Source organism: Nyctereutes procyonoides, unplaced genomic scaffold (genome assembly GCF_905146905.1).
Source record: "Nyctereutes procyonoides isolate TBG_1078 unplaced genomic scaffold, NYPRO_anot_genome, whole genome shotgun sequence".
In the NCBI taxonomy this organism is placed as follows: Eukaryota; Metazoa; Chordata; class Mammalia; order Carnivora; family Canidae; genus Nyctereutes; species Nyctereutes procyonoides.
The window spans coordinates 8,838,131-8,907,688 of NW_026575052.1; the positions used below are offsets into that span (position 1 = coordinate 8,838,131).

The 69,558-nt window shown below is 56.4% G+C and overlaps 1 protein-coding gene across 1 annotated transcript; it reads left to right on the forward strand.

The window, feature by feature from the left end:
- Positions 1–1,864: 1,864 nt before the first annotated feature.
- Positions 1,865–35,517, forward strand: EPHA8 (EPH receptor A8). The gene is made up of 17 exons (XM_055332135.1): positions 1,865–1,955; positions 7,350–7,414; positions 13,458–14,121; positions 21,158–21,313; positions 23,422–23,757; positions 28,038–28,162; positions 28,239–28,401; positions 29,637–29,730; positions 30,887–30,954; positions 31,754–31,918; positions 32,089–32,274; positions 32,573–32,634; positions 33,192–33,401; positions 34,222–34,371; positions 34,461–34,651; positions 35,060–35,233; positions 35,403–35,517. Exons 1-17 carry the CDS (start codon positions 1,865–1,867, stop codon positions 35,515–35,517), a joined length of 3,015 nt encoding a protein of 1,004 aa, XP_055188110.1.
- Positions 35,518–69,558: the final 34,041 nt, after the last annotated feature.

Genomic DNA, 69,558 nt, shown 5'->3' on the forward strand with positions numbered 1-69,558 from the left:
CACAACTCTTCCGCCTCAGGAGCCCTGCAAGAAGGTCTAGAGTCCCGGGAGCAGGGGCTGCTCTACCCACAGGCTTGCCCACACTGCGCTGTTGTTAAAATGTCTGCATCAGCTGCCAACTTTAAATATTAGGGGATAGCACATAAAATTCCAGCTATAAAACCTCTCTTGAAAGCACAGAAAATCAGGCCCCCATTCCCACAGCAATGTGGGCCGGAGCTGGAAAGCCCCCCCTGCCCCCCTCCCCGAGTGGGTTTCATCAGGATGCCCGCCTGTCTCATGTGGGCACTGGGGTTTGCCCCTCAGGGTCTAGTCCAACCTGCTCCCTCTAAGCCCCACCCCCCCGCACAGCATCCCTGAACAGCCTTTAGCTGGTGTCTGCTTGAATGCTTCTGGTAACAGGGGGCTTACTACATCTTTGAGGCAGTTGGTCTGAGCAGTTGGTGCTAGGAAAGGGCTCCTAACTTGAGCTACCTTCCTCCTTTCTGTAAAAAGATGCACAGGAAAGAAGTGGGTTTTAGAGTCCAGTGGATCTGGATCTGAGCTCGTCTCTAGCTCTTAACCAGCTGTGTGATCTAAGCGAATGATGGTCTCTCTTCGCTCCAGTGTCCTTAGCTGCACCTCCCCTGCAGGACTGTGTGGGGCTTAAAGCAGAGCAAGTTTATAAGGCTCCTGGAGCCGAGTCTGGCACGCCCTCCCCCAAAGGGCCTCGATCATTCTCTGTTCGCTCCAGCCACGGTCCAACCAACTCTCCCGGGTGAGCTCGGGGGCTGGGAGTGCCGCGGGAGAGAGCTGAGCAGCTGTCTACCAGCTAGGTCCGAGGCCGAGTCTAGACTCGTCCCAGCGGGTACCCAGCCCTGCAGGTGTCTTACCTGCCTCCTGGACAGGTTGGCCCTCCAGGTGCTCAGGAGCCTTGAGGGTGGTAGGCAGGGCCCCAGCAGGGAGCCCCCAGGTTCCTGCCCTCTGCACACAGCCCGCAGCCTTCTCAGGACGGCGGGATCCCAACTCCTGGGAATGGACCGGGAGGTGGGGGAAGTCAGGGGAGGGGAAGGCGGGCAATGACAGTCCCCATCCCCGGGGGGACGGGGGGACAGCTGCCACTACCGGGCACCTGGCAGTGTGCCTGTGCTGGGCCCTCACCTGAGTCCTTGAGTCGGGATCTCACAACAGCCCTAGGACCCAGAGACCGTCGTCCCTGTTTTTACAGATCTGGAAGTTGAGGCTCAGAGAGGCTAAGAGCCGTGCCCAAGGCCACACCGCCAGGGGTTCTGGGGTCTGCGCTGCGCCCCCTAAACTCGGGGTGTCTCGTGCCGGGTCACTGGGGCGCGGGAGTGGGGGGAGAGTTCTTCCCCCCGCGAAGTGCTTCCCGGGGACTGGCGAGGGGCCACCGCGGGGCCTGGGGCGCGGGAGCGGGCGGGGGCGGGGGCGCGCGGGGGGCGCGCGGGGGCGTCGGTGCCGGCGGGTGGCTCGGCCCGTCCCCGTCCCCGGCCCCGTCCCCGTCCCCGGCCCCGTCGCCGTCCCCGTCCCCGGCCCAGTTCCCGTCCCCGTCGCCGTCCCCGTCCCCGGCCCCGTCGCCGTCCCCGTCCCCGTCCCCGGCCCCGTCCCCGTCCCCGGCCCCGTCCCCGGCCCCGTCCCCGTCCCCGGCCCAGTTCCCGTCCCCGTCCCCGGCCCCGGCCCCGGCCCCGGCCCCCGCCCCCGCCCCCAGCCCGCCTCGGTGCTGATTGGCTCGGCGCCGTGACGGGCCGGCCCCCACCCGGGGCGGCGGCGGCGGGCGCGGGTGCCCGCGTGTGCGCCCGGGTGTGCGCCGGCCGCCGGCTGCGGAGAGCGGGGAGCGCGCGGGCTGCGGCGAGCTGGAGGCCGGGCCATGGCCCCCGCCCGGGGCCGCCTGCCCCCCGCGCTCTGGGTCCTCACGGCCGCGGCGGCGGCCACCTGCGTGTCCGCGGCGCGCGGCGAAGGTGAGCGGGGGCGGGGCGGGGCGGGGGCGGCGCAACTTCCTTCCCTGCACCCTGGGCTGGGGGGGTCCCGGGTGCACCCCGGGGGGGGGGGAGCGGGGTCGAGGGACGGCGCGGGGAGGCGGGGCGGGGACCCCAGGGCTTGGGGTTGAGGGACAGAGGCCCCCCGGGGCCCCAGGGGAGAGGACCGAGGGACTCGGAGCTGGGGACCCGGAGCCGAGGGCTGGGCACCTGGGACGAGGGAACGGGATGGGGACGGAAGGCGGGAGAAGAGGTGTAGAGGAGAGAGGGGACAGAGCAGGGCACAGGGCCAGGGGACGCGGCGGGGACAGAGAACGAGGGACATGACACGGGGCTGCAAGATGAGGTTCAGAAGGTTGAAGAAGAAGAGGGCAGGGGTGGCCTGGAGAGGGGACCAGGAACTGAGGAGGGAGGAGCGGAGGGCAGGACCGGGTTGCGCCCAGGAGGCAAAGGAGGCGGGAGAGAGGGGCAGGGAGTAAGAGTCTTAGGTGGGAGGGCCGCGTGCTGGGGCGTCAGGGCTGGCGGGGAGGGGCAGCGCTGGTGGCCCAGGGTGGCCCTGGGAGGAGGGGACAGTGAGGAGCCGGCCGCGGGGCTGCAGACAGACTGAGGCTGGCAAGGCCCTGGAGAGCAGGTCTTGTCCAGGGCACGTCCGGGGCAATCCAGTCGTTGGGGGGACCCCGGGTGAGTGGGGTGGGAGCAGGAGTGGGGGCCCAGCAGTCAGGACAAAAAGGGTCTGGGAAGTGACCTCCTGGCAGTGGGAGGGGACAAGGAAAGCCAGGAAGAGGCACCCATCAAGTTCCCCATCACCCAGGGCCTCACATCTGCACAGCTGCACACACACACACACACACACACACATGCACGCAATTAGCCCCACTGAAGTCCAGGTCCAGCCCGGGATGCTGCCCCGGGTCCTGCTCTGCACCCCACCTCCCGTCCCCCAGGACCTCCTCTGCTCCTGCGGCTCTGCCCAGAGGAGGCCCCGCGAGGTACTCGGTGCAGGATCTGGGGCTGGTGTCCCAGGTCCGGAGCTGTGTGTGTGGCAGCACGAACTTCTTCCACATGCGAGGGAGCTCCGAGCCAGTGTTCCTCACTGACACTCAGACATACCCGAGATCCACCCACTCACGCACCAACAGCTCAGAGATACAGGCATCCCCGAAAGCACACATGCACACACGGACTCACGTCAGGATTTACACACATAGACCCGGGCCTGTGGAGGCTCACATGCATGGACAGCCTCCGACATCACCCACAGTCAGATGCACAGAAATGCAGCTGGTGCACACGTGCACACACACACATGTACAGATGCACACATGTGAAAAATATGCACATCCATGGGCAGATACCACATATCTAAGGAGACCTTCGAACTTGCGTTCGTGCCCCTAGAAATGCATGTGCGCGTAATAAATGCACACGTAGATGAACTCATAGTCTCCGGTGGAAAGGGGACCTTGCAGGGAGAGGGACTGTAGCAGGGCAGCCGAGAGGTGAGGTGACAGGTAGGCACAGCAGGGCCAGCTGGGGTGGCTAGTGCAGGTGCAGGTTCCTGGGCCACCAGAAGAGAATTGAGGTGGGGGCCCAGTGAGTAGGGAAGAGGGCGGAATTGGGGCACAAGGGTCTGGGGGCTCTCAGAGCCCTGGCCTGAGAAGATGGTTTTCCCAGGTTTGGGTTGGGGGAGGGGGCCAGTTTCTTGCCAGCAGGATGCTGGGGGGTCCACACCGAGGCTCTGGGCTTCAGACGGTACCCCCTCAACTCCTCACTTCAGTTATCTTCTCCAGGAAGGAGGCAGCATCTTCCAGAATTGCAGACGGGCACACCCCAGGGCCCCCCCTGGGGAGGTGACTTTGAGCAGACTCACCTGCAGAAGAGTGGCCATTGGCTCGAGGGAGAGGACACATCCAGGGGAGGGACAGCAGTTGGGGAAGAGGCGAGGTTCACAGAAAGAGGCAGGCAGGGAAGGCTTTGTCCAGGGCCGAGGGAGGCATTGCGCGAGGGCCAGTCCTCGCCTGTCCAGAGTCCCCACAGCGGGGCGGGGGTTAGCCAGCAGGTTGGGCAGCCTGGGGCATAGGTTCCACATTGGACCACCCTCCCTCCCGAAGGACAGGAGTCCCTCCCGGGTCATTCCTGGGCTGGTGCAGTGCCAAGACCGGCAAGGGAGGGGTATCTGCTCCCAGCTGGGCTCCTACAAAAGCGACGGTGCCCCAGCCCGGCCAAGTGCCCCTGTGCCAGGTCCGTCACAGGGCAGGACGGGGCCCCCATGCCCCAGCAGGCTCATGGCCGCTTATCACTCTCTGGTGTGGATTATCCACCACTTTGGGGGTGATCGCCCAGGCGTTCACATCCTGGCTGACATCCCCTGGCCACCCGAATTCTCCAGCCTCACCATCATGCACTGCGTCCTCGGGGAATGTAAATCAATTTAAGTATTAGTCTCAGCGAAATGGAATGGGGGAAGGTGACGGTGCTGGAGAAAAAAAGAAATCGCATAATGCTTTCCACAGTGGAACAGGAAAGGCTTAGGAATTATCTGTGCTTCTCAGAGCAGGAGAGGGACCCGTTTGATCTCCTAGAACAGCCCGGGCGGGTAGGCCCAAGAGGGATGCCTACAGACATCTTGCAGATGAGGAAACAGCACAGGAGGGTGAAGGGATTCTCTTCTTGGAGAGACCGTGAGTCCCGTCCTCCCATTGGCAGATGGGGAGATGGGCCCAGAGAGGAGAACTGACTTCACAGATGTCACACAGCCCTCCAGGCCGGCTGGGCAAGGGGCAGGAGAGAGCCCAGGCCTGGTGACCAGAGGGGTTTGAATTTCCAAGATGACTCAGGCCTGGGCCAGGTGGGCCTCTGCTAGAATTCTCTCTAGCCCTGAAAAACCGCCCTGTGGGCCTGGAGCTTCCCTGGCAGGCATTCTGTGTCCCCCCCCCCCCCGCCCAGCCCCCCAGGGGAAGGCATGGGAGGTAGGAAAGAGGGGACAAAGGGAGAGGAGAGGAGGGCAGGGACAAGGAAGTGTCTAGAAGGAGTTGGAACAAGCAGCGCTGGAATCCTATAGCCCTTCCTGAATCCAATAGAATCGACTTTTGACTTATCTTTGGATTATCTGAGCCCCCTGGCTGGCTGATCAAGAATCAGCTGCAAAGGCTGTGAGGTTTCCCGGGGTGGGAAGGGCCTGGAACGTGGGGTCTGCCCCAAGAGTGAAGGCTCTCGGGCGGGGAGGAGTCTAAATGGTGGACATTTATAAAGCTGATTTTGCCCCCTGGGTAGGAGCAGGTCTGAGCTGCGTTCAGGGGAAGCCAGAGAACGGGCCCTGCAGCTCGGAGCCCCCATCTGGAATGTGGGTTGGAATGGGGGAGCCCACGGGTCCCGGTCCCCATCCTCTCCCCAGCCTAGGCTCTGCTGGTCTGGGGGAAACTGCAGTGCGGCCCCCTCCCCCTCCCACCAGCCAGCAGGAGGAGAGAGCTTGCCTGACCCAGTTTTCTCTCCATTGCCTGAGAGGGAGGGAGGGAGGCGGGAAGGCTTCTCTGCCTGCGCCCCTGGCGTGGGGCCGGCTGGGGAGGGGAGATCCTTCTGCGGACACTGGCTCATCCCCTGATGCCCCCCCCCAGCCCTGGGGACCCCGGGGAGGAGGGCAGAGGCCCCTCCCTGGGTCTGCAGCCTCTCTCTCCAGCAGGCCTCCCTTCTGGGGTCCCCGACAGTGGGGTGGGAGGGTAAGAGGAAGGAGAAAATCAGCAAATAAGAGCATCCCCACTCCAAGGTTTCCTGAAGACACTTGTCTCCATCTTTGAGGGGCAGGCGCAGAGCTATGCAGATTTCAGGCAGAAGGACACCCAGCCTCCCTGCAGAAAAGTTCCAGGAGGCCCCCCCCCCCGCCCCGGCCCAGCATTAACCCCCTGCAACCTGCCCCCGCCAGCCTGGTTGGAGGCCCACACTTGCAGGCTGGGAGAGGGGGGACGTGGAAGAGAGCGTGAGCTGGGAACGGGAGCCAAGAGCCCTGTCCTACTACCATCACCAGACGGGTCAAAGGAAGCAGGGGGCCCAGAGAGGTGAAGGGACCCCCCCCCCCGGGGGGACACAGCAGTTGAGATTCAAACCATCATTTCTTGACACTGTCGTGTGCCTTCATCACCTTACAGTGAGGGGGTAGGTCTGAGTACAAGGAGAGAGGCCAGAGGGGCAGGATTTGGGGGAAGGAAATTCGCTTTAATGAGGCATCGGCTCCAGGTTTTAGGGTTTGCTGTCTAGGTGCTGTTAGCCCCATTTTACAGATGAGGAAACAGGGTCAGGGAAGCAAAGGTCACCTGCTACTGGGTAGCCGCCTTGCGATTGGAGCCCAGCCGCGTCCGACTCCAAAGGAAAGGTCTTCCCTAACGTGGTGTTGAGGTTCTGGGGTCCCCTTTGGGGTTTCTGGCTTAGAAGAGCCTTGCCCCTCAGGCCGGTGCTCCTCCCAGCCACGGTGACTGCTCACGGGTTCTGCTTCTGGGGCTCAGGTGCTGGGGCTGGTGGCGCCCTCCGTGGCGGCCTCAGTGGGTGCTCTGAACGCCAGTCCTGCCAGCCACACCCGCGGGGCTCCGAGCACATTCCAGAAAACCCCTGAGGCCCGGTGTCCTCACTGGTAAAACGGAGAGAAGAGTCACCACCACCTCTTGGCAGTGGCTGCTGCCGTGCGGGTTATGGATGCGGCGTCTAAAGCGCCCCTCCAAGAGCTCGGTACACAGTAGGCGCCTACACAGCAGGGGCGGCTTCTACTGTTCTAGATCTCTCCACGTCACATGTGCTCAGAGGAGTTACTAGGTGCCAGGCGTCTCCTGCGGGCGCTGGTGATTGCAAAGCTGGGGCCGGTCCTCCTGCAGGAGCCACGACCTCACAGTGCAGACGTTGCTGGGTGCTTTTGACTGCCATTGTGTCCCCTGAGTGAGACGAGGACGAGGCTGTCCTCACCACACCCCGTGAGACAGGACCCACCGTCACACCCATTTTTCACAGGAGAAAACTGAGGCTCAGGGGGGAGCAGGGACTTGTTCAGGGACACACAGCCCCGAAGTGGCAAGACTGGGACTCTGGCCCAGGCCTCCTGGACTCCTGAGCCCGTCTCTTCGCCATCCCACTGCATCACCCGCCAGGGAGCTTGGGGCACTTGGGGTGGCTTGTGTTCTGGGGGTTCGGGAGATCACATTTCGGCCGAGGTGGCGGAGGGTGGCTTCAGGCAAGGGGAACAACTCGAAGCGGGCTCTGAAGGAGGGGGGAGTGAGGCACGGAGCTGGCATGTCGGGGGCTGAGAGCAGAACAGTGTGGCCAGGCTGGGCTGCTCTGTGAGGCCAGGGAACGGTGTCCCAGGGTCTGATGCTCCCTCGTCACCTGTTTTTACAGTGAACTTGCTGGACACGTCAACCATCCACGGAGACTGGGGCTGGCTCACGTACCCGGCTCACGGGGTAAGTGACCAGCAGTGGGGCCATTGCCATCCTGTGTGAGCAGAGAAAGGCTGGGACTCACAGTCCTATCATCAGATAGATTAGAAGGAAGTGGATGCCCAGAGGGGGGAAGGGACTTCCCAAGGCCACCCAGCAGTTAGAAACAGCTCCTGATTCTCTCCCTCACTTTGTCCCTTCTCTTCCTCTCACCTCTCCCTGCGCTCCATCCCTTCCTTCCTATCTTCCTACCTTCCTTTCTTCATGCAGACCCTTGGGATTACACCCTGGTGCCGGGCTTCTAGGGTCTAAGGCCCTAGGTGTGGGATCCTTATGTCTGTGTCCTGGGCCTACCGAGTCATGACGTGCCACAGCTGGGCCCAGGGTAGCTCGGGACAGTGTCCAGGAGCAGGGCCAGGGAAAGTCCCCAGCCAGGCCTTTCTCGCCTTCGGGATTGATCCCTTCCCTCATGCCCTGCCTTCACCAGGAGTCGCCCAGACCCCTGGAGCCCCCACCTGGTACTCTCTTCCATCGGACTCATCCAGGTGGTACAGCCAGCACCCACTGTAGCCAGGCCCCCATGCCCATCTGGCCTCCCTGGGGACCCTGGGTGAGCCCATCAGGTCTCTAGGGGTTATGCTCTCTCAGGCGATACCCCCGCCATCCCCCTGGGGAGTGGGCCTGGTAATCCCAGGGCATCCAGGGGCAAGGCTTCTGTGCCCTGTCCCTCTGCGGCGGGGCGGGCGGGGTGGGGGGCACGGCAGTAAAGCCAATGTGATTGTGTCATTGACAAGCAGGGTGGCCCTGGTGGTCACCACTTCACTCCCGGAGTCTCAGTTCCCCGTCTGTAGAAGGGGGTGAGCATGTGACCACCTCGTGGGGTTTGCTGTCAGGATGAGGGGAGGTGACACCTGCTCTTGGACCCATGCCTGGTGCATGGTGAGCCCTCACTGAATGCATTATCGCTGTCATTGTCGTTAGTGGGCGTTATGGTTGCATGTCACAGACATTTCCTCCTGCAAGTGTGCTCGGAAACGCACACACACATGCCCACCAGACACAAGCACGTCATGTACATGTGACTTCTTTCATGAACACTGGCTTCCATGGCTCTGGAGACAAGGGTAATAATATTAATAACAACGATGGTGGGGCGCCTGGGTGGCTCAGTCGGTTAAGCATCTGCCTTTGGCTCAGGTCATGATCTCAGGGTCGTGGGATCGAGTCCCACGTCAGACTCTCTGCTCAAGGGGCTGTCTGCTGCTCCTCTGTGCTCTCCCCCAAAATAAATAAATTAAATAATAATAATAGTAATAATAATAATGGTGACAGTGGTATCAAGAGTTAATATTTGTGAAGGGAGTGGGAGTATTTCTTCACATTTCATCAGGGCCAGGCTAGAGCCCCCTCCTCTCCCTCTGGAGCTGTCGTCTGCAGGCACTAGGAAGCTGAGTCCACTGTCATCAGCCCCATGCACCAGGCCTCAGGGAGCCTCACAGCAGGCCACGTGGGCCCAGGAGGGAACCCGGAGGGAACTCCGTTTTGCCTGAGTGGGTCAGCCCTGCCTGCAGACAAAGGCAGGGTCCTTGAGGTATCTCTGTACCTCTCTGGGCCTCAGGGTCTCCCTGTGAAATGCTCCTCTGCATGTGCCCCGATGGCCGTCTCCCAGCTGTGAGCAGGGTGTGAAAGGGCTTGATCGAGTGAGCCAGTTCTGCCAATGGCAGGGCCCAACCCTTGAGTAGGTGACTTTCTGGCTGTTGGCTGGGTCAGTCTTTCCCCTGAGACCCAGCATAGGAAGGAATGGGCCTGGCCCCAGCCGGGCTCCGGGTGTGTGTCCCTCTGTCTTCGTCAGAGCTTAGGACTTGGTTTTTAGAGTAACATGGAGTTGTAAGGGTTTTAGGCAGGTGGAGAGCATGACCAGACTTGTGTTTCCAATGATCGTGCTGGAAATCGAAGGTTCTTTGGCTTGCAGGGTGCTGTAAAGCAAGGCTCAGAGTTATCTTGTTGGGGAGTTAGAACAAATAAGGTATAGTTACATCACAGGTGAACGGTTCACAGGTGTGATCTCATTTAATCCCCACAACCAATCCTGTGAGTAGGTACCACCACCCCATTTCACAGATGAGAAGGCTGAGGCTCAGAGCAACAAGGAATAACTTGCCCAGCATCAGACAGGTTCCAAAGGACGGTCTCAAACCCCACTCGCTCCGGCCCAGAGCCTACATGGAGTCCCTTGCGTCCTCTTTGGTCTGTGTCATCGTCGTGAGAGGGTGGGAGGCCCTCCAGCGTTGTCTGCTGAGCCGGCGACCGCCTTCCATCTTTATGGGGCCTGGAGACTGGGCTTGCCCAGAGGGGAAAGAAGCTGGGTGAGATCCCTGGTTCCCAAACTCTAGACCTTGAACCTGTCCCAGGTTAGCAAGTGAGGCATACAGGTCCCCGCCTGCAGGGGAGCTGGGGAGGTGCCTGGGAATCTTTTGTTTCATAAGCTTTCTAGGTGATTCTCCTGCCCAGCTGGCTAGAGAGCCTGTGGACATGGTCACTGAGGTTCTGTGAGGCTCCTCTGATTCGGCCTGGGAGCAAGGGCCCTCCAGGGCTGTCTCCGGCATCAGCGGAGTTACCGGATTATCAGGCCAAGGCTGCACAGCCCAAAGGCCGGGGGTGCTGGGCCTGCATGAGCCCCTTTGCTGCTGCCTCTAATCAGTGCGACTCAGGCAAGTCACTTACCTCGCCTCCACCTCCCCGTTGATAAACGGAAATGATCACAGAACCTGCTCCGTACAGTTGTCATCGATGAGGATGCATGAAAGGGACATTGTCCTGGTGAGACACCCGCAGCAGCAATGAGAGGTTAAGGGACTCTGCTAAGGTCAGGGGAAGTCTGACCCCGCCCCGGGGACCCAGGTTCTTAATCCGGCCGTGCCCCTCCCCCCACACACTGGGACCTGTTCCATCACTTCTGGTGAATTAACCAAGGCTGCCTTAGATGAGAGGCACGTTCTGTTGTCTCACCCGGTCCTCACCACCCGCTGGAGTAGAGGAAGGGACGGGCATCCGCCAGCCCATTTCACATATGAGAAGCACAAGCTTCAGAGAGGGGAGGGGAGGTCCCCAGGGCTGCCCAGCTGGTTCCAGATGGAGGACAGATTTGCAGAGCAATGGGGGTAGGGTGGGGGGTGGGCATCGGAGGAGGAGCCCCCCAGGGCTTAGAAGGCCGGGGTGGGGCTGCCCAGGTGGAGAACAGGGCTGATCTTTGCACCAGCCCCCAGGAGTCTGTGCCCTCCTGGGTGTTTGCGGCAGCCCCCGGGGCTGGCGGGGCTAGGCCAGGCCGTTGGCATTGGTAGAGCGGCTGGAGCAGACTCAGATAGAGCTGATTAATTTATCCAGGTCCCTGGCAGGAAACAGACAGGGAGCAGCTGGCTGGCTCTTTGGTGCTCCATTAATTGTGACAATGACTTTAACCCCAGATGTGACACAGCAGCGCCCAGGGGCCCTGACTGCAGTGTGGGGTCTTTGGGGTAGGGCCGTAGGAGGCAGAAACTCTCAGGTGAGGCTGGCACACCCCAGACCTCTTCCCCCCAGGAGTCCCTGCAGGCGGGCACAAGTGGGCTGGGACGATGCTGCCAGGACGGCTTCCATCAGTCCCGTTCTCCTGGCAGCCTGCTGGGCCAGGCCCAAGGCAAGCGCTTGGCAGCTACTTCTCCTTTCTTCCTCTCAAGCCTCACTGAGGTGGGCCTGTCTGAGCCCCATTTTACAGATGTGGGCACTGAGGGTTGAGACCACGTGCCGGCCAAGATAAGATGAGATGGACGGGCTTTTTGTCCGACAGGAAACACTTGAGACCCCCGTGGTCCCCACTCTAGCACTTGCGGGTCACTCAGAACCCCACGGATTCCTGGAACATCACAGGGAGTGGTTTTTACCTCCCGCACCCCCTGGAAGCGATAGGATCTCTAGTTCAAGGGCATTGCACTTGAGAGGCCCGAGAGAGAAGAGCAAGGCATTGCAGCTCTGGCCAACCCAAGGCAGGGACCCAGAGCCCATCCCCTCCGTCTCCCCTCAGCCCCGGCCCCTCCTCAGGGCTCTCCGGAGTCCGCTGATCTCAGCCCACCAGGACTGCTCCCGGCCGACCAGCTCTCTGCGGTTGGGGAGGCTGGGGCCCAGAGAGGACAGCGACTTGCCCAAGGTCACATTGCAGGTTAGAGACCAAGAGGCCTTGACCTCTCAAATCCTGGCTCATTTCTCAACACTGGGTCTTCCACGTGCATCTTGTGTGTCCAAACTGGACTATTTGGTGCTCACTGAACTTGCTGATACTTCCCAGCCTCCCAGGGGCTCTCCCCTCCCATCCCCGCAAGAGCTTTCTGCTTCAGGGAGCAGGAAGTGTTCACCACCCCCTGGATGCCCACCACGCCCTGGATGTAGCCCTCCACCACCTTGTCTGATGATGGACTGTGAGGCCCTCAAGGGAAGGGAGTGTTTCTGGAGCATTCCTTTCTTTCTTTTTAAACAAAGTTGAGGTTAAAATACGTATAACATTTACCATCGTGACTGCTTTTCAAGTGTACAGTTCAGTGGCATTAAGCACATTCGCCGTGTCGTGTGCCCGTCACCACCGTCCATCTCCAGACCTCTTTTCGTCTTCCCAAACTGAAACTCGGTCCCCATGAAACACCAGCTCACCCTTCCTGAGTCCCACAGCCTCTGGCAACCAGCATTTCATTTCCTGTTTCTTTGGCTCTAAGTACCTCATTTAAGTGGAATCATAACAATATTTGTTATTTCATTACTGGCTTATTTCACGTTGCGTAATGTCCTCAAGGGTCACCCGTGTCGTAGCAGGTGTCTGAATTTCCTTCCTAAGGCTGAATACTATCCCGTTGTCTGGATATATCACATTTTGTCCATTCATCCAACAGCCGACACATTTGGGTTGTTTCTGCCTTTTGGCTACTGTGAACACTGCTGTTGTGCGTAGAAGTATCTGTCTGAGACCGTGCTCTCAATTCTTTTGCGTATATACCCAGAAGTGGGACTGCTGGGCCATAGGGCAGGTCTCTTCTTGACTTTCTGAGAAACCTCCGCAGTTTTCCTCAGCAGCTGCCCCATTTTACGTTCCCACCCACAGTGCACCAGCATTCCAGTTTCTCCACGTCCTCCCCAACATCCTGTTGTTTTGATAATCGCCACCCTAGCGAGTGTGAAGTGCCCTCCTTGCAGTTTTGATTTGTATTTCCCTTAATGGTTAGTGACCATGAGCATCTTTCCATGGAGTATTTGGCCATCTGTACATCTTCTTTGGAGAAATGTCAACTTAAGTCGTTTGCCCATTTTTCAATTGAGCTGTTTGAGGTTTTTTTTTTGTTTTGTTTTGTTTTTGTTTTTTTTTTTAGTTGTAGGAGTTATAGGAATTCTTTATATATCCTGGATACTAATCCCTTATCAGACAGGGGATTTGCTGGTCTGTTGTCCCATTCCATGGGTTGCCTTTCACTCTGTTGATCGTATCCCACTTCTTTCTGAATCACTGATGCCTGGCCAGGACCTGGCACAGGAGCCACCACATTCATCTTTCCCGCGTCCTGGTATGCCCTTGCTGAAAGATTTGAGCAGTCAGGTTCACGCATTAGAAAGATCCCTCTGGCAGCTGATATGGAAACTGGACCTGTGGGCTCCCTACTTACCCAAGCAAAGTCAACCGCCCAACCTCCAACTCTGGGAATATTTGGAGCTGCTGTATAGACACAAGGTGGGGTTTTGTAGCTTTGGCATCGATTCCAGTGCTGACTCCACCCCTCACTAGCTAGGCCACTTCAGACATGGGGCTCAGACCTATTTCCTCACCTGTAGAATGCGGCCAATAACACTTTCTCGGAAGGCTGTGGCAGTCTTTGGGATCACACGTCACAGTGATGGTCAGTAGAAGGCCGGCAACACAAGGGCAGAGAACATTGCGGCTTCTTCCCAGGGATGCCCCTGGCACCGTGCACGGGGCACGAGGCAAGGGTGACTGGCAGGAGGAGGCGGGGTACTGACTCCCATTTCAGTGCTGTGCTCTCTCTGCCCGCAGTGGGACTCCATCAACGAGGTGGATGAGTCTTTCCAGCCCATCCACACGTACCAGGTGTGCAACGTCATGAGCCCCAACCAGAACAACTGGCTGCGCACGAGCTGGGTGCCCCGCGACGGTGCCCGGCGTGTCTACGCCGAGATCAAGTTCACCCTGCGTGACTGCAACAGCATGCCCGGCGTGCTGGGCACCTGTAAGGAGACCTTTAACCTCTACTACCTGGAGTCGGACCGTGACCTGGGCGCCAGCACGCAAGAAAGCCAGTTCCTCAAAATTGACACCATTGCAGCCGACGAGAGCTTCACGGGTGCTGACCTGGGGGTGCGGCGCCTCAAGCTCAACACGGAGGTGCGCGGCGTGGGCCCCCTCAGCAAGCGCGGCTTCTATCTGGCCTTCCAGGACATCGGCGCCTGCCTCGCCATCCTGTCTCTCCGCATCTATTACAAGAAGTGCCCCACTATGGTGCGCAACCTGGCCGCCTTCTCGGAGGCGGTGACGGGGGCCGACTCGTCCTCGCTGGTGGAGGTGCGGGGCCAGTGCGTGCGGCACTCAGAGGAGCGGGACACGCCCAAGATGTACTGCAGCGCGGAGGGCGAGTGGCTGGTGCCCATTGGCAAGTGCGTGTGCAGCGCTGGCTACGAGGAGCGGCGGGATGCCTGTGTGGGTGAGCGCGCCACGCGTGGGCGGCCGGCCGGTGGGCTCAGTCCGGGCGGGGCTGCTGGGGTGTCGGGGGCATCGCAGTCCGTGGGCATCTGGGTGGCAAACCGTTTCTGGGAAGATGGGTGACCCTCTAGTGTTTCTGTGTCAGCAAATACACGGGGCTGTGAGTGTGTGTGTGCGTGTGTAGTAGGGGGCGGGAGACACTGCAGCCAGGAGGACCCTCTGTGGGCATTGTGGAGAGGTACGTCTGAGGACACCCGTAGGGTTGGGCGTCTAGCTGGGTACACGCCCGTGTGAGGGAACAGTACGATGTGCTCACTTATATCGTCCGTTATTTAGGCACCTTTTACCTATTAACTTGCTTAGTCCCCAGAGCTACCCGATGACACAGAAGCGACTGGTGTCCTGGCTTTGTAGATGAGACAGAGGCACAGAGAGACAAAGCAGCTTGCCTAGGGGCGCACAGCTAGGAAGAGGCAGCGCTGTGATTGGAACCCAGAACTGTGGCTCCAGAGCCTGTGCTTGAAACCACCAGACTTCTGTGGAGTGGAGGGAAGGGGACACGGTCCCAGGGGCATGAGTGTGGTATGGGGTCACTGTGGGAAGGTATGGTGGGCAGGGGCCCCCAGGGAGCACTGTCCGGGTTGAGTGTGTCACTGGACCACCTGACCCAGCCTGCCTGTGTTTGGAGGGATCTTACCCAGGGACCCGTGGGAGAGGGCAGCCAAGGTCCTTGAGAAGGGGAAGGCCGAGAATGGGACAGCATGGCACCTGTTCGGTGAGCGCGCTCCTCTGCTTCTCACGCCAGAGACCAGGAGCAGGGCCCAGCCCCCAGGCTGCAGGCTTGTGTGTCACACTTGCACAGTGCCCACGTGAGGGCGGTGTAGCCAGGCGTCCCAAGCACCTGGGACACTGCAGGAGTTGTTTGGCCAGATAGCTGGCGCCCCAGCTGTTAGTGGCCTCGGCCTGGTTGTCCTTTGCCCTTCCCTCACCTCCCCGGGCGGGGAAGGGGGTGCTGGACACATGGTTGCCCAGCCTCTCAGGGCATCGTGGAGCCTGCTGTTGGGACCACTGGTGCTCCTGGGGGAGGAGGATGTTCCTGTGCAGGGATCAGAGAGACTGGGGCCTGGCCCCAGATAGGAACTGGGACGGGAGCCCTCCCTCGGCCCCAAGCAGGCCGGAGAGACCCGTTGGTGCTCCCAGGACAGAGCAGGACACAGGCCGACAACTTCAGGTGGCACTCAGGGTAGTTGTCTGGGATCAGGATACTCCATCCAGCCGCCAGGCCCCTGCTGACCCTTCCTGGGACTCTCTGGGTCCCTTTAGAAATCCTTCGTCATGCTCCCACCTGCCATGAGTCTTCACCTCTGCAGAGCCCTAGCTCCCAGAACCTTCTGTGACGTTTGCCTGTTTCTGGACCTGTTCCGCGCCCCGTGGTCTAGTTTGTCAGGCTCCCAGGCTGCCAACCTCTCCTGGTTCCCATTCCCCCTTCCCTATACTTGTCACCCTCCCGCGGGGGGATGACAAACATCCCCGTTGCCTTTAGGCTCACGCACACCACTTCATTTGCTCACTGGAACAAGGCAGGTGTTGCAGTTCCATTTTGCCAATGAGGAAACTGAGGCTCAGGAGGTAGTGTCGCCGCACAGGCCTCACAGCTGGTGGGAGGTGGGGCTGGGACCTGAGTCGGGTCTGGCTGCCTGGGAGCCACGTGTAGGTGGCCCAGGTGTATCCCTGGCCCGGCCTGACTGCTCTCCCCACCAGAGCTGGCTCCCAGCAGCCCCTCCTTCAGATGGGGACGGTAAGGTCCCTTAGCAACAATTTTTGAGTGTTTGCCACGTGCTAGGCACGTTAATAAGCACTTCCTACTTGTCACGGCAGTTAGTCATTCTGTTGAGCATCTGGTGTGCCCTGCCTTGGGGAGTTCACACGCTTTTTCATGCTCACGGAAGTCCGCTAAGCGAGGTAGCGTATCCCCATCTTACAGATGCAACAAACTGAGCCCTTCAGCCTAAATCACGAAGTAGGCTCTGATCCCCGGCTGGCTCCCTCCAGGGCTCTGAACTGCCAAACCCCACTACCCGCTGACCCTGGGGTGACAGCAGAACAGGTAATAACCGGCACAGCAGAGGCCGTAATAATCAGGCCGGCTGGTCAGTGGTGCTGGTCACGGTCAAGGTCAGCTGCTGTCCCCAGCTCTGGGTTTAGTCTGCAAGTGCAAGTAAGCCACCTGTCTGTCCAGCGGGCAGTGGGACACACTGGCCCAGGGGAAGGACACTGGTCCTCCTGATGGTGGGGTCAGAGCTCTGGGGTCCTGCCCCAGCCCCCTAGTTTGACAGGGGTGGGAAGTGGAGCCCAGAGAGGGAATGTGTCTGCCCAAGGCCGCACAGCGAGTCAAGGGGAGAACTCCTGCTAGAAGCTCCCAAGTCCAGAGCAGCAGGACCTTCCCAGGGCTGGGAGAGGCCGAGGCCACTCCCCTTTGCCTGGCACTGCTGGCACGTTAATAAAAAATCACAAAGCAACGCCAAAGCAGGGTTAGGAAATTGCAGCATATTTTGAATTTTACATTTAAATCACAATACCACATAATTATGCCAGTTGCAAGATAATTACAGGTTTTATAAAAAATATTAATTCCTAATGCACTGCAGGCAGAGAGGTTTGGGGATGGGATGCCAGGCGTAAGCCGCACAAGGAGAGATTTTTCTCACTCCTGTGGGTGGGTCTCCGTGACTGTCTGTGTGACCTCCTTGGGAGAAGCAGCACGGGTCTGACACCGAGCCCCTGCACAGATGGCAGGCCCAGGCCGGCAGCCCTGCCTCGGGCCCCGTCCCCACCCCTCGTTGGGTGGGTAGCCTGAGAGTGGGGGGTACTAAGGGCCAAGCAGGAGCCAGAACGGAGTGGGGTGCCTTTCTGGGCTGCATGAGTTGTCCTCTCAAAGCTGTGGCTCCCCTGTGCTCCCCAGGTGGGACACCCTGAGGACCGTGGGTGCCACCCCTCCGCCTCCCCTTCTCCATCGGGTACTTGTCTCCGAACAAACAGCAGAGGAGGGAGGGCCGGGCTCTGGGGTCCCGGCTTGTTCAGCCCAGACCCACTGCCTTCCTGCCAGCAAAAGGAGGGGATCCAGAGCCCCAGGCCCGCAGCAGGGGTCGGCCCATGGCGATGGCCACCCTCCCAGCCTGCAGGCCTCCTCCCTGCTGCTCTTGCCCTCACAGCTGTCCTCAGAAGTGGCCAGGAAGCACCTGGTTTTACGGAGAAGACAGTGGAGTGCAGGGGAAGGGATCGAGCCAGTCACAGGGCTCTGGGAGACCTTCTGGAGACTGCCCTCGGGCCTCAGAGACCCACTGAGGAGCGTCAGAGCCGTGGGGAGCCGGCCAGTCTACCAGTGGCAAACTGGGGAGCCCGGAGGGCTGAAGTGAGTGGCCCAGGGGCTCGCTGTTAGGAGTGGTTGACTGGGGCCCAGACCTCCCAGCTCCCTGACCAGAGTGCTCCCCTCGTGACACAGTGCCAGACCCGTGACCTGTCCCCACACTGGCCGCAGCACCCCCACCCCCACCCCCACCCCAGGCCGGGGACCGACCTCTCGGAGCGTCACCCAGGGGAGCAGCAGCCCCAGCCTGAGGTCCCGGTTGCCATCCTTCCCGTCACCTGGGCGCAGAATGCAAACCACCCTCGGAGGCCCTAATCATTTTTCTATAAATATCAGAGAGTCTCGTTTCGGAGGGGGCGCGTGAGCGACGAGCTCCTCTGCCTTCCTGACTGTGTTTAAAATCTGATTTAGAATTAATTTCCTTTGGTCATCCACCGGCAGACACCTTATTTGTCAAATCTCAGGCTCTTGGCGGGGGAGAGGGGAGAGGTGGTGGGGCCACAGGCAGCTGCTGGCCTGACGGGCGGCCCGGGCAAGGTGCCCTCGCAGGGGCAGCGGCCCCGCCTGGCGCTCGGCCCACACACCGGCCACGCGGGCTCCGGAAGCGCCCCGGGTCGGCGGGCAGGGCCGGGCCCCGGCCCAGAGCTGCTCCATCTGTCTCAGCCATTAATTCCCGGCTCTGCCTCCAGGTCTCCGGGCTCCCCGAGGCCTGGTGATTAGTATTCTTATTAAAGATTATTTTATTTTCATTGCGCGGATTAATCTGGCTTTGACACGTTATAGCCATATGGGTATTAGCAGAGCGTGAGAACCACCCACTGGCGAGCAGCAGAACGGCCGGGCCATCTCTGAGCCCTGGACGCGGGTTGAGGGGCTGGGTCGGGGGAAGGCCCAGGCCCCAGAGGCTCCCCGACCCGGCCTGGGCCCAGGAGCCCGTCCTGCGTCCTCTCTGCCGGACAGGGGTGTTAACGCCAGCCGCGTAGCCTTGCGGTGAGGGCCAGGCACGGTCCTGGTGTGAATTCCCATGTACTCACTCTCACAGCGGCCTCACAGCAGCCCGAGGAGGTGGTGCTCTTACTATCCCCAGTTTACAGATGAGGAAACTGAGACCCAGCCACCTGCCCAGCGTCCCTTAGCCTAGGTGGAGGGGTTGGACCAGAAGGGGGGGTGCGGGCAGCCTGCTCCCGACTTTCTGCTCTTAATCGACAAGAGCAACATGAACTCAGTGACCGGTGGGGGACTCGGGGACCGCAGGCCGTCGTGCTGCGAATCACACCAGGGTGTCGCCGCACATTTTCTGTGCCTCTCACTGCTCAGCTCCCTAAGAGCTGGACCAGCTCTTGCTCATCTCGGCTCCGGAGTAGCCGCTCAGTAAATTGGGGTGAGGGAATAAATGGGGGGCAGAAGGAGCGAGCGGTCCCGGAAATGCTAATCGACGTGGATCTGCTCATTACCGGGAGGGCTACGCTCATTCAGCTCAATGACGGGTTGCACCGGTATTTGCTGATGAGGTGCCAAGCCGGCTCCCGCTGCCTGGTTCCTGGGCCTGGAGGAAGGCTCTGCGGCTGTGCCCCAGGACCGGGTCTCGGGGGGCTCTGGGAGGAGGGGGAGGAGGGGAGACCACAGTGTGTCAGCCAGGGGCCCTACGGCCTCCGCTCCCAGCTCCGTGTAGGCCCAAGGCCTCTTGGGGTCTCTCCAGCGGGAAGGGAAGGAGCCCAAACCGGAGGCACATTTTCTCAGCCCTTGAAACCACAGGCCCCGTCCAGCTCCACGGACTCAGTCTGTGAAGCAAACGTAAGGGCAGTGGCATTCCTCCCGGCATCAGGTGTTCTCTCGAGCTTGGAGAATTTTACAAATTAACTTGATTTTCGCTGCTCTAATGAGGAGGTACAATTTAAAGAATGACATGACGACTTTTCAAGTGAAGCCCCTCTCAAGCGCCACGTTTTCCAGATTGAGACTCGGCGGCTAGACATCCCGGCGAACTTCCTGGTGGTCGCTGTTGCAAAGGAGGTCAGGTCCGCGGTGCAGCGGGGAGCTGCCTGGCCCGTGGCACTGGTCCTGAACTCCCCGGGGTCTCCCTCTGCCCAGAGTGGACAATGACGGGATTGGCTCACTTGGAAAACTCCTATGGGCTCTGGCAACTTCTGCTCTGAACCAGACAGGAGGGCTGAGATGAAGGAGGCAGCCCTGCAGCTAATGCACAGGGAGCTGCCCACAAGCACCTTCTGGTTTAGGAGAGTCGGACATACAGATAAAGAAGCACCACCTATAGTGTGGTGCTACTGAGCAGAGATCGCAGAACTAGGGCAGGGAGCGGTGGCTTCTGTGCACCTGTGTGTGTCTGTGTCTGTGTATGTGTGTGTGTGCACATGGAGGTGTGCAGAAAGGCTTCATTCGGAGGGACAGTTAAAACGAATCTTGAAAGAGTTCGACAGGTTGACAAAGGGGCCAGGCCACCCCGGGAAGCAGGCGCAGCATGTGCAAAGGCCCTGAGGCAGGAAACACTACTGGATGTGGGGGATGGCCAGTCCTTCAGTTCGGCCTGTGGATGGGGAGGGAGGGGTGACACTGGAGAAGGGCTTTGAATGCCAGGCGCTGTTGTTCAGGCCATGGGGAGCCCATGAGGGTTTGAACTGCCAGTGACCAGGCCGGGTGTCCTTTCAGGGAGTTCCTCAATCTAGAATATTTCCATTTCCTGCATGGCTGACTTGTTCTTACTCTTTAGACAAGGATTGAGTATCATTTCCTCCTCCGGGAAGGTAGCTCCTCCCACCATTTACCCTTCGCCGCATCACCTGCTTTATTTCCTTCCTGGCCGTGAGCGCAGCCTCCGTCACTGCGGGTGTCTCCCCCTCAAAGAGGCTGGCTCCGTGGGGGCAGATGCGTGTCGATCCTGTTCATGGCTGTGTCAGTGCCTGGTGCTCGTAAATACTGGCTGAACGGGTGGGCCGGCAGGTGGCAGCTGGGACTGCGCAGCAAGGCCGGGTCGTCCAGGTGGGAGATGAGGAGAGGGTCACCCACAGGACAGGGCAGGTGACAGTGACCCAGGCTCTGGGAGTGGCAAGAGCCTGCGATTCCCAGGTAGCCCCTGTTGCTTGCGGGGCTTGTAAGACAGAGTCCCGGGCCCCGCGCCTGGCGCTTCTCACGAGGCGGCTGTGGCGGGGCCTGGAATCCGCACTTTTACTGGGGTCTTACCATCTGTCTCTCTTCTCCAGCCACATTCCCACCCGCCCTGTTCCCTTCCAGCTGTCGTTCCTCCCCGAGTCAGAACCCTCGGATGCTCAGCCTCGTGACCCGCACATCCGAGGCAGTGGCTCACTCCGGCACCGGTGTCCTGTGAGGGACAGATTCGGGCAGGGGACAGGCCTGGGTCGGAAGGGGCCGATGGAGGAGATGCAGCCCTGGGCTGAGGAGGCTCTGTCCTGTGCTGATGTCAGGGTGGGACTCGGGAATCAGGGTCCCGGCCTCAGCTCTGCCCCCGACTAGCTGTGCAGCCCTGGGGAAGTCCCAGGCCCTCTCTGTGGGTCAGTCCCTCCATCCCCAATGAAGGTCTGCGCCCGTGCCCCTTGGGAGATCCCGCTGGAAGCCTTGGGTCAGAGTGGGAGCCGTCCCGGGGCCTGCCAGGGGGGCCCGGCTGGCTCACCTGAAGCCGCCTTGTCCTCCGCAGCCTGTGAGCTGGGCTTCTACAAGTCGGCCCCTGGGGACCAGCTCTGCACCCGCTGCCCCCCGCACAGCCACTCTGCAGCCCCCGCTGCCCAGGCCTGCCGCTGTGACCTCAGCTACTACCGCGCGGCCCTGGACCCACCATCCGCAGCCTGCACCCGTGAGTACCACCCTGAGCCCCAGAATCCGGGAGACTAGGGCCAGGCCAGGACCCCGGGCTCCCAGGGCTCCAGGGAGCTCCACAGGCAAGGCAGGGACAGGGGCCTGTCTCTGGCCAGGGGCCGGTCTAGGGTGGGAGGAGGTGACTCTGACTCCTCACTGGTGGCCTCGACCTCTCGGGGGTCCCTACCACCTCTCCAGGGAAGTCTTTCCTTCCCTCCCTCTGTCTTCTCTGCCTCGAGGGCAGACGAGAGGTGGCTTTGGTCATCTTCTGACCCTACAGTGATACCGATGTCCTGGGAGCCGGGGTGGGCCAGCCAGGGGGTTCCCATGAAGGGAAGGAATGTCGGAGGAGCCCCCGCTCGCTGTCATCCCTGATGGACTGGTCAGAGCTGCCGTAGCGTGTGTAGGGTGTGTGCGTGAGTGTGTATCTGGGATACGTGTGGCTGCCTGCTTGGATGATGGCACGCGTGTGTCTGATTCTGTGTGTGCCCTGGGGTGCCTGCCGTGATCGACACTGTGCGTGTCTGTGTCGGCAGCAGCTGCTATGGAAGATGCCTGCGGAGAGTGTGTGTGCTCGCGGGGGAACGTCAGAGTCCTGCCCACGTACGGAGAGGGTTCTTGGAGGTGTGTGTGCACATCTGGGTCGGTCCCTGGCGGGGACTCCCAAGTCCCCATAGAGCTTGAAGGAATGTGCCTTGTGGGTTCAGCGCGTGCACACCTGGCCCTGCAGAGGAGGCGCGTGTGCCCAGAGAGGGTGTGCTTGCGTGTGCTCATGCCCGGGGTACTGAGGGGACTCCGAGGGACTCTGGCACCGAGCCTGCAGGGCTGCGTGACTGTCTCCGCGTTCTGCTGACGGCTGGTGGGGCTCCTTGGTTGCCTCCCCTCCTGGCCTGAAGGGGCCTCTCACGCCCCCATCCCAGCTGGGAGGCCCGCAGCCAGCTCAGCGCCCCCCGTCCCCCATTTGCCAGCCCTGGTCTCTTGTGGTGGGTGAGCGGCACTTCACACAGTTCTGACTGGTTTTGCTCCCTAATCTATCCCAGCCTCAGTCCCCAATCTCCCTGTCCCCCCCACCCCCCATCTCCATCACACCCAGCCCCCAGGCTCCCTGTACGTGGCAAGTGAGAGGGTCACATAGTCTCACACACACACAGTCTCCCTCCCCCCCTCCACCCTTCTGCCCAGACCCGTGCATTTTCCCCTGGGCAATGACCTGCCGGGGCAGAAAGGACGCCCGAGTGACGTGGTGACGACCGTGGGCTCCGTGGCGAGGTGAGCCCAGGTCTAGGTCACGGGCACCTGCACTCAGCTAGCCAGACTCCAGTTTGTCTCCAAATCCACAATTCTGTTCCCTGGGGTTCTAGAAGTCTTAAGACTACAAAAGACTGGGCTTTTAGTATTCCATACCTTTCAGATTCTGTGATTCTCTATGATTCTGAGATTCCACTCTTCTATTTTCTTAAGATCTAAGAGTCCCTGCCTGGGATGCTGAGAACTGGCATTCTGAGCCCCAGGGGTCCACGCGGCAACCCCTCAAGCCCTTCAGACTCAAATGCCCACCCCCAGGAGCCTGCCCCAGCCCCCAGGCCCCACTTCTGCAAAATCTCCGAGCTGCCCGGACTCCCGTGGGAGCGGGGTGGGCACACCCTGCCTCGGAGACCCCACCGGCCTTCCTGGCGCCTCCACGTGCTCCTCGGTGGGGTCAGGGATCTGTACGGCAAATCCAGCCAGGGGTTAAGGAGTGGACTGCAGAATGCAAATGGCAGGGGCATTTCACGCCCAGGGGGGCTGCTGTGGGCACCTCAGGGTTGTCAGGGTCTCTCCCCAGCTCTGGATGGAAATTTCGGGAAACACAAACCCCTATGGTCCGACCGTGGGATAGTAGGGGGCAGGGGTTTCGCTTTCTGTACACAGACCTGACACTGTGGTCCAGTCTGACGCCGCCTTTGCCCTCGGGGAGCTTCCAGAGGCTGGAGGGGGTGTGACCTTATCCTGGGGGGACCTTGGGTATCATGGGGGACTCCCAGCCCCTCCCTGGTCTGACGGGGGGAGACCGGACCAGGCCAGGTAAACGCCCTCCACTGCCGCCTGTCATTCTGTACTCCCCAGGGCCACCCTCGGCACCGGTGAATCTCATCTCCAGCGTCAACGGGACATCTGTGACCCTGGAATGGGCCCCTCCCCTGGATCCGGGCGGCCGCAACGACATCACCTACAACGCCGTGTGCCGCCGCTGCCCTTGGGCGTTGGGCCACTGCGAGACGTGCGGGAGTGGCACCCGCTTCGTGCCCCAGCAGACGAGCCTGGTGCGGGCCAGTCTGATGGTGGCCAACCTGCTGGCCCACATGAACTACTCCTTCTGGATCGAGGCCGTCAACGGTGTGTCTGACCTGAGCCCCGAGCCCCGCCGGGCCGCCGTGGTCAACATCACCACGAACCAGGCAGGTAGGCGGAGATGCTCCGTCCCCCAGCTTCCCTGAGCCCCGGCCCTCACAGGATCGGAGAGGGCTGCTCCGGACTCGCTGTGGCATCTGGGCAAGTGCCTGCCTCCCCGGCCCTGCCTTCCTCACCAGGCCTCGGAGCTCCAGGCCCTGCAAGCCCTTAGAAAAGTAGCACATGCCCTGTAGGTGGGAGGAATCCAACAAGGTCAGAGACAGGCCAGCGTGGCATTCGGAGGCTCCAGAACTTTCTCTCTGCCTCCATTCCTTCCCTGGTGCAGTGGGAATAACAGTACTTGCCTCGGGTACTATTGTGAGGCTTAAGTGAGAGAAATGAAAATGCTTAGCCCAGCACCTGGCCCAAGGTACATGCTCAATAAATGTCATTAAGAAACAAAATCACTCTGATTATCATTTTCCAGAACACCTGCCACTGCTGCCCCTGGGATGGATTTGGTTGCACTGGTTTGAACAACAGCATTTATCTCTGTGTTCCTAGCCAGTTGGTGGGCTGCATTCAGCCCCTGGAGCCCCTCCCTTTCCAAATTCTGGTGGGCCCCCCCACCCCGTCAAGTGACGGCCGACCCAAGAGCCCACCCACGGCAGCTGCCCCGTCAGCAGCCGCCCCAGCACACGTCTGGGACCGCTGTGGCCCCCACCCCGTCTCTTCCCGACACCACGCAGGCCTGGCCCAACAGAAACTATTCTCACCATGTCGCCGAAGAGGAGACCAAGGCTCTGTGTCACCACGTAGGAAGCAGCAGTCAGAATCCGAACCCCGGTCCATCTCGCGCCCAAGTGAAACAGGCCCCCCCGACTGTGAGCCCAGGGCACCCCCTCCCTGATGCCAGGGCTTCATCTGCTCGAGGGGCTCTCATCGGACCAGCGTTATGAGGCACCCACAGAATGCCCGGCCCTGTCCTCGGGGGCTGGTGACGCGGTGGGCAGGGGGTGGGGGGGGGACCTAGGCTTGCGTGTCCTGTGCGTGGGCCCCTGCCCTTGCCTGCCGGTCTCTAGGGAGACTGGGGTGGGGGGCTGGCCGGCCGGGGTGCAGGGTGGAGTCCAGAACCCAGCAGCATTTCTGACGCCATCGGTTTGCTGCATCATCGGAAGGAAAGCCCTCCCGTGAAGCCGCGCTCCCTTCCAGCCACCACACCGTCTCTCTTCACAGACCTTCCTGGAGAGACGTCTGCGCGGCCCTCCTGGGTCCTCTCTCTGTGAGCCTCCTCGGGCAGCTCTAGTCAGGCCTCTGGCCCCACCTGTCCCCTGAAGCTCAGTGTCACCACCTGGCCACACTCAGCGGGGACTTCTCTCCCTGTTCTTCTCCACCCCACCCACGGAACACTTGTGTCCTGCCCCCATGCCCCCCACCCCCCCATGTCTGTCCACCTGTCTGTCCTGCCCTTCTCTGTCTCCCCCAGGCGTTCTTCTTGAAACAACCCCGGAAGCTAGAGGACCCCGGGCTTGCCCTGGCCCCTCCTCTCCTCCCTGCTCACCCTGGGCCATCTTTTCTGAGTGTCCTTATCAGGGCCTTATCACAGCTTGGGGTTCCACCCTCATGTGCTGACATTTGTCACCTGCTCAGATGTCTCCCCTGAGGACCAGGTGCCCACTCCCGCGCCCACAGCACCCCCCAGCCCCACACCTCCCATGGGCCCCCCATCTCGGGACACAGCACCACTGTTCATGGGGTCCCCTGAGCCCCAAACCCCGGTGTCCCCCTGACCCTCCCTCCCTGTCTCTGTACCACGTCCACCCACCGGGCCTCCCTTCAGGTGACCACCTCCACCTCAGCCTCCTTCCAGCCCATCTCTCTTAGCTCAGGCGCCATCACACAATGCCGTAGGTTGGGGGCTTAAAGCCCCGAAATGTACTGATCACGGTTCTTGAGGCCGGAGGTCCAAGACCAGAGGGCTGGCCAGTGGTCTCTAGTGAGAACCCTCTTCCTGGCGTCTGGATGGCTGCCTCTCGCTCTGTCCTCACAATGCAGAGAGAGAGAGAGAGAGAAAAGTCTCATCTCTTCTAATAAAGACACTAATCCCATCGCGAGGGCCTCTCCTGCATGACCCCATCTGATCGTCTCTCTAAGGCCCTAACTACAAATAGCATCAAGTTGGGGCTTAGGGCCTCTATATATGAATTTGGGGATGGGGACACAGTTCAGTGCACAGCACGTCAGCCTCCCCATCACGTGTTGTCTGGGCAGCAGCAGGAGCCCGCGCCCCCGCCCCACGACGGCTTCTCACAGCACATCCTGAGTGGGCTTTGAGAGGGTGAGGTCCGGTGAGCCCTTTACCAGCTTCAGCCTGAGCTCAGATCCAGTTCAGAGCCTCCCCGGGCCAGGCTGGGGGCACCTATGCCACCCACCCCACCCCCTCTCCGGCTCTCCTGGCTCCCTTCCTTGCAGCCACACCGGCCTCCCGTCCACCGGTCCCTCTTCCAGCACACCAAGCCCTTCCCAGCTTGGCCTTCCATCTCCTGCAGAGTGGCAGCTCCTCTCTGCCTCTCTGTTCGCTGGCTGGTTCCTTCAGTCCTGGGTTCCACTGTCATCCCCGCTTAGGGGAGGCCCACCCTGACCCCCCACCCCTGCCCCAGCTAAAATGACCCGGATCCCCCGGCCCCCTGGGCATACCAGGTGCCCTCCATCACACGAAGCGCCTTCTTTCTGTCCCTCATGGTGCTTTTTTTTTTTCAATTTTTAAAAGATTTTTACGTATTTATACATGAGAGACACTCAGAGAGAGGCAGAGACATAGGCAGAGGGAGAAGCAGGCTCCCCGCAGGGAGCCCGATGTGGGACTTGATCCCCGGACCCCGGGATCATGACCCGAGTCAAAGGCAGACGCTCAACCCCCGCCCCCAGCCACCCAGGTGCCCCCCCTCACGGTGCTTAAACAACCTGTGATTCCCCATCATTTGCCTTCTTACTTTCTCTCAATAGATCATAAGCCCCTTGAGGGCTGCCCAGGTCCTAGTGGACCACAAGGCATGCGGAAGGCATTCCGGAAATCCTGGGGGGCGCCTGAGGCAGACAACAGCCCTGAGCAAATGGGTGAGGCCTGGCCTCACTGACTGCTTGCCCTCCCCCCACCACCCCTTCCGTGCCCCCTCCCCCCTTTCCCCTTAACTCCTTTCCTCTCCGGAGCCCCTCTGGTGCCCTCACCCTGTTTCCTCCCCATCTCTGCCCCCTTCTGTGTCTGCTCCCCTCACACAGCACCCATTGGCTTGGAAGTTCTTTGTTTTTTAAGAGGCGCCCACATATTGCTGGTGCTGGTGTGTGTTCCTCCCCACAAGGTCTTACCTGGTCTGCACCTCCTCCTGGCAGGGTGTTGCCAGCTTCCCTTCCTGGATGGGGGAAACTGTCACCCCGGACACTGGTGGTCCCACCCAGCCACTGATTCCCAGGCTGATGGGGGCTCCTGTACCACACACCCTCCAACTTAACTCTGGACTGACTTCTGAATCTTCATGGCAGAGTCACCCAGCAGTGTTATGGGGCACCTGCCATGTGTGGTCCCCGCCTTCAGGGAGCGCCAGGTGTGCGGGGGACACAGGGTGTCCAGATAGGAGGCAAGAGCTGGGGGCGTGGGGCGGAGAGTCAGCCTGCCTGCGGCCCCCTGTACCTGGCACTTCCCAGCAGACTCACCTGGGGAGGGGGGTTGCTGCACTCCGTCACCCTCACCGAGTGAGGGATGAGCGTGACCTAGTGTGACAGGGGCGGGCTAGGAAGGCTCCGATGGGCGTGGCTCACCACCTTTCCCCGAGTGTCAGAGCTGCTGAGCTGCTGCAGTCGTACCCTCCAAACCCAGGCAGTGAGGACAGGTTCCTTCCCTTCCTCCCCTCTCCTTCCTCCTCCTCAGGCACTCCAGAGAGCCTGTGTGGCCCCAGGCCCTGGGCTGGGGGTGGGACACGTGGAGATAGAGACATCTAGTGGTGGGGCCCTGGGTGGTGGGACCCCAGGGCGAGCAAGAGTTTTCTGCTTGTTGGGCTGGTGGGGCTCCAGCAAGCTTCCGGGGGATGAGAGGAGGAGGAGGCATGAGCTGGGGTAGTCAGGCCTCCTCTGGGTCGAGCCGGCCCCAGCGTCCTAGACCAGAGCCAGGCTGTGCCGACCCCATGGGGTGAATCAGAGCTGCAGCTGACTTACTAGAAGGATTGGAGGGTGCTGGCTTTCCTGGGATGGGGGCAGGACAGTTGGCAAGGTGAGCATGGCCCAAGCCAGGATCCCTGGGACAGAGGCCAGTCATCACCCACCCACCCATCTGACCGAGGCTGGCCTCCCTCCCCTAGCCCCGTCCCAGGTGGTGGTGATCCGCCAGGAGCGGGCAGGGCAGACCAGCGTGTCCCTGCTGTGGCAGGAGCCAGAGCAGCCCAACGGCATCATCCTGGAGTATGAGATCAAGTACTACGAGAAGGTACCAGCAGGGCAGGGGGAACGGGGAGGGGAACCAGGCGGGAGGACCCTCGGCTGACCACCCTTGTCATGGGCAGGACAAGGAGATGCAGAGCTACTCCACCCTCAAGGCTGTCACCACCAGGGCCACCGTCTCAGGCCTCAAGCCGGGCACCCGCTACATGTTCCAGGTCCGCGCCCGCACTTCCGCAGGCTGCGGCCGCTTCAGCCAGGCCATGGAGGTGGAGACCGGGAAACCCCGTGAGTGCCGGGAGCGGGGAGGGCAGGGAGCTGGGCCAGGCCGGGCGCCGGGGCCGTGGCGGTCAGAGGAAGGGAATGTGCCGAGCTGGTGCCTGTGCTGGATTGGCATTTTTACAGGTGAAAAACCAAGGCTCAGAGAAGCCGAGCGGCTTGCCCAAGGTGACCGGGCTAGTGACAGCGCACCCACCACGGGCTTTCACACTGAGTATCAGTGTGACTGGCAGGCGTCATGGTGCCCTTGCCAACACGATCACCTTGTAATCATCCCCGAGACCCTCCAATGAGTTGCCATTATCCACATCCCCATTTCACAGATGGGAAAAGTGAGGATCAGACCCGTAAAGTGAATTGCCCAGGTCACCCAGCAAAGCAGGATTTGAACCTGGTCAGTCTGGGGGACAAATTCTGTGCCCCTTCCCCAGCATAATCCTAACCCCCAGCCTCCAGAACAGAGGTTCTCCCAGTGTGGTCTGGGGCAACAGCACCTGGGAGGTGTTGGAAATGCTGATTCTCAGGCCTCACCCCAGACCTTCTGAATCGGAAACCCTGGGGTGGGGACCCAACAATTCAGGTTTTATCAAGCCCTCAGGGCGATTCTGAGACACATTCAAGCTTGGGGGTGCCCTGCCCCCGTCTCCAGCTGCTCGGGGTCTTCTCTGTGCTCTTTACTGGGGGGCCCCTCCAGGGGGTGGTGTAGGATAGAAAGGTTCAAGGCCAAGTTGATGCCCCTCTTCAACCGATGTGTGTCCAGCGCTCTGAGGCCTGATACCACGTTGAGACTGCCCAGCTCGGAATCCTGCCCGGCCCAGTCTCATTTAGTGTGGGGCCTGGAGCGAGCTCCCGGAGATCTCTGAGCCTCAGTGTTCCTGTCTGAAAACTGAAGACAATCCTGGGGTCTCCCTGGGACTGGGACTGGAACACGCACCTCTCAGCACATTCTCAGCTTTGTTGCTGTTTGAGTAACAGGCGGGACAGGCATATTACGGGTGGGAGACGCAGGCTCAGAGAAGCCTAGAGATTCTCCAGGGCCCTGCAGTCCCTGGAAGTGCTGGCGCCAGGTGGGAAGCCAGGAGGCCTCGGCTCCCGCAGGGTGTTGAAGGGGAGGATTAGGAGAAGGGAGGGTGAGGGTGAGGGCAGAGGAGGAGCCGGCCTGTCACCTGACCCACGGCTGAGTCAGAGGCACCAGATCCCTGGGCCTGAGCAGCCGGTCCCCCCACCCTGCTTTCCTCCCCCAGGGCCCCGCTACGACACCCGGACCATTGTCTGGATCTGCCTGACGCTCATCACAGGCCTGGTTGTGCTTCTGCTCCTGCTCATCTGCAAAAAGAGGTGGGTGGTCCTGGTCCCCGGCCACCCGAGCCCCTCCTCTGGGGCACTGTGTCTCCAGCCTGTCCCAAGCCCCACCAGCTGGTGGTCCCCTTGCGCCTGGGGCTGGGTTCACTTCCAAGAATACCTGTTCTTCCCTTCCTCGCGGAACACCTGTGTCCTGCCCCCCCCACCCCCCATGTCTGTCCACCTGTCTGCCCTGCCCTTCTCCGTCTCCACCAGGCGTTCTTCTCAAGATAACCCTGGAAGGCTGGAGGACCCCGGGCTTGCCCTAGACCCTCCTCTCCTCCCTGCTCACCCAGGGCCATCTTTTCTGAGTGTCCTTATCAGGGCTTTATCGCGGCTTGGGGTTCCACCCTCATGGGCTGACATTTGTCACCCGCACAGACGTCTCTCCTGAGGACCAGGTGCCCACTCCCGCACCCACAGCACCCCCAGCCCCGTACCTCTCGGGACATGGTGGGCCCCCCTTCTCGGGACACAGCACCACTGTTCACGGGGTCCCCTGAGCCCCAAACCCCGGTGTCCCCTGACCCTCCCTATCTCTGTACCACATCCACCCACCTGCCAGTCCCACCGGGCCTCCCTTCAGGTGACCACCTCCACCTCATTTAATCTGTGATGTGGAAATTCCGGTCTCACTTTGCAGGTGAGCTAGTTGGGGATCAGAGAGGTTAGGCGTCTTCCGCCAAGTAGATGTCAGAACTGGGACAGGGACCCAGGTCTGTGAAAACTAAAGTGGTCATTCTCTCTCCCAGTCCATCCCAGAGGGAGGTGGAGATAGGACACTGGGCCTGGTGTCGGCTTAGGATCCCAGACAGCAAGGACTGGAAGCATCATCCTATACATGGAGACAGGGGCCCAGGGAAGGGAGGGAGCTTGCCAAGGTCCCACGGTGTCATAGATACCAGAGGCCTCGTCCCCACCCCCTCACCAAGGGTGGTTTCATGTAAAAGGGGGCTTATAATGTGGAGACTGCTGTGTAGGCCAAAGGTGTCACCATCCGGCTGGGGTGAGGGCCTGAGGGCAGAGACTCCCCTCTGCAGGGGCAGGAGCTGTGGTGGCAGGAGCTGTCCCTAAAGGGGAAGGAGCTCGAGGGGCAGAGTCCTGATTTGTCCCGGAACGGGATCAGGGCTGAGGCCAGGGCCGTCTTCCACAGGCACTGTGGCTACAGCAAGGCCTTCCAGGACTCGGACGAGGAGAAGATGCAGTATCAGAACGGGCAGGGTGAGTGCGGGCGCCAGGCACGTGGGGCAGGGAAGAGGAGGTCACGGTGGGAGCCAGCGCGGCTCTGGGGGTGCCCCCGAAAAGATGAGAGCCCCAGAGAGAGACAGCAGGGTCAGAGACCCGGGACCTCAGAGGCCAAGTGCTGTTCACCTTTGTTGGGTGTGCAGACCCCACAAGGATGCTGGAATCCCTCTGCCCGGGGGCATGCACAGATGTGTGCACTCACACACAATCTTGGATATAATTGTGGAGCGGGGGGGTGTCGTATACTCTTGGCTAAGAACCCGTGCTACAGAGAGCTTGTTCAGGACCCTGCAGAGACCCCAGGAGACGAGGCAAAGAGGAGGAAGCCTACCTCCACACCTCACTTTTGTGCCCGTGGTGGACATTAGTATCGATTCTGTACTCATTGAGCTGAGTACAGCCTCCGAATCCTTCTTAACACAGTTTTCTGGAGAACTGCTTTCAGTCAAGGTTGGCGTGTGTGATTGCAACATTTTTACCCCTGAGCAATTTAGAAAGACGCTAAAGACTCTAGAAGTGACCCCAAAAAACAACAGATAGTTCAGAACTCACTGGAGACCCCCAAATCCCCTAGAGACCCCATAGATCCTCCGTAGAGACCCCATTTTCACTCAGTAAGCACTTATCGGGCACCTACTGTTTGCCACCTACAACCTGAGCTTCCGAGGGATGCTCCTTACTGCCCGCCCCCCACCCAGCCCTATCCCAGTCCCTGCAATGCTGCAGGGAGAGTCTCCTGCACCCCACTGATGATCCTTCTCTCCTGGGCCCTCAGCACCCCCACCCGTCTTCCTGCCCCTGCACCACCCCCCGGGGAAGATCCCAGAGCCCCAGTTCTATGCAGAGCCCCACAACTACGAGGAGCCAGGCCGGGCGGGCCGCGGTTTCACTCGGGAGATTGAAGCCTCCAGGATCCACATTGAGAAAATTATCGGCTCTGGTGAGCCTTGGGGGCTGTGAAGGGGGGTGCCGGGGGAGGGGCCCCCAGGGCAGACGGGGAGGGGAATCACTGCGCACAGGGGTGCAGGGGGTGCAGGGGCGTGCTGGGGTCCCGGCGCAGAGAGGAGGGTCCCACAGCCCTCCCCTGCCCGCCCCGCTCGGGCTCCGCAGGGGAGTCCGGGGAAGTCTGCTACGGGCGGCTGCGGGTGCCGGGGCAGCGGGATGTGCCCGTGGCCATCAAGGCCCTCAAAGCCGGCTACACGGAGCGACAGCGGCGGGACTTCCTGAGTGAGGCGTCCATCATGGGGCAGTTTGACCACCCCAATATCATCCGCCTCGAGGGCGTCGTCACCCGCGGTACGTGCCGCGCGAGGGCAGCCTCGCCCTGCGGGAGCCCTCCTGCCCGGGCCAGAAGTCTGGGTCCACCCCTGGGCCACCGTGCTCTGCCCCTGCCCTGCCCCTGCACCCCCCCGGTTCAGGTCCCCCGATGACTTGGTTGGGGAGGGGGCCCAGTGCCCAGGACCCCAGTGGGAACCCTGGGCTCCCCAAAGCCCTCAGTGCCGGCCAGCCCACGGGAGGGGCGTGTTCCTGGGGTCTCCCATTAGCGGCCTGATCCCCCCACCAAGAGCCACCCCCTCTCCCTGCCCCTCCCCAGGCCGCCTGGCAATGATCGTGACCGAGTACATGGAGAACGGCTCTCTGGACGCCTTCCTGAGGGTGCGTGCCCACCCCGCCTTCCACGTGGGCCCGGCAGAGGGAAGCTCATTCTGGGTGTTGGGAGAGAATGTGAGGTCTCCAAACACCCACAGAGTTCGGGCCCAGTGGACCTGGGGAAGGGGAGTGAGGTACAGGGACGGGTCTCAAGGGTCAGCCCATCCGATTGCCTTTCAGCCCCGCAGCACATGAAGGTCCCTCTGCTGCTCGGGCTGCTCTGCCCCGCACACGGGCGGAGAGGGGGGCCTCCCTGGAGACCCAGGGCCCCAGCCAGCCGGGCGGCATGGTGTGTGGGGGGGTGGAAATCACTGGACTCCCAGCTCCTGCCCTTCCGTTTATCTGCTGGGTGTTCGGGCGCAGGGCTTCACCTCTCTGGGCCTCTGTTTCTCCTTCTGCAAAATGGGTGAGGAGTCATCACAGCCCCACCTCCCTCTCAGGGTCGCTATGAGTGTAAATGAGACCGTGAGAAGGACCTGAAACAGGAACATGCTTCATAAGCAGTGAAGATACTTTGCAAGCTGCGCAGAGCCTTTCTGAAGCCGAGCCATGTCCCCCTACAGACTCACGACGGGCAGTTCACCATCATGCAGCTGGTGGGCATGCTCAGAGGCGTGGGGGCCGGCATGCGCTACCTCTCGGACCTGGGCTACGTCCACCGGGACCTGGCCGCCCGCAACGTCCTGGTTGACAGCAACCTGGTGTGCAAGGTGTCCGACTTCGGGCTCTCCCGGGTGCTGGAGGACGACCCTGATGCGGCCTACACCACCACGGTGCGTAGTCCCACCCGCCTCCAGCCCCGGGAGGGGCAGGGCGGCTCAGGAGGTCTCCCCCACGCGGAGCTAAGTGAGGTTGGAAATGTGGGGATTGCCTTCCACCGGTCCTACCTCTCTTCTCTGCATCTCGGCTCCCCCTCTGGGAAGTGGGCGCCCCCTTTCCCACCTTTCCTGTATCACTGGGTGGCCTGGGGAGACACTGGGGCTGTCTCTCACTCTCCCCACTGTCACTCGCTCTCCGGGAGACTTTGGGAGTGTTGGTGTCTCTCTGAATCACAAATCCACTCCACATGTGTCTGTAAGGATTGGCTAAAAAGTGGTGTTTTCAGAACATGCTCCACAGAGAGGCGGGCTCCTCCAGAGGATCCTTGGGGGCTGCCGTCAAGGCAGGAGGCTGAGTGGAGGGGCTCGGGCCCCCCACCCTGCCTCAGTGAGAACCTTCCCTCTGGGGTCTCACCTGCTGAGCATCCGAAGGAACAACATTTCACTTAGAGAAGGGATTTTGTGACACAAGCAAGAACAAGAAGGAAAGGAAGGAAGGGCAGCTGGGACAACGAGCAAGCCGTGCTCCGCGGGCTCGTCACTCGCAGGGGCACAGCCCGTCCCTGGCTCTTAACTGAGCACCTACTATGTTTCAGGCGCACCACGCGCTTCCTTTGCTCAGTCTTCGGAACAGCTGAGGGTGGGTGTCCGCGGGCGGAACAGGTGCTCCAGGAAGGCGGAGGCTGCGTCTCGGCCCCTGGGCTGCCCCGACCCGGTGCTCGGCTCCCTGCCTCGGGCTGCGGAGGAGTGCCCAGCACCCCCGTGTGTCTTGCAGGGAGGCAAGATCCCCATCCGCTGGACCGCCCCCGAGGCCATCGCCTTCCGGACCTTCTCCTCGGCCAGCGACGTGTGGAGTTTCGGTGTGGTCATGTGGGAGGTGCTGGCCTACGGGGAGAGGCCCTACTGGAACATGACGAACCGCGACGTGAGTCGGGGACCCTGGCTGGGCAGAGGCGCGGGGGCCGTGGAGGGAGGGACGGCCTCCAGTCCCGCGCTGTGCTCGCCCCACCCCAGGTCATCAGCTCCGTGGAGGAGGGCTACCGCCTGCCCGCGCCCATGGGCTGCCCCCGCGCCCTGCACCAGCTCATGCTCGACTGCTGGCACAAGGACAGGGCTCAGAGACCTCGCTTTTCCCACATTGTCAGTGTCCTCGATGCCCTCATCCGGAGCCCGGAGAGCCTCAGGGCCACCGCCACAGTCAACAGGTGCCTGGCACCCGCCCCAGCTCTGCCCAAGCCCAGCTGCTCTCCCAGTATTTCCCTGGATAAGGCCCAGACTTAGTGTAAGCCCTGACATCCGGACCACACCTAACCTCGGTCCCAAAACCCTTTTCCTGGCCCCTGTCCTGCCTGAACCCCTGACGCCTGCCCTGCCCCGGCCCCTGACCCCTGCCCTGGCCAGGCCCCTGACTCCTATCCTGCCCGGGCCCCTGACCCCTGTCCTGCCTGGGCTTTCCTCAGCCCTCTCCTCTCTCCTTTCAGACCTGGGGGCTAGCTCCTCAGACCCTTTGCCCATGACTGAGCCTGGATGGGGGCTGAGCATGGCTAGTGCCCGGGTCCCTGAGGAAAGCAGGGGCCCTGGCAGGCTACTTATCAAGGGCCTCTGTGCCTCAGGTGCCCGCCCCCTGCCTTTGCCCAGAGCTGCTTTGACCTCCGAGGGGGCGGGGGTGGCGGTGGGGGCCTCACCGTGGGGGACTGGCTGGACTCCATCCGCATGGGCCGCTACCGGGACCACTTTGCTGCCGGCGGCTACTCCTCCCTGGGCATGGTGCTGCGGATGAATGCTCAGTGAGTGCAGGGTCGGGTGGTGCCCGTGGAGACGGGGCAGGGGAGGAGGGCAGGGGACCAGAGGCAGGGCCCCTGAGGAGGTGGGAAGCTCCAGGGGATGGGTGTGTCCCCGTCTCCATGGTTCCGGGCTTCCCAGGCCAACCTGGTCAGCACCAACCTTCCTTCACAGGGACGTGCGTGCCCTGGGCATCACCCTCATGGGCCACCAGAAGAAGATCCTGGGCAGCATCCAGACCATGAGGGCCCAGCTGACAAGTACCCAGGGGCCCCGCCGGCACCTCTGACCCAAAGCCAGTGGGGCCTGGGTGGCAACTAAACCTGACCCGGGTCACGTCGGCCTTCAGAGGACTTGCAGGGTTGGCTGGGGGTCAGGAGCCCCAAGGTCCCTCCTCTCAGGTGCCAGGGAGGCCAAGAGCTCCGCCGCAGGACCTGGAGTTACCAGGGGTCAGGCTGCCTGGGAAGGGGTGTCTGGTGCCTAGCACTCCTGAGACATCTGCCCCCAGGGCAGACGGGCTGGGGCCTAGTGACACTGAGCCTAAGGGAGACATCACTCACCTGCCTCTGTGTGTGTGTGTATGTGTGTGTATGTTCATATGCTGTAGGGGTGTGTTTTCATGAGGTCCTGGGGGCCCCTGTGAACATTTGTGATCACGTGTGTGTGTCCACCCATCAGGCCCGAGCATGGGTGTGTGCTGATGGCGTGCGTGCTTCTCCATCGCGGTCACGGGCGTGTGTGCGTGACCACGGATGGCACGTCCTGAATGAGGATGCGTGTCACAGGCCTGTGGGCGCAGAACTTGGTGTGACACTGCCCACCAGATACGGGCACAGGCCCCAGCACCCATGGGGACTAAGGAGAGGCTCACGCCCACCTCCCCTCACACCTTGAGGCGGGAGTTAGGGGCCACTTTGGAACCGCACCAGCATCAGGCCCACCCTTGTCTCCGCCCGGGTGAGCCCTCCCCCGGCTCTATCTCAGGTCTGAGCCCTCCCTCTAGCAGGTGGGGGACCGCCTGCAGCCTCCACCTGGCTCCCACCGCTGCTTCAACAGGAAAACAGGGTTCCCGGCCAGCCCCTCTGGCCACCTACTGTGTAGGCATCACTGTAGAGGACACAAGATGCCCTCAGCTGGACTTGGCTGCCGGGTCAGGGGCCAGGGGCCATGACCTTCCCTCTGGGCTCCGATGCCCCCTGTGGCCCATTTGGCTCCTCACTTGGAAGCCCCTCGCCAACCTCTCACTGCCCAGCCCTGGCCTGCACACCCCCTCAATCCTAAGATCAGGGACCGTGAGATCCCAGCTCTTCAGCCCCATGTCCACCCCTCTTGTACCACCTGGGGAGACCAAAGCCTACAGAGGGGGTGTGCCTCGGCCAAGGTCACACAGCAACCAAGCTTCAGAGCCAAGGCCTCCTGCCTCCCAGCCCAGGTCTCCTTCCCCCACACACCACCCCACACCGACAGCTGTGGGTGAAGGGGGCTTCGGAAGCTCCCCCATCCCGAGACAGACCCTCCCCTTTACGGCCCACCAGGGTATGTAAATATCTTTTTTCTACCATGCCAGAATATTTTTTCCTCACTCCTGACAATGCAAAAATGGTCTTCAAAGCACATAAAAAGCACCCAGGGTGAGAAAGCACCATCCCAGGGGAAGCTTGGCAGGCAGGGCTCAAGGAACCCCACTGGGCAGGATGCCTTGTACCCCTGCCGGCCCCAGAGGGAGGGGCGAGCCCAGCTTCCCACCCCCTGCCCAGCCCTCCCCCTAGCCAGCACAGCTGTTCCGCAGAGACACCAGCACTGAGCCCCCCTTCCTCCTGCAATAATTTGGGGAGTCTCAGCCCCGCCTAGGTGCTGCGGCCAGCTCTCTACACCTCTATATATTATATTACTATATAGCCGAGCTGTTCTTCCTTCCTATGGAAGTCGGAAACATGGTCAGGACACGATCCGGGGAGGACCCTGTCTTCCTCCTATCCCCACCCCACTCTCACCCAGTTCCTGGGCTCTGATCCTCACGGTCAAGGTGGATGCAGTGGGCCTGGCACTTGCAAAAGTGTGGCCCCTGCCCCAGGCGTGAGGTACCCTTGGGGTCCCAAGGATCTGCTGCTCTGTGGTCTTCATCCTGAGTCTTGAACTTGCCCACAATGAGAATAAATCCTGCCTCATCTTTGCCTGTGTCCCCCATTTCTTTTCATCCTTCTAACATTTACATCACCTGGTAAGAGCAGCCTCATGCTGTGCACCTACTGTATGCATCCCACACATTTTTTTCCTGCTCTGGTCTTCTCATCTCTCCCAGGGGGTAGGATTCATGCACCCATTTTATATACAGGGAGGCTGAGTAGGCCTGAAGCCAAGTTTAGGGGGCGCTGAGCCAGAACCCCAGTTTGTCCAAATCCAAAGCCTGTGCTCTGGCTAGGAAGTCCCTCCAACGGGCCCCAAATTCTCTCTGTCAAGATGTGCAGATGGTGCTTAACACTGGAGCATGATTGCTTGCAAGCGGGCATTGCCCTTGCCTCAAGGATTCTTGGAAAAGAAAGACATCCTCTGGAGGAGGAACACATGAGGAAGGAGCATTACATGGGAACAACTTGGGACCAAGGCGTCCATTGAGAGACCTGGGTGCCGCGGGCAGAGAAGGGATACAAGCACCCGCTGTAGTGACATCGGGCTGAGGATACGGAAGCAGCAGGAGCCAGGGCAGTGGCATCGGAGGCAGAGCAGAGCCCAACTAGTCCATTTGGAGAAGATGCCCCAGGGGATCCTACTGATGCACAAGCCAGTGATCTCCAGCGGCTCCTCAAGCTGAGGGAAGGAGCTCCATCCTCAAACTGGAAACACTTTCACTGTGTTTCCTTCATTGTCTCACTAATGATCACAGCAGCCCTATCAGGTTGGTGATATTGTCTCCATCTTACTGTTGGGCACAAGCATGCTCAGAGAGGCCAGTGTCCCAACCAGCAGAATGACCACGTAGAGCTAGAACTGTGGTTTCTAGCCAGGTGTGTTTCTCCTGAAACTTTACACTCTGCTCCGGACCTCCTCTCCATGGGACCAACCGTCTCCTATGAGGAAGAACCTGTTACTACACTCTTCCTTCCCTAAGGGAAGGAACCACCCGAGCCTATGGTGCACCTACTATGTCCTGGTGACACTGGGGGATACAAAGATGAAGGCAGACCCTTTCAGAAGCTGAAACTTGGTGGAGATATGGAGTGCACAAAGTGGCTCCCCAGTCAGATCGCTAGGCTAAGCGTCCAGGAAATGGGGCACAGAGAAGGATTAGAGGAGATCAGAGGAGAGAAAGTCTGGAGGGCCTAGGGCTGTCACCAAGGACTTCATGGAGGAGGAAGCATTCAGCTGGGCATTGAAAGATGGGAAAGATTTAGAGGTTCATTTCCCTTGTGTGAGGATGGATGCAGAGAAGAGGAAGAGTAACAGCTAGACAAGAAACCAAAACAAGCGTTCATGTCTAGGAGGCCTCGCTATCATAAAGTCAGCTAGTCCCCTCCAATTTAATTTATACATGTGATTCCCAATAAAACAAGATCATCCCAAAATGCATATGGAATACTAACCCAGAATAGCCAAGACAATTTTAAAGAAGAAAGAAGAAGCCAGAGGAAGAAGAAGGGAACCTCATCTTACCAGATGCCAATAATTACTATAAAGCACCACTAATTAAGATAGTTTTACTTGGTTCTGGGAATAAAGAAAGAGAGAAAAAGAACAGAGGATAATAATGCCTAGGGATGGATCCAAATATACATGAGAGTTTGAAACATGACAAGGGGCAAAGGGTGGTCTCCTTAATGGATAATGTTAGGACAACTAAATACCTTCACAGAAAAAAGTAAAATTGGATCCCTCCCCATACCACTCACAAAATAAACTCTGGGATGATTAAGGTTTAAATGTATAAAAGCAGACCATAAAACTTTTCAGAGGAACAAGAAGATAATTTTATGACCTTAGAGCAGAAAATAAGCAAGACACAAAAAAGCACAAATGATTAAGGAAAACCGTGATAAACCTTGTTGCAATAAAGTTGAAAGCGTCTACATAGCAAAAAAAAAAAAAAAGATTTGTTAGAGCTGTGGCTGGGAGACTATTTGTAGGCTGCATAACCAACCAAAAGAGCATTAGTTTCCAAAATAAAATTGCTTTAACTTCAAAGAATCAATTTACCAAAACATTCCAAAGCATAGGAAAGTGGGCAAAAGATACCAACAGACAAATGACAGAAGAAGAAGTTTGAATGGGCAATAAAGTTATAAAAAAGAGATTCTCAACATCACTAGCAAACATGGAAATGCAAATTAAAACAATAATGAGATAGGTATTACACCAATTTGATTGGGAAACTTATAATGCGGGCATTGATGAAGGTGTTGGGGGAATAGGAATGTTTATAAACCACTAGTGGGAATGTAAATTGGTGCAACTACTTTGGAGAGCAATTTGGAAACACTTAGTAAATTTTAAGATGAGCAAATCTAAGACCAAGCAGCTCCACCTTAGCGTGTGTTTGTCTTAGATTGGGTTTCCTAAGTAGTGCCTGAAATTCTTGTGCAGGTGATTTATTGAGGGAGAGCTCCCAGGTGAAAGAGAGAGGGGAAGGCAGGGTGGGAGGGAATGCTAGGCAACGATTTGTTCTTGGTGGAGATTAGCTTCAATCTGATGCCACAGGGAGCTCTGGAGCATTAATAGCACCACGGAGTTGATCTGCTTGAAGCAAGGGGACCAGACTTGTACTCTGAGTCAGTCATTGAACGCCCATAGGCTGCCCCATTGGGGGAGAGTGGGTGCTGTTGTATAGTATTTCTTCCTGGGTGAGAAAGTTTCCAGGAAGGGAGCAGCTCTGGGCTCTCAGAAGTCAACACTTAGAGCATCTGGGGGATGCATGCATCTGCAGATCAAAGGAATCTGAGCAGGTCCCCCCCAGTATTTCCTATGCATCCTAGAGAAATTCATACTCACATGCAAAAGGATACATAACCTTGGACCTTATTCACTGCACCTTAGTATGTAATAGAAAAATGAGGAGCAGCCTAACTACGCTCAGCAGGGGAACAGGAGAATAAGCTGCTTTATAAGTACAATGAAATCATCTATCACAGCTAAAATGAACAAAACTGGACCAACATGTGCCAACAGGGATAAGTCTCCACGGCATAATATGGAGTGAAAAAAAATAAATAACAGAGGAATATGCACAGTATTATACCACTTATGTAAACTTTAGAAATATATGTCACAATAGAATTACAGGTTTTGGACGCATAACTCAATAATGACAATACAAAAATATGCCTCAGACCAAAAAACAACGGCTTCAGCTCAGTTATCTCTGGGGAACGAGGGCAGGGGGTATTGAGTTGGATTGATTGTGTTTTATTTATTTTCCTTTTTAAAAAGGGAGGGTTGTGAGGCAAATATGGCAAAATGTTAATACCCATTTAATCTTGGGGGTGGTGGTGCATCCACGTCTGTTACTTTATGAGTTTTCTGGATGTTGAAATGTGTTCTAATTAAAAATAAAGATGTTTTATTTTTAACATCACAAGGGAGGGGGGTCCCTGGGCTGCTCAGTCGGCTAAGCGTCCGCCTTCAGCTCAGGTCATGATCCTGGGGTCTTAGGATGGACTCTCATGTCTGGCTCCCTGCTCAGCGGGGAGCTTGCTTCTCCCTCTCCCTCTGCCACTCCCCCTGCTTGTGCTCTCTCACAAATAAATAAATAAAATCTTTTTTAAAAATCCGTAAAGGAGGAAGGAGTTCTGAGAGCTGCCCTAAGGAGGCTCAGTGTCTCCTGAAAAAGGGGAGTAGGCCTTTTGGGGGGGAAACCTGCGGGCTTGCGCTGTCCGTGGTGCTGAATCCCACGTCTGGAGCTGCTGTGTTGCAACAAATTAGCCTTCTTGTCAGCTCTCTCTCCAAACTGTGTCCCAAATGTAACCCTTTATCTCCACCTGCCCCCGCCCCTTGTCTGCAGGAGCCTCCTCACTGGGTCTCCCTGCTTCCTCTCTCACCTCCGTAATCCATTCTCCACAAGTGGCTGAAGGGATCTTTTAAAAATCAGAGTGCGCCTCTTCCCTAATTACAACCTTCCAGAAGTTTCTTCCTTTTTTTTTTTTGATTATCCCATTTTATTTTTTTATTCTAATAATAAATTTATTTTTTATTGTAGTTCAATTTGCCAACATACAGAATAACACCCAGTGCTCATCCCGTCAAGTGCCCCCCTCAGTGCCTGCCACCCAATCACCCTCACCCCCCGCCCTCCTCCCCTTCCACCACCCCTAGTTCGTTTCCCAGAGTTAGGAGTCTTCCATGTTCTGTCTCCCTTTCTGATATTTCCCACTTATTTTTTCTCCTTTCCCCTTTATTCCCTTTCACTAGTATTTATATTCCCTAAATGAATGAGACCATATAATGTTTGTCCTTCTCCGACTGACTTACTTCACTCAGCATAATACCCTCCAGTTCCATCCACGTCGAAGCAAATGGTGGGTATTTGTCATTTCTAATGGCTGAGGAATATTCCATTGTATACATAGACCACATCTTCTTTATCCGTTCATCTTTCGATGGACACCGAGGCTCCTTCCACAGTTTGGCTATTGTGGACATTGCTGCAGAAGTTTCTTTTAAGTTTGTAATAACATCTAAAATCCTCACTTGGCTCCTGCTGGCCTCTCTGGCCTGTCTCCAGCCATCCTCTCTCTCACTCATGTCTTTCTTTTTATTTATTATTTATTTATTTATTTATTTATTTATTTATTTATTTTTTAGATTTTATTTATTCATTCATGAGACACACACACACAGAGAGAGACACACAGAGAGAGGCAGAGACACGCAGAGGGAGAAGCAGGCTCCATGCAGGGAGCCCGACGTGGGACTCGATCCCGGGACTCCAGGATCGTGCCCTGGGCCGAAGGCAGGCGCTAAACCACTGAGTCACCCAGGGATCCTCTTTCTTTTTATTTCTTGAGTGTGCCAGGCCTCAGCATTAGTTCTTCCCCTCTGCCTGGGATGCTCTTGCATGTCTGCAAAAGGTTCAGTCCGAGTACGACCACTTTCCACCTGAGTCACTCCCTACCGTGTTACCCAATATTATTGTATTTGTAGCATTTGAAACCAGTAGAATTTATCTATCATTTATTTGTTTGTTTATTTTCTACTCCCATAATTCAGTACTGTCTGAAGAAGCAGGTACTGCATCTAACTTGATACTCAGTGCTTTACTCACAGCACACAACACAGTGATGGCTCTCATTCGTGGGCGACAGATATTTGTTGAATGAATGAATGTATATTTTCTGAGCACCTAGTCTGTGACAGACCCTGTACCTGGCTAGGGATGTGAATTCTAGAATATTTATTCTAGATATGAATTTATTCTAGATACGAATTCTAGAATAAATAAGATTCTAGAATAAATAATGCTCACAGGCTGTAGAAAACAGAGAAGCCAAATCATAAGATCAAAGAAAGCTGGAATAAGCTCCTTTGCCCTTAAAAAAAGATTTATTTATTTATTTATTTATTTATTTATTTATTTGTTTGTTTGTTTATTGGGATCCCTGGGTGGCGCAGCGGTTTGGCCCCTGCCTTTGGCCCAGGGCGCTTCCTGGAGACCCGGGATCGAATCCCACATCGGGCTCCCGGTGCATGGAGCCTGCTTCTCCCTCTGCCTATGTCTCTGCCTCTCTCTCTCTCTCTCTCTCTCTCTCTCCTCTCTCTCTCTCCTATCATAAAATAAAAAAATTAAAATTAAAATTAAAAAAAAATAAAAAAAAAATTATTTATTTATTTATTGATTGATTGATTTGAGAGAGAGAGTGTGTGGGAGTGTGGGGCAGAGGGAGAGGAGAATCGCAAGCAGACTCCACGCTTGCATGGAGCCCAACACAGGGCTTGATTCCATGACCCTGAGATCATGACCTGAGCCAAAAATCAAGAGTCGCACACCCAACTGACTGAGCCACCCAGGTGCCCCCCTTTGCTTTTATTATAGAGTTAGAGGACTTTAAGGGAATTGGGTTGGTCATTCTCCACATACTTCTTTTTTCTTAAATAAAGAAACCCAGCCTTACCCAGAGAGGGAAAAAAGGCTCATGCAAGTTCACATAGCATCAGAGGCATGGTCTGGGTCTGAAATTCTCCACCTAACTTCTTATAGTTAGTGTTTAAAGAAAGCGCCCCCCCCCCACACACACACACAAAGCAGCTTTGGACACTCTTCTGCCTCCTGGCTCTTGGGTGTCTTTCTAAGTACCACCTGCTGAAGGAAAACCAATTCCCAGAGGAGTGGTCTGAGGAGCAACAGGAAATCCTCAGGCAGATAGATGCCTTACCTTTTAATCAGACACAATGCCTAGATTTTTACCATTAGGATCTCATCTCTTTAAAGCAAGAATTGCTGTCTTTGGATTTCTCTGAGAAAAATACAAAAGCAGGGCACCTGGGTAGCTCAGTGGTTATGGGTCTGCCTTTGGCTCAGGTCATGATCCCGGGGTCCTGGGATTGAGTCCTGCATCAGGCTCCCTGCATGGAGGCCTGCTTCTCCCTCTGCCTGTTTCTGCCTCTCTCTGTGTGTCTCTCATGAATGAATAAATAAATCTTTAAAAAAAAAAGAAAGAAAGAAAATACAAAAGCCCCCTGGAAGAACAACTCTCTGAACCCCCAGTGTGGGCAAAGCCAGCCAAACTTTCCCACTGCTGTGAAAGGGCTCACTGGAAGAGAATAGAAAATATGATTAGGGGTTGGAGGAAGCATGGTAGTCAAAGACACCAAGTGAAATTTTCTAACCTCGTGCTACCCACGTCTCTTGCCTCATCCCTGGTTCTTACTCCCCAGCAAACCCACAAGAGGACGTTTCAGCCAGGAAGAAGTACCTGCAGACCCATAAATACTCTTGGGCCTCTCCCATGACTGTGCCATGTGCATTCTCCACTAGAGGAGTGTTCCTCCTCTCCCTTCTCACCCTGGGTAAGTCTTACTCATGCTGTAGCTCTCAACCTCTGGGGCACCTCCTTAATTTAGGGTTGGGTTTCTCTTTTCTTTGAGATCCCACAGATGCCCAGCCTTCCTCATTAAAGTGCTTATATTGCACTGTGTTATCTGCCTTCACCGTGGACCGGTTAAAGTCAAAACTGTCCCTATTTAACCAGAGAACCCCAGTGCCCAGCCCAGGGCTGGCTCATTGTAAGGATTCGTAACTGATAAAAGCACAGACAAATAACCCTTCCTGGGGTCCTGGGTATCTGCCCTGTTCGGTCAGTTTCTTCCTCCTTCCCTTCCATGTGACTTTGAGCATGTCACTCACCTCTTTGAGGCTCATTTCATCACTCATCACCTGTAACATGAGGTCAGCATTTCTATGCACTGCACAGGCTTGTCATGAGGATTAGAAGATAATATGAAGGTAAGACAGAGAGACAGTGCCTGGTGTTGGTCACTATAGCAGGAGGAGGGTGACTGGGTGTCTCTGGGATGGTGTAAGAGCAAGGCTGTTGATGAATGTGGGTGAGGTTTTAGAAACAGAAATGGGTGGAGAGCCCCACTTTCCAGGACAGTCCCTTCACTGTGGTTCCTCTACCTCTCACTTCACCCAGGGGTGATGACTTGGGCCCATGGGCCACCACCTCTCACACTCCATCCCCACTGCCAAGGCACCTCATTAGGGATACCTCCATCTCCCCCAACCTAGGTTGCTGGGGAAGGGTCAGCTGCTGGTGTGAAATTCACAGTCCTTGGAGAGTTTGCATTTCCATGTCTCCTGTGTTGGGGCTGGTGGAAGGTGATGAATAAAAGATGGGAATGGGGGGGGAGCTCCTGTGGCTTTAAGAGAAATGTGATGAGCATTTAGAGTGGAGAGATTAGCGCAAGAGCTTCTCTCTGAATACCAAAAATGAGGGGTCCAGTATCAAATGTAAAATAAACCAAAATAAACTAGAAAGTGACCTTTCTGCCTTAATAGGGTAGGAACCCCAAGGAAGGAGAAAGGGGCCTGGGGACCTTGGGGAAATGGAAAGATTCAGGTGAAGGAGTCTAGGAACCATCAGGAGAAAAGTTCAAGAGAAGGCATGGTCAAGGTGATCCAAGGGCTGAGAACAAGACAGTGAGTTCTGGTGCAGCCCCCTCCTTCCCCATGCTGACATTCTTTTTGGATGCTGAATGAATTACCCCCTGCACACACACACACACACACACACACACACACACACACAAACATACACTCCTGTGAAAGAGACCGTGAAGAGGAGGCTGTCTGTATGGCATATAATGGGAGCCTATGTGGGTGGCTTTACTGTTAATAATAATGAATCACTGTTTACTGCACTTTGTCATATACCAGACACAGTGACAAGTGCTCTCCATGCATTACACTTTCCAGTCTTCACAGCAGCCTTATGAGAATGTTACTACTACTATCCCCTTTTCATTATAAGGAAACTGAGACTCTGAGAGCTGGTGAGTCATGGATCAGGATTTGAATGCATGTCAGCCTGACTCCCTGGGGAGTGGTGATGGTGGAGTGTGCTGAAGGCAGTGATTAAGGACATAGGCTCTCCCCTAAGGTCAGGAATCACCCAGCAGTTCACACCTGTATCTGTCTTCTGGACAGTTGCTCCTGGGAGAAAGCATCTGACACCCTCTGGCCAAAGAGGATGAATGATGGAGTAGAGTGGGTGGGTCTGTTACTGTAGATTTGTATTTCGATGTAAGTGGATGACCGTGAGGGGTTTTGTGCATTAGGTGGCATAAGGCTATACAAAAGGGCATGTGTGACATTATCTCCAAGTGTGTATGACTATTGGTGTGTGATTGTATGTACATGTGTCTGTGTGAGTGTGACTGTGATGAGTAAGCATATGCCATGAAGGTGAGGGTGGCTGATGCTAATGGATGTGTTTTTGTATGTAGAAATCAGTGACTAACATACATAAAGCACACCAATGTGTGTGATTGGTGTAGGTGTACTATTATGCATGTGATTGTATGTGTGTGTGTCAAGTGCATAAGCATTTCCATGACTGTAACACAGGCCAGTGTGTGACTGAGTAGATGCTGCCTGTGTGTAGAGGGAGATAGGAGCATGTGTGCATGTGTGTGTGTGTGCGCCAAGCCCAGATGGTCACCTCTGAATACCTCCTGCCCCCAATCTCTCCCCCAGTGACAGAATTGAATGTCTGTCAAGATGCTCAAATTAGGAGTCATTTTGCCTCAACGTAAAGATCCTCAAGGGGACATTCTGGACATGGAACTTTAAACTGCAGATGCACAGCAGAGCCCCAGAGCCCTGCTTCACCCATGCATCTGGCTCCTCCCCTGAGATCCTTCCAGCACCCCTCCCAGGCCCGGCAGATACTTCTGGCTCTATTCTTAAAAGAAGGTCAAGCCTCAGGAGCATTATGTATATACATATCCATTCTTCTTCCCATCCTTTCACAGCTGAAGAAACTGAGGCTCAGACAAGTTAAGACTCTTGCCTGCAAATGCAGGTCCAAATTGCTTTCCTCCAAGATCCCCTAATTTTCTAAGCTTTTGCTTCATAATTTCACCTAACATCCTGTCTGAAATGAAGACAACCGATAATTCATTCAACAGTTATCCAAAGCTTCCGCCCTGTGACCAGATGACACGATCTGTCGGCCCATAACCAACTCTTCAAAGACTGAGTAGTCTGCTGCCTTCCCCAGACTCCCCAAGCCTCACATCCAGGGGGGTACGCTTCCCGCCTCGAAAGGAGTGGAGCTGTCCTTGGTGCTGATGCTGCACAGAGGCCTCGGCCGCCAAGGCCCGATCCGGGGCCACCTCTGGACTTTGGGAGGACCTGAGGCTGAGTTATTGGAAGTGTAGAGTCATGATCAGGGGAGGTGATTTTCCTGCCATGCACCATGCTGGCCTGCCACATCTACAGCTTTGCCTCTTTTCTTGCCTGAACACCCCTCATGGAGCCTCTCAAAGACTGGGTATGGTGGGTGCAGTCCAGGTCCTGGTTTGCTGGACTGATCTGAAGGCAAAAAATAGGCTCTTGAATGTGTCCATGGGAGTATACCATGGTGGAGGTGGTCCGGGTGTCATAGCGAGGGGACAGCCTAGTGAGGATGTGGGAGAATCACCGATCACTGTCTTCAGATCCTGGAGGGGCTGTGCTGGGAAACAGACTCAGGTTAGCTCTTCCCAGAACCAGATGCTGGAGACTTCAGGGAGAGAGGAGCTTCCCAAAACTGTGAAACGCAGAACATTCCATTTTCTAGGGTCGTCACGACAGTAGACCAGCCCTTAGACTGGTTACCATTTATTGAACACCTATCATATGCCTGCCACAAGCGGGAGCATATATATCATCAGCCCCATGTTACAGATAAGGAAACTGAGGCCCAGAGAGGGAAACTGACTTGTTCATGGTCACGTGGTTGGCAAGTAATTGAGCTGAAACGACAGCCAGGCATGTGATTCCTTGTGTTGCTAACCTTTGTGCTACAGAGTCTCCCTGACCAGCCCAGAAAGTGTAGAATTCCTACCTTCTCCCTCATGTATCCTCACAGCCTTCTCTCAGCAACTTCCCTTCCTCCTCCCCTTGGGTTGAGTTTTAAGGAAGAAATAAATTAAAAATGGATGAGGCACCCAGCCCAGAGTGTGGGGCCTGATCCGATTAACACTGATGTTTCTTTCATGAGGGATGGGACAGTGTTTCTCACCCGTGGCAGCCCAGGGCAGTGGAGGAAGCTGCCTGCAAGTCACCAAGGCCTCCCGGCTCTGCAGGTTCTCCGACCTGCCCTGCCCCACCATCTGCCATCACCTGCCCCTCCTCCTGAGCTCCCCACGGCCCAGCCACAGCTCTCAGAAGCTCCACCGACCTCCAGCTGCATCTCCCAGACAGCCTGGGGCAGCAAAACAAGCCCAGACTTTGGATCAGACCAGAGTCTAGATCCTGGCTCTTTCCCTGAGACCTTCGAGAAACCACGTAAGCTTTGACTTTTCCAGTAAAAAGAGAAAGAGGCCTACCTTGCAGAGCCATTGTGAGGCGCGTTCGTACATCCAGGGCTTGCAACATAGCTTACCTTCTCTTGGTTAACACTCAACAAATGGTCATTACTACTGCTGCTGAGTAGTAGTAGTAACACCACTGCCGCCACTACTACTAGTCATAGTCATACTGCTGGTGCTGCTAGTACTAGTAGTAATGCTGCTGCTATTGCACTGCTACTATTATCATTGTGTTGATGAATGGGAGCATTTCCCATCCTGAGTGCTAATGACCAAAGAAAGACATGGGTAAAAATCAAGGTGGTTGGAATTGAGGCTCATTCCTGGAGGAGCGGGGCACGCCTTAGGGAAGTCCTCAATTTCTCTCCACTAGCCATGTCACCAGGGATGAGGGGGACAAACAGCAGAGATTCTGCTGGACCAGGCCCCAGTTATTGGGAATTTGCCTGGCCTGACTCCCCAGCTGAGACAGGTGGGAGACCAAAGGCATCTCGATCACCGGAAGAGCTGACGCTGGACATTGGGGCTTGCATCTGAGGACCAGTAGGTTCCCCATGGTGAATCCCTGGGTCTCACAGACTCATTGCCCAGCCGCAAGGGCACTGACCAACCACAGGGGAGCGGGGTGCACGTGGGCTCCCTGTAGGCAGCCTGGCTCCCAGAAGGAAAGATCCCACCACCCTCATGCTGAGAGCCCTTGGCCTGAGCACTGCCCCTCTCTGAGCCATTGTAGGCTGCCCTGTGAAATGAGGACAATAGAACCTACCACACCGAGCTGTGGCCGGGGTTACAGGGTACAAATGAGGCAGAGGAGCAGCAGGGCAGAGGCTCCTCCAAGGCTTCCTGACCCCCATGTTCTCAGGGCCTTTCCCTGTGTCTGAAGCCCCCAGGGTTGACCCACATTAGGGTCCAGGAGTTGCCCCCACTCCCCAAACATGGAGCAGCCCTCAGCAGTGGCTCTGAGCCTCCCTGCATTGCGTGCCAGACAATGCACGTGGCTGTGAGGAGCAGAAGGAGGAGAAGAAGCCGGGAAGCCTGGGGCCCAGGGGAGCACCCTGCACGCCAGTCTCCCTCACGTGAGGGCCTTGACACGCGATGTGAGGGCGTCCACCAGGCCTCTTCCTCACCTTCCCCCCTCCCTTAAGCACACGGAGGGGAGCTCAGTGACCCCAGCCTCTGCCCCAAGTGCTGCCTCTCCTCCCCGTCAGTCCATCCGTCCATCTGTCCTCTCAACGGGCTGACTGGCTGCCTGCCTCTCCTTTGATCTGCTTCCTTGTCTATCACTCCGCCTGTCCGTCTGTCTGCCTATGATTCCGTCGGTCTGCCTGTTGGTTGTCAGGCTCCTCGTGGGACAGCCTGGCTGTCCATCTGCCTTTCAGTTTGTGTGTTTTCCTCTGTCTACCTGGCAGTCTGCCTTGCCTTCCTATCTGTCTGCCTGTCTATCCACCTTCGTATTCCCCATCCCCACCTCTCTCCATGTGTGGAGCTGGGTTCTCTCTTCACCAACAGCCACCTCGCGGGCCAGGAACCGGGACTGGCTGTCCCCAGGGAAGCAGGACCCCCTCCCCGGCCCTCCAGCCCCACTGACCCCCCCAGCCTCTCCCTTTGTTCAGCCCCACCCTCCTCTCGCCAGACCTGGATCCTTACAGGAAGATTTATTGAAAGGTAGTTGGGGAAGACTAGGTTCAAATTAATGGTGAAAATAAGGTTTTATGATTCCATTTTGGCTTTATTCCTCTACTGATTTTCTCCATTACCACCGAGCATCAACTGAGAATGGCTGTTCTCGCAGTATTTATGGTAATGCGGGTTAATGTCTGAGTTCGAGGAGCTCAATTAGCAAATTCATGGACAAGGGGGTCTGTTCGTGCTTCTCTTGTGAGCCTGATGATTCATTAGCCACAGAGAGATGCTGGGTTTCATGTCCGCATACAAAACGCCAGCCGCTTTTCTGCCAAGCGTGTGGTGCCTGGTTCTGAGCTGGTGTCCAGGGAGCAAGTGGGTGTTTGTGCCCTGTACCCATCAGAGTCCTTGGCACAGAGTAGGTCCTCAATATTTGCTTGGCACTGAGCCTTGAGCACATGGCAGTCATCTCTAAATATTAAATAAATCAATTAATCACTTTGTCCTCAGTGCCAGGCACAGAGCCTGGAACAAAGGAAATGCTTAATGTTTGCTAAAGAATTAATATATCCCTGATCTCTTGTACCTAACATGGGGTTGCCACATGGTAAATGCTGGATGAGTGTCTGTTGACCTACTGATTGATATGAATGAATGAATGAATGAATGACTCACTGTTTTTTTCCAGCAGCATGGCTGCCTCGATCCCCAGAATCCTGCCCTGAGGGTGACTAGAAGAAACAGGATTTCAAGGACAGGTCCAGTATGGAGGGTCTAGAGCTGGAGATGTGCAGACTCTTGCTCCCCCCCCCCCCCAGGGCCAGACTTTAGAAACCTGGAAGTGGAACAGCCACTTCCAGGTTCATAACTTCAGGGTTTGCTGGGCTGGGGCGTCCAGGCTGAGCAGAAGGGCTGCAGGTGGCACCCACCTGTTCTCTGATAGTTACCCAGCCCTGATTCTCGGGGTGGGGAAGCTGCACAGAGAGAAGAAACTGGCCCCCTAGTGCCTTCCCAAGACTGCTCTTGCTGGAGACTCATCTCTTGGTGATGCAAGGCTGGGTGATTTGTCTCATTTTGCAAATGTGGAAACTGAAGCCCTGAGAGGGGAAATGCGTTTTCCAAAGCTGTACAGCAGGTTAGTGGCTGAGTCGGAATTTGAACACAGGTCTTCTGTGTTCTTTCCTCTCCCTCCTGCTGCTCCCCAGCCCCATCCCTTGTCCTCCCTGGGCCTTTGGTTTCCCACACCTTCTCCCACTAGAGTGTCAACTCCATGAGGGCAGGGATCTTTTCTGTGTTCACTGATGTCTCACCAGTGCCTGGAACTGGGCAGGCAAATTACGGAAGTGTGTGACAAAGCCTCGTTGAATAATGAGTGAGTGAAGAGCCTGTGCCCACCCGTGGGAGCAGGAGCATGACAACACTCGTAGTACCTCCTACTTATGATGCTCCTACTCTGTGTGTCAGGCCCGGCGGTGTTCCAGTCTCCCAACAGTCCTGTGGGGACAGCATGAATCCTGTCCTCATTTTAGAGAGGTGACTTGGCTCACCCCACTCACACAGCTAGTGAGTGATAGAGTCGGGGTCAGGATTCCAGCCCAGTTCATTCTGTAACTGAGCCCTGAGCCTGTATTCACTGGCCACCTGCCCTCAGCACCCGTTGCTTGAAACTGAGCCCACCCAGCTGCTTACCCACCAGTTGAGACTGGTTCCTGGAATGACGGCTCCCCAGCCCCAGGCAGCGTTCGGGGTGGCTTCCTGGGGCTAAAGCCACAGCTGTGACAGGGAGACCAAGAAAGGCCAGGCCCAGGGGGAGCAAGGCTAGGCCCTGGGCCGCTCTCTGCCCACTCCTCCTGCCAGGGGTCTCATCAGTGTCAGCAGAGGCCTCTCCATGAGATGAGGTTGACGTTTCCTGCACAGCCTGCCATGGGCTGCCTGTCTCTCCCAGGAAGGGGCTCTGGTGGGAGGGGGTGTGGCGTGGAAGGCAGGCGTGACAGCCAGGCCCCGGAGACCGGCCCAGTGTGCCCTCTTTCTCCAAGTGCTTGACGAAGAAAGCAGATAAAGCTCCAGCCCCACGCTAAAGGCTCACAAGAGTAGCTGCCAGCACTTGGGGTTCGTGCCTGCCAGGCGCAGAGCCAAACACATCATGTGCATCCTCTCCTTTGCCCTCACAGCTACACACAAAGAAGGCCTAGGGAATAGCCCCATTTTACAGTCAGGGAAACTGAGACTCAGGGATGCGAAATCGATTGCCTAAGGTCGAGCAAACAGAGCAGCAGATGCAAGACCACGCTCTGTTTGACCCCAAGCTCTCGCCCTTAAACTCCACTCTCAAAAGCCTAGTGGAAAAATGTAAGTCACATAAATGTGGCCCCTGGTTTCTGGAGACCTCCTTCCGCAGCTTAATGAGGCTGGGGAGCAGAAGTTAAAAGACACAGATTCAATCCAGCCTCTACCACAGACTCCCTCCACTGTGTGACCTTGGGTAAGCCACTTAACCTCTCTGATCTCCAGCTGTGACATCCTCCAAATGGAGACTTGCGCACCTGTCTCCTGCTCACCTGATCCCCAGAGGCCCCTCCACCTGTCTCTCTGATTTCATGGGCCGAGGAAGACTTTGATCTTGAGAAGGAGGAGGTGGCCTGTGGCAATGAGCCTCAGGGAAAACAGCACAGTCTGTGAGAAGGTCTCCAAAGGTGGTGTGGGACAGAACCAGTCAGAGCCCCATTAGGGGTCTGACGACCAGAGAGAAGTGACTCGCCCAAGGTCACACTGCACATTAGCATCCAGGAAAGGATTCCTGGGCCAGCACCTTCCCCCATATGGCTGCCACAGCAGTAAAAATGTTCAAAGAAATTTAAAAGCTTTACCTTTGGCCCTCAGTTTTTTCTTTTTAAAAATCTTTATTCCTTTTTCTTTGAAGAGAATAACACATTGGGGTTCTTGAAAACTCTTTTTCCCCCCATCCCTTTAAACAAAAAATAAGCAAACTCAGTCTAGAAGACCCTGATGACAGAAATGGCATGTGGGCTTCCTCGGCACCCCCCTCCCCCCGAGACCCGGCGGCTGTCTCCTGGAGTCCCTGGCGGCTGGCACCATCGCGGAAAGGCCCGGCGGGGGGACTTTCTGGACCAGCTGCTGCATAAGCAGCTAGCAACTTCAGACAGACTGGAAAATCAGGCGCCACTTCAAAGGCTCAATGACAGGCGGCAGCGGAGGTAGGAGCATGGAGGTGGCCTCCCCTGACGCCATGAAGGGGAGGCACTGCGAAACAGCCAACAGAAGGGCAGGCACCACCTTTTCCCACCAGCGAGGAAGCTCTTACAATATTTGTCAACCCCTGAGATCCAGGGGGTGGATGGGCCCTCTTGGAGGGTGGGGGGAACAGAGCGCGGGCCCAGGGTCTGGGACCAGGGGACCTGACCCCTCCCAGAGCCCAGCTTCAGCTGCAGAGCTGTGGGTGTCGGCAGAGGGTGGGCGGCTGGGAGCCCGGGGTGCCCCTGCCTGGCTGAGATGGAGGAGCAGGGGGGCCGGGCCCACTCCCCAAGCCCTGCTCCGCGTGTGCCGGGCAGCGAGTCGCCGCAGCAAACCTTGAGGCCCCACGGTTCCTCTCTCCCTTTGCAGATCAGGGGAAGCTGGACTCGCTGGCACCAGACAGGCAGCAGGAAGCCCCGCTAGAAAAGTTGGGGAGGGTGGGGCAGCCCAGGTAGCTCAGCGATTTAGGGTCTGCCTTCAGCCCAGGGTGTGATCCCGGAGACCTGGGATCGAGTCCCACATCAGGCTCCTGCCTGGACCCTGCTTCTCCCTCTGCCTGTGTCTCTGCCTCTCTATCTCTATGTCTCTCATGAATAAATAAATAAAATCTTAAAAAAAAAAAGAAAAGAAAAGTTGGGGGTGCACAGGTGCGTGCAATGTGTGCATGCGCATGCTCCCACACACAGGTCTTCAGCACCACATCTTTCATATCCCACCTTGCTAGAGTTCCCCGACCGCTCATCCCCCATCAGGGCCCCTCACCCTCACTTCCCTCTGTCCCCACTCCCCCTCCTCAGAGACATCCCATGTTTCAGACCCAGCCCATCACTCCCAGGCCATGTGACCTCAGACAAGGGGCACCGGCCCCCCAAGCCTCAGCTTCCTGTTTGTGAAATGGGACACGTCTCTGCTCCGCCTTCACAGAGGAGGGGAAGTAAGGGAAGTGCGGAGCTCGCCCTGGTGCACACAGGCCCCGGGGGTCCACCTGCCGACCTCCAACCTCTTCTTCCCTCCTCTCTCCTTAGTTCTTTCCAAGCCCTGTTGGTGCCTCTGTTTCTCCATCTGTAAAACAGGGATGACACTACCTATCTCCAAGTCTCTTGGGAAAGATTAGGAAAGATATGTGGTAGCAGGGTCTGTGGATTCATCACCTACTGGCTGCGTTCCTCATCACCCTCGTGTCTTAACACTGGCACATAAAAGTGAGTTGTTGGGACACCTGGGTGGCTCAGTGGTTGAGCGTCTGCCTTCAGCTCAGGGCGTGATCCCGGGGTCCTGGGATCGAGTCCCACATCGGGCTCCCCGCAGGAAGCCTGCTTCTCCCTCTGCCTGTGTCTCTGCCTTTCTCTGTGTGTCTCATGAATACATAAATAAAATAAGAAAAAAAATAAAAATAAAAGTGAGTTGTCACTGAATGGCAGAGGGGCATTACTCTGTGTGTGTGTGTGTGTGTGTGTGTGTGTGTGTGTAATGGTTTACACTGATCTAAAGCGTACTGCAAAAGGACTTATTACATAAGTATACACCCAGGAAACCACCACTCAAATAAAAATGTAGAGCAACCCCAGAAGCCCAGAATGTTCTCTCCCAGTCAATACCTCCCCCTACCACCAGACCTAAATATTGTTCTGGATGCAGCCTAAATTTTAGTCTAGAAAATCTACCGGGGAAAAAAAAAAAGAAAATCTACCAGGTTAGACTGCACGCAGGAGATGGATGGGACAGGCAAGGGTGGTGGGGTGGGGGGCACCAGGGCATAGGTACCCAGGCAGGGATAGAGCAGGGATTGCATTTGAGATGGGGTGATAGGAAAATGCTGGTTGTCAGAGAAGGCCCCCGAGCCTGGGGTCTCAGGGGACCCCCTCACCAGGAGCCTCCTGCTGCCTGAGGGAGAGACAGGAAGTGTGCACGGTGGCTCGTGGTCACGTGTGTCTGGGGACTCTGGGCTGGGCTAGCCCAGCAGAGCCAGAAACGTGGGCAGCTGCTGCCCCTGGGCCTTTGATGTGACAGAGATGGAGACACACACACGCCCGACAATTAATTAATTGTGACTTTCACCGTGCAGCGGCCGCTTCCTATTGATCTCCGCCCGTCTGGAGTGAGAGAGACAATTAGGAGGGAGCACAGTGGCGGCAGCTAATTACCCACAGAATGAAAACCGTGCCTTTCAATTTATTAAAGTTTTATCACAAAAATAACTGAGCTGCCCCCTCCTGCTGAGAAGCAAAGGGGGATGCTCTGACAGGGCACCCCCAGTTAGCCTTTCCCAGATGTTGCGAGTGCCAGGAAGCCGAGACCACCTCCTTGCGGCAGAAGACCCCACACATGGCAGGTGCTGGGAAGCAGTGGGCGACAAGGGCCACCGAGTCACTGAAACCAGCCCTGAGTGCCGAGTAACATCAGGCAGCGGGCCAGATGAAATCAGGCGGAGGCCTTCAAGGAATCTGGAGGCTTAGATGAGGCCCTGGAACGTCCAAGGCAAGCTGCGAAGGTTCCCAGCACCCACCTGGCCCCATCTGTTGGGTGCCACAGGTCAGGGCCCCCGAGCTGACCCTCAAGCAGGGCCACGGGGGCCTGCAGCCCCTGGTTCAAACCTGAGCCGGGCCTCCTAGGATTTTGGGCTGCCTATCAGTAGTGTCCGCCCAGGAGAGATTGCCAGTCCCATTTTGCAGATGTAGAAACGGAAGCTCTGAGAGGCAAAATGCTTGCCCGAGCCACACAGCTGCCTGGGCTGAAGCCCAGCTGGAAGCTCTGCTGTCCTAGCCTTTAAGCAGGTGATCTGGGCCAAGCGACACGGTCTCCCAGAGCCCCCGCTTCCTCGTCTCTAAACTGGGATTGGTTATATCTACCATGCGGAAGAGTTGTGAACATTTAGATATTAGAAAACCAAACAGGGACGCCTGGGAGGCTCAGTGCTTGAGCGTCTGCCTTTGGCTCAGGGAGTGATCCCGGGGTCCCAGGATCAAGTCCCACATCGGGGTCCCCGCAGGGAGCCTGCTTCTCCCTCTGCCTGTGTCTCTGCCTCTTTCTCGGTGTCTCTCATGAATAAATAAATAAAATCTCAAAAAAAAAAAAAAAAAAAAAAGAAAGCCAACCAAACAAGAACCCTGCAGCCCTGCAGCGTGGTGGATTGCTGGTGCCCTCGGCGACAGGGACAGTGAGACTGAGACAGCATCACTGACTCCAGGCCAGCATGCAAGCTGTGCAGGGAGCAGAGGACTGCCAGCCAGTGAGCCTTCTGCTCCAGAGACGTCTCAAAGTTCAGACCTGGCTCTGCCTCTTGCTGATGTCTGTGGGGGACCCTGAGCGAGTTACCCCTTGAGGGACCCTGTTGCCCCTAGGGGTGCCTGGCTTTGGGAGGGTCCCTGATGGGTATCCTCCCTGGAGCCAGCCCACAGCCCCACAAGGCAGGCGGGACAGTGCCTGTTAGAGACGAAGATGTCAACACCCCACGGGGTCAGGGTGGGGGTCAAGGCACAGGTCAAGGCAGCATGAACAGGGCCCAGGGGAGCACCCAGCCTCTAGCTTCCCAAGCCAGGGCTTTCTCTCGACACGGCTGGTGCCCCGGCCTGGCTCAATCAGCAGACCCCACGGCCCAGGCTGGCGCCACAGGCCAACCCACAGGCTTTGCTTCCTCCGCCCCACGGGGTCAGGCCAGCCTCTGGAAAGCCCCCTGCAGCCCCAGTTCCCTGGGAGCTGGTGGGAACGAAGCAAAGGGTGCTTTTCCCACCAGCCCCTTCCTCAGTGTGTCCCAGCAACTGCCTGTCTGCCTGGAGCCTGGGGCTGGAGAAATGGAGCAGGGGGGAGCCCAGAGAAGGCTCTCAGAAGCCCCTTCTGCAGAGGAGGCAATGGCTGAGCTAAGGGCCAGGGCCCTGCAGCCCCCCATGCCTGCACCTCAAGCCCCCGGTAATGCCCACGACAGCCTTGCAGTGAGGGCAACAGGAATCGGTTGTTCGTGTGGTGGAGGAGACGAGGCGCCTCCCGGGGGCGAAGCAGCTCTCTCAAGGCAACCTGGGCACCTGCTGACTTCGAACGCAAGCTCCTCTGCAGGCTCAGCCTTCCCATTAATCTGGCCACGGTTCCCTGAGCAACCACTGTATATTTCTTGAATCAAAAATATCTGGTATTTTGTAAGCACTTGCTAGATGCTTGGCACTCTTCTGGAGACATTACCATGTTGACTTCATTCCTCCTCCCCACAATCATGTGAGGTGGCTTCTATTACTACCCCCATTTTACAGATGGAGTCACTGAGGCACGGAGGAGTCAAGAATAAAGGTATCACACAGCTAGGGAGGGGCAGGGACAGGATGTGAACCCAGGTGTCTAGGCTGCTTCTCTGGCAAGTGAGTGGGGGTGAGGAAAGTGAGTGGGAGGAAGGGGTGAGGGAGAAGCCACGTAAATGCCACGCACCGCATCAAGCCGGGAGAAGGTGACTCTGCCCTGCCCTGCCTGCCCTCCAGGATGCACAGTCTGCTGGGGTTTCTATGTGGTTCAAGGAATTCAACATCCACTACGACCCTTCCCGACCCATCATGGGGTCCAGTCACAAGGACCCTCCACTTGAGGCATCCTCTCCCCCTAAAATAAGAGGTCTTTTACCTGGGGATTGGGGGCTATGCCGGAGATAAAGGGGAATCTGTGTCCCTGTTCCCCTACCTGTCTTCCCCCCATTTTCTCTGGGAAGGACATAGCTAACAGGCTCTCTTGATGGGAACTTGGTTTTTAATCCTGTGTTCTCATGGACAAGCTCCTAGGGTGGAGCCAGGCCTCAGATGCCCATCAATAAAGCAAGACGAGGCCCTGGAGCTCTCACCCACCATTTCCTCCCTGCCCACCTCCTCGCACTGTGGCCTTCGGGGCTGGCTGGCTCCCAGCGCCCTCCTGCCTTTACCTCCCCAGGGCTTGTTCAGTTCTAAGGCCCACTCAGAAGAGGCGAGTACTTAACTCTTGGCTCTGCTGCCTTTTCTACCTTGAAAAGACTGTGTGGCAAGACCCAGCAAGCCACATTGCTTCTAATTTGTCACACTGATGCATTAAAACCCTAAGGTTCTTTGGTTGTGTAAGCTGGACATATTTTGGAAGGAAACTCATTTTTGCTTTTCTTCAAGGGGAAATTATCTCCACAGTATTTAAAGGAAACTTCCAATTCTGGAAGGGAGGGTATAGGTGAGACCAGGCACAGAGAGCAGTAATCTAAGCTTTAAGGTAATCAGAGACTTGAGTATGGCATAGATGGAGGGTTGGGTGCTATGAGAGTAGGAGAAGGCCATGGAGGGTAGAGCGTGCTTCCTGGAGGACTAGTTAATTCGAGATGAGCCTTGGGGAATGGATGGATCTGGACCATGGAGATGGTTTAGAAGGGCAGGCGGGAGGAGAGGACCCTGACAACAAGGTCATGGAGCTGACGGGACAGCAAGGTGGCCAGGGCGCTGTGGGCTGGGTGGGGTCTGGTTCCTGGATCACTGGGAGCTGTGTGGATCCTGGCAAAGCCCTTGGAGTGCCCGGAGATGGTGACAGTAGTGGAGCAAATGTTCTATCAGCTATTGGTAGATCCACCTTCGTGGCAGCATTATTCAATAGCCAAAAGGTGGAAGTAATCCAAGTATCCATCAGTGAATGAATGAATAAATCAATAAAATGTGAAATATACACACAAAGGAATATTACTCACCTTTAAAAAGGAAGAAAATTCTGCCACCTGCTACAACATGCAGGAAACCTGAGGACTTTATGCTAAATGAAATGAGCCAGGCAAAAAGGACAAATGTTGTATGATTCCGGGTATATGAGGTCCCTAGAGTGGTCAGACTCCTAGAGACAGGAAGTAGACTACTGGGTGCCAGGGGCTAGGGCGGGAAGCAGATGGTGGACTTAGTGCTTAATGAGGACAGAGTTTTAGTTTGGGAGGATGGTAATGGTGCTGCAGATGGATGGTGGTGACGGTCACACAGTAAGGTGAATGGGACTAATGCTACCACACTGTATCCTTAAAAATGGTTTAAGTAAACATTTCTCTGTATATTTTGCCACAATGAGAAAAAAAATCGTGGGATCTCAAAGGTCAGGTATCGAAAAAGTGGGAGATGCGGTCAAACCAGAGGGAGTAGGGAGGCTCCAGGCTTGAGGCTACAAATCCTAACCCTGGACAGGCTCTGGTTGAAGGCAGGCCCAGCATATGGTCCAGGCTCAGGCACTTCCTAGCTGGGTGCTTTAGGCAAGTCGCTTGCCGTCTCTGCGCCTCCTTTATCTCATCTGTAAAGCAGAGATGATCCTAGTTGTTTCTAGTCTCTTGCAGGACTGCTGCAAGGGCCAAACAAGGTGATAATGACAACTGTCCTTTGAGCACTTGCTTTCCGCCAGGCACTGACTAACGCACTCTACGTGTATTAACTTGTTCAGTTCTCGCAACCGCTCTCTGAAGATGGACTTTTTATTGTGCCCAGTGCACAGATGAGAAAACCAAGGCTGTAGGAGGGAAAATGCCTGCTCAACATTATCCGATGGGAAGTGGAAGAGTTAGGACTCACACCTGAGTCATGAGGAGAGCCTACGAATACCCTGGAGGGGAGTCACCACTGCCACCTCCTTCCTCCAACCCCTCCTCCTTCTCCAAGGAGTCCCCCATGATTCCTGGGGTGACTCTTGTCTTACCCACTGGGAGCTCCCACCTCTGGTTTCTAGGTGTCTCTGGCACCCCATGACCTGCTCACTTTGGGAGTTATTCGTGTCTGCCTTCCCCAGCAGAACGTAAGCTCTCCAAAGGTGGGTCTGGGTGTTTTTTCATTGTAGGATTCTGGGTGCCCAGCCTGGATGGCACAGAACTAATGAAAGTCTGAACAGGGGTGGAGGCTCAGTCTGAGGACAGGGCCCTGGACAGCTCAGCGGAGATGAGCCACCTGAAGCAATCTGTGAGGGCGTCGTCATGACAATGACAGCCCTGGAAACCTGGAACCGGAGGGGCGGAGGGTGGTGACTACGACTGTGAGGTTGGCAACCAGAACCGTGGTGGGCCTGTCGGCCAGGATAAGTAAGCTGTGCCATAGTGACAGCCCACACCTCAGTGGCTTGATGCCACACAGGTGTACTCATCACTCCCGCAAAGCCTGTTGTGGCCCTGATGACTCTCTGGGACAGTTGTCCTCCATGAAGACACTCAGCAAGCCAGGCCACTTGGGGCCCGGGGCTCCTGCATCGCAACACGAGTTCTCTACAACAGCAGCAGGGCGAGGGCGTGTTGGCGGATGCGTACCATCGGCTTCGCTCTGCTCAGCGTCATTGCACAGAACTAGCCCAGACCCCACCTAGCTGCTAGCATGGGCTGGGAAGCGCAGCAGCTCTTACCACCTTTCCACAAGTGACAAACCTTTCACGTATCACACCTGTGACAATTCCTGAGCACACCCAATCCTGAGAGAGTCCGTAGAGAAGAGACCAAGGCCTTGGACCCTGGAGACAGATCTGGGTTCAAAGCCCAGTCCCACTGCCAAACAAGTGATGTCCTGGCTCTGTAGGTGGTGAGCTCCCCATCACAAGAGGCAGACAAACGGAAGCTGGATGACCGCTTTGGTCATCATCATCATCATACATTAATTAATGTGTGATAGCTCCCGGGAGGTACCTACACTTTACTTGCAAATTATGTTTTATTGAGGCAAAAGGTATATTCGGTGAAATGCATATAACTTAAATGTACCATATGATGAATTGCAACCAAGGGGTACATCCTTGTAACTGACACTGCAGTTAAGATATAAAATATTTCTATGACCCAGGAAGTGTGCTCATGCCCCTATCCCTGCAGCATTAGGGCGCAATGCTTGGCGCTAAGGGAGGTTGACTCAACAGAAGTGCAGCGCCAGCAGGACCTGGACAAGAGGAGGTGAGCGAGATGCCTGCCTGTGGCGGGCAGTTGGAGCAGGTGCTCACTCCTGGGGTTGGTTCTGCACTTGCATGACTTCTGAGGGAACGCTCCGGAAATGCTGCTCCCGGGGAGCTTCACTCTCTTACCCCAGGCCCACTGCAGAATTTCAGGCAGGACAGGAGACACACGTGCCTGCGAGCGGGAGGGCCATTCCCGAAGCCTTTCAAATCATATCTCACAAGGGCAACCGTCCCCCTGAAAGGCAGCTGGGGCGGTGACGAGCCCCAGGGGTACCGGGCCTCAATAAGACACCATATGGCCATAGGGATGCTATGGGCAGATCTTGATACTTTCCGCAGAGAGTTCCTATTTGCAGGACACCTACTAAGCACCAGATCATGTGAGGCACCTTATATGGTGTCCAGCTCTCGGGACAAGCCTAAAGAATGTGTATTTGTATCCACACCTTTCAACAAACGGAGGCTCAGGAGCACAGAAGTGATTTGCCCAAATCACGTAGGTGAGGACCAGTGGGGCTCAGACTCAAAGCCAGTCCTCCCTGAGCTCCAAGCCTATTTCCCCCCTCAGCATCCTCACGGTGCTCTGGATGTAGGGGCTGCAGGTGTGTTGGGAGCCCAGCAGGTGAACCCCGGCTCCTACTCTGACCCCTCCAGTCCCCCTCAACCCGAGCGATGAGGTCCCCGCCAGCCAGGACCCCTGTTCCCAGGGCCCATCCCTGCTCCGCAGCCAGGGCTTGAGGCTCTGGCAGCCTTTCCCAGGAGCCCTGGCGGGGCTGGTTTGCATACTACGGGCGTCATTTGCATACTACTTAGGAAAAGCCTTCGCTCTTCCCACCTGCAGCAAACTCCAAGCTGATTAGTTCTCCCCACATTGGAGAGTTAATTACTCGCCCGCGTAGACCGGGTGTTTATTTGTAATCAGCAGAGGGCTGGAAGGGGGGGAGCGGGCCGAGGCAGCTGTCCTTAGCCTAAATCCTGGAGCAGCTCTGCAGGTGGAAGAGTGAGCTGAGCTGGAGCACCCCAGACCACGTTGGGGCTTGCCATGTGACCCCCCACTCCCGCTGGGAGAAAGGAGAAGGAGGGTGATTGCTGATTGGGCCTAAGCTCAGGGGCGGGTGTGGGATCATCGCCCACAGTGAGCTGTTGGTGGGAGAGACAGGGCTCGGAACATCACAACGAAGAAAGCAGGACCCCAAACCCAGGAGCCTGGGGAGGGAACAGACTGGGACAGGACATGGAGGGGGGTGGAGTCCTGCCCCAGAGACTGGAGAGTGGCCCAGCTCTGCTGTGTGACACCAGGACCCACTGCCGTCTCTGAACCTTGGTCTTCCCATCACTGGGGCTAACAACCTGGTGGGGAACCATGGGAGCCAGGCAGGGACTGTGAAAAACATAAATCTCTACTCAAATATAAGACATATTTCTGGATTCCCAGGTTGGAAACGGTCGCAGCCCCAGGGGAGATTTAGTGACTACCGTCCCTCCCTCCCTCCTTCCTACTCCCACCCAACGTATCTGGACTTGCCTCCCTCTCCTACTCCATCAAGATGTTTCTAGACCCTTCCGCCCCTGGTCTCTACTTGTAAGATGCAGAATGGTCATGTCCAAAGGTCCAGGGTGGCCCCAATCAATGTGTCAAGGTTGGAAAGATCCTCAGTTGCCGTCAGAGCTCCAGAAAGGTGCTGAGCTGGCTGCGTGAGGTCACCCAGGGCACCCATGATAAACCCAGAAGCCAGGGGTTCTAAAGCAGTAGGGCGGGGTGCAGCTGCAACACTGGTGTCCTTAACCAGCTCCGCCAGGTGACTCTGACTCAAGGGAGCCACTGCTTTGGTTCAACTCCACCCTCTTTTTCACAGACTGAAGCCCAGAAGGGTGATTTGTTGGACCACACCCAGCAGAGCTGGAAACAGAACCCAACTCCCCTGTCTCCAGACCCCAGTTGCTGCTCCTGATGAAAGTCTGGGGCAGGGAGAGATTCCCCCAGTGGACCGCCTGCCATGACCGTGACGTAGCGGTCACGGTGGGGAAACCTGGCTTGGGTCCTTGGCTCACCCACAAGAACAGTAAGGGGAACCCTAGGTGAGGACGAAGACCCATATTCACCTGGGAGGCAGAGAAGAACAATCCCTTCAGGCCACCCTTCCCTCCCAAGAGAGGCTTCCCAGTGTGTCAGGCAGGTGCAGGACACAACAGCCACCGGGCTGTGTGACCTCTGTAGGTTGTCAGAGAAAATATAGGACAAATAAATTTTTTAGTACAAATATATCCCATACATGCTGATGTCTATCTGATTTCAAGTTTAACCGAACACCCTGTATTTTTATTTGTTAAATCTGGCAACCCTAGACCCGTGGGCAAGCCACTTCGCCTCTCGGAACCCCAGTTTCTTTACCTTTGAAAAGGAACCCTGTTACCCTGTAAGGATACTGGGTAAATTAAATGGGAGGTTGCCTTCAGAGTCCCCGTGGCCAATGCATTCCCCCCTCCATGCTCCTGTCCCTTTCAGAGTCCCTGTTTTAGACCCCAGGGGAACATCGTCAGGAAGGTTTCAGACGTGGGAGAAATATCTCTTACCACCGACCAGCTGTGTGAGCTCATGAGAGTCACGCACCCTCCCTGAGCCTCCGTTGCCTCGTGTTAAGCACTGGGAGCAAGCCTAGCGGCTGGGCTTGCCGAGGGCGACGGTTAGCATCTTGCCAGTGCACCCAGACACAGCTCCGTTTTTAAAACACCCCAAGACGGCAATGCTTACCCCATGGAAAGAATGAGTAGAGGTGGAACTTCAGGCCCGGCGATGGGCGGGCGAGGGAGATGAGGGAGACGGTGTCTGCAGGGTGGCGGGGGGCTTTCCCCAGCCAGTCTCTTGCAACCCTTGCATCTGTGTGAGCTCCTGGGAAGTGAGCATCACTTTGGCCTTCGAGGTGTCACGTTTCCCAGTTGTGATGTCCTGGTAGCCCTGGGAACCCAGGGCCGGGCCACCACAAGGCAGAGGCGTGTGCCCTTGCACTCTCCCACCACGTGCTTCCCGTTGTGTCCCTAACTCTCTTAATCCTCTTAATCTCCCCTACCTGGCCTGGTGGCTTCCTTTAGCGCCTGCCTCTCGCTCTGGATCTGCCTGTTGGCAACTGTTCCGGGGCCCCTGGAGGGCAGGGAGGAAGGTGTGGCTGCTTCCCTCCGGGTGGTGTCCGGGGTGCTGGGCTCCTGCTGGCACCTGCGGTTAGAGGGGGTCTTGTACAGCTTCTCCCTCTTGTTCGTCACCCTTCCCCGATGAAATCGCTTCTCCCTTGTTTTCTTTTCCCTTTACATTTTCTTTCCCAAACTTTTCAACCAGAACCCTGCGTGACCAGGCTTCCTGACTGGCAGGTAGGGGAAGAAGCAGGAGGCGAGACTCTTGCTAAGTGCCTTCAAGGCGCCAGGGACCAGCCACAATGATCTGAAGCCTCGTCACAGTGTGAGGGACCACTTGCCCTCCCCCGCCCCCACCCCACAGCCAAACCCAGGCGTTCTCTGGTGCAAGAGCACATAGCAAACAGAAGGCAGGTGCTGAATTTGAACCCATGCTGCCTCTCATCCCCCAACACGTTATTTGCTGTTTACAATCCCCTCCGTTTTTCATAAAACAATCCCCCAAAGCGCTTTTATCTGCCGAGAGAGGCAGAGAATAAAGAATGTGCACTGAAGACACGTGGCAGGCTCTGACAACTCCCTCCCCAATTCCCAGCCCGCCGCCCCCCAACCTTGCCAAGGAGAACCCTGATCTTATTGGGTGGTGAAGAAGGAGAATACAAGGAGAGAACCCGAAGGCCCAGGAGGAGGGGAAGGATTTAGCCCCAAAGAGGAAAGAACGATGTGATTAAGACAATCTCCATAATGAAGAGCAGGGGTGGGGAGTAGAGGGGGGTTTGGGGGCAGAGGGTCCTGGATGTTTGAGTTCTTTTGAGGGCGGAGGTGTTGAAGAGACAGGCGTGTGGCAGTGGCCGGGGAGGACGGGTACAGGTGTAAACCCTGCCTCCTTCGCGGTGTTCAAACAGCACAGCGGAGGATTGAGTGCCTGTATCCACGGGGCTGCATGGGCAAAGGGGCTTGTACAGGAAGATTCTCAGCAGCTTTATTCATCGTCACCAAAAATACCCACCAATGGAGAAGGGGCTTGACAAGGTGTGAGATGTGCACACAATGGAATACGACAGCTTTGAGAAACGACCAGACACACACACACACACACACACACACACACACACACAGCCACATGGGTGAGTCCAGGCACCCAAGGGCACATCCTGAACAATTCAATTTACACTGAGTTTCCAGAAGAAGCAGAAGTGGCCTATGGTGGCAGCAGTCAGCATGCCAGTCACTTTGGCAGGAGGGGGAGCGCTAGGCAACTTGCGGGGGTGGCGGAAATGTTCCCTATCTTGATCTGGGTGGAGAAGGGTGGCTTCAGGCAGGTGAAAAGCCATGGAGCAGGGCGCTTAGGATTGCTGCGTCTGGGGACGCCTGGGAGGCTCAGTGGGTTGAGCATCTGACTCGATTTCGGGCCCGGTCATGATCTCAGGGGTGTGAGATCAAGCCCCGTGTCGGGCTCCACACGGGGGCAGGGAGCCTGCTTGGGATCCTCTCTCCCTCTCTCTCTCTCTCCTTCAGCCCCCCCTCCATCTCTAATAAAAGAAAAAGATTTCTGCATTTTACTGTATGTAAATTATACCTCAATTTTTTTTAATAAAAAAAATACAAGAACATCAGAGCCACATTATGTAACAGTTGGCAATCTGCATTTTGCCTAATAAGATCCAGAGAGACAGAGTCACAAATACCAATTGAAATAAGGTACAGGATGCTGGCATCATTCCAGACCCTCCAGGAGCCTATCTGTGGAGTGGGCGTGGACAGGGGGAGCTGAACGGACCTGCCTCCCCCAAGTCTGCCTCAGATCCCACAAGCCCCTCATGGTCTAAACACCTCGGCACTGCATGATTCCAGCCTTCGAAGGTTCCATTCCTGTTTGGGGGGGCGATGTGGATAGACATTACCCAACTGGTACCCCACTGAGGGGAGAGAACTCTGTTCAAACGTCAAAGCCAAAACTGACGGTGCAGGACTGTAGCAGAGCGATAATATGGTTTCCAACCTGGTGCTTTCCTAAGATTTTTCCCCCCATTGGTAGTATTGACCATTTACAATTTTTGCCTCATGTATTGATTTTTGGAAGCCCACCCTTGGATGAGATGTAACAGCACCATTAAGAATTCAATTTAAGGGGATCCCTGGGTGGCTCAGCGGTTTGGCGCCTGCCTTTGGCCCGGGGTGCAGTCCTGGGATCCCGGGATCGAGTCCTGCATCGGGTTCCCGGCGTGGAGCCTGCTTCTCCCTCTGCCTGTGTCTCTGCCTCTCTCTCTCTCTGTGTGTGTGTGTGTTTATCATGAATAAATAAATAAATCAAAAAAAAAAAAGAATTCAATTTAAAAATTGTTTTTCCAGGGTGTGGTCCTGGAGATTTGGGATCGAGTCCCATATCAGGCTCCCTGTATGGAATGGAGCCTGCTTCTCCCTCTGCCTCTCTCTCTCTCTCTCTCTCTCTCTATCTCTCTATCTATCTCTCTCTCTCTCTGTGTCTCTCATGAAAAAATAAATTTAAAAAAATCTAAAAATTGTTTTTTTGGTTATTGCTTAGACTCCTAACTACACCTGACTCCACAGGCCTTACAGGGCGTTTCCTCTCATCCCTCCCCCCTTCCCTTCCAGCCCCTGCCCGCCTCCACCTCTCCCCTGCAGGAGTCTGAGCTCTGGAGAAAAAGGAAGACTGCCATCCAACCCCTCTGATTGAAAAGTGTCTCTGTGGTGACATTCGCCGGCTATCGCTGACCCATTTACTTTCATACTAATGATATGTTCATCACTATCGATGGCTTTTCTTTCTTTGGAAGTGTTTCTACTCTTGCAACAGCCTGATAAGTAAAATCATCCAACACTTGGAAATAAGGCAAATAGATAACCGGTGTCCTTTCAAAGTCAAATTAAAACATTGTCTAACAAGCCCTCCTAAGGGTCATCTGACACTCTAGGGGAATGTCACTTTGCTTGACTTATTATTTGCTATTGATCAGGGCCCAGGCTCTGCAAAGATCGCTGTTAGCTGGTAGAGAACTGATAAGTTACAAATTATTTTTGTCTGGTGGAGAAATCATGCAAATGATTTCTTTCCGATAGAGACGATAACCCCCGACATTATGATTTTATTGCCCTGTAAACGTTAACCAGTTTTGCATCTAACTTGGCAACCTTATGAATATTCCAGAATTCTAGTTTTTGGGTTATTATTGTCTTTGTTTTTATAAATCTCTCTCCCTCCCTCTCTTCATGTATAGGTGCATATAAATACTTTCTTCTCATTCTTTTTTTTTTTTAATTTTTATTTACTTATGATAGTCACACACAGAGAGAGAGAGAGAGAGAGGCAGAGACACAGGCAGAGGGAGAAGCAGGCTCCATGCACCGGGAGCCTGACGTGGGATTCGATCCCGGGTCTCCAGGATCGCGCCCTGGGCCAAAGGCAGGCGCTAAACTGCTGCGCCACCCAGGGATCCCCTTTCTTCTCATTCTTCATTGAGCTAGCTTTGTCATCCTGCTGGTTCCTTCATTACTAAGCTACAAAAAAACCCACAAAAAAAAAAAAAACATTCACATGCACTCACTATATATTTCTTTTTTTTTCACTATATATTTCTAAAAGAATGATGTATTAAAAATTTTGGAAACTAGGGGCACCTGGGTGCCTTGGTTGGTTGAGGTTCTGCCTTCAGCTCAGGTCATGATCCTGGGGTCCTGGGATGGAGCCCCTGCATCAGGCTCCCTGCTCTGGGGGGAGTCTGCTCCTCCTCTCCCTCTGCCTCTCCCCCCTCACGTGCAGGTGCTCTCTCTCAAATAAATAAAACCTTTAAAAGTAAAATAACACTTTGAAAACTATACTTTGAGAAGCCTTTCCCAGTATTGGGTTTTTCCTCAGGCCAACTCTGCCCCTTTCTTTGTAATCATGGGCAAGTGTTTCTGTCTCTGGTCTTGGTTTCCTCATCTGTGAAATGGGGTGGGCGCCATCAGTCTGGCCTTCCTGGCTCCGACATGTGGTATTTCTAACTCTTCTTGCAGGGAAGCAACACTGACATGCTGCAGTCAAAGAAGATGGGTGCTGGAAGGGGTGCTGGACCACCTGGTGCAAACTTCCTGCCTCCCACCACCCCCTCGCCTCAAGAGATGGAGAAGGTGAGGCTCAGTCTGGTTAGGTAACTTGGCCAAGGTCACACAGATATTGTTCATAATGACTTATTTTAATGTGGCGTTTGACAGTATCAACTTCCTCATAGAATCTCTCAGCGCCCAATGAGGAGCCTGTATCATCCCATCTTACAGATAAAGAAATTGAGGTCCAGGGGTACCTGGGTGGCTCAGCGGTTTGGTGCCTGCCTTTGGCCCAGGGTGTGATCCTGGAGTCCCAGGATCGAGTCCCACATCAGGCTCCCTGCATGGAGACTGCTCCTCCCTCTGCCTGTGTTTCTGCCTCTCTCTGTGTCTCTCATGAATAAATAAATAAAATCTTAAAAAAAAAGAAAGAAAGAAACTGAGGTCCAGAGAAATGATGTAGCTTGCCCAAGGTCACACAGTGAGTTCATGTGAGCACAGCCCCCTGAGACTCCAGTTCTCCTAACCTCCCGAATCTCCAGGAGCTAGAGAGGGGCTGTCTGTCAGATACATACTGGGTGCCACACAAGATTGCCAATGAAAAAAGAGTCCCAGAGGCCTGAAGACGCTGACCCCAGACAACCTTCGTCTGCCCATGTCCATAGCCTTCCGTTTTCTCCTCTTCCTCTTCCCTTTGGTGAAATACTCAGGGGGACTAAACATGGTCATGGGAAGAAGCAGAAAAACCTGGTCAGCCCAGGCCTGAACATACTGGTTTCCAGCCTGGGAGAGACAGAGTAGCTCAATCTAAAGTGTGCAAACGGTCCAAGCTGGCGAAGTGAGGTGGGCTGACAGGTAGTGAGCACCCTGTCAGCAAGAGTAAGTAAGGCTCGATGATCCAGCCAGAGGGTAATAGCAACTCTCTAGACGGTAGCATTCACCAGCTTTTGTTGCTGTTTTCTTTTTTTTTTTTAATTTTTTTTGTTGCTGTTTTTCAAATGTCAGATGATAAAAGCTAATTATTAAGTGCTCATCATGTGCCAAGGGGTTTGTATGTATATTATGTCACTGAAACTTTGTAATAATCCCATGAGGTAGACTCTGTTGTTCCCAATTTGTGAATGAGAAAACTGAGGCTCCAGGAGGTTAGGTAACTCCCCAAGGGCAGCTAGGAAGTGGCAGGTCTGGAAAGCTAATTACTAAGCTTCTCATCCCTACTGCACTGTCCTTTGTGTTTCTCTGAATTTTCCAAGCTTTGGACGATGAATGCAGGTTGCTTTCACAATCATGAAAAATGCTTACAAGTTACCGACTTTTAGAAAGATTCCTTCTGCCCTGATGCTCTGTGCTTCTCTGGTTCTCACGTCCCACCCCGTACCCCCATCTCCTGCCGCCT

What these genes read in the sequence shown, in the direction of transcription:
- EPHA8 (XM_055332135.1), top strand. Translation starts at nt 1,865, where the DNA reads ATGGCCCCCGCCCGGGGCCGCCTGCCCCCCGCGCTCTGGGTCCTCACG. An exon ending in ACCATCCGCAGCCTGCACCC is followed by an intron (nt 21,314 to 23,421) that starts GTGAGTACCACC and finishes TGTACTCCCCAG; the next exon opens with GGCCACCCTCGGCACCGGTG. An exon ending in TGAGAAAATTATCGGCTCTG is followed by an intron (nt 31,919 to 32,088) that starts GTGAGCCTTGGG and finishes CGGGCTCCGCAG; the next exon opens with GGGAGTCCGGGGAAGTCTGC.